Below are 72089 nucleotides of genomic sequence, written 5' to 3' on the forward strand. Positions count from 1 at the left end.
ATCCGGTCACGGGAAGCGATCGGCAGAGCGTGACCCAGGGAGGCGCCCGGCGGTTGCAGCGACGCGTCCACTGCGGGCGTCGCCGGCGGGAGAACAGGCGGCGGCGGCGGTGGCGGTGGCGCGTCGCCATGGGGCAAAATGGAAGGCAGCGTCGGTACCACCTGGGGCTGAGGCGAGCCAGTAGATGGGTCCCCCGGGGGCTGACGGGACGTCCCCGTCGCTGAAAGCAGACAGGGAGCGGCAGATCCCGTGCGACGACAGAGGCGCAGCTGGTTGAGATGCCGGTGCACCTCACCAGAGGCCCCCAAAACCAGATACATAGCGCGGCCGAGGCAGCGAAGAATGCGCCCTTCAAGCCAACGCCGTGAACCTCGATAGTGGCGATAGTAGACAACGTCGCCTGGAGCAAAAGCAGGTGTCTGCCGCTGCACAGGAACCTGATGCGGCGGATGTAGCAAAGACATCAAGGTTCGATTATGACGACCGTGGAGCAACTCAGCCGGCGAGCGACCATCTCTGGGCTGAGAGCGATACGAGGACAAAAAGAGCAATAACGCGTCCTCCCGAGAATTCGACTCTTTCATCTTCAACATCTGTGACTTGAAAGTCCTGATCAATCGTTCAGCGGCACCGTTTGACTGTGGCGAAAACGGCGCGGACGTCATATGTTGAATACCATTGGCCTTGCAGAATGACTGAAATTCTGCGGACATACACTCCTGGAATTTGAAATAAGAACACCGTGAATTCATTGTCCCAGGAAGGGGAAACTTTATTGACACATTCCTGGGGTCAGATACATCACATGATCACACTGACAGAACCACAGGCACATAGACACAGGCAACAGAGCATGCACAATGTCGGCACTAGTACAGTGTATACCCACATTTCGCAGCAATGCAGGCTGCTATTCTGTCATGGAGACGATGGTAGAGATGCTGGATGTAGTCCTGTGGAACGGCTTGCCATGCCATTTCCACCTGGCGCCTCAGTTGGACCAGCGTTCGTGCTGGACGTGCAGACCGCGTGAGACGACGCTTCATCAAGTCCCAAACATGCTCAATGGGGGACAGATCCGGAGATCTTGCTGGCCAGGGTAGGTGACTTTTACCTTCTAGAGCACGTTGGGTGGCACACTATTCAGTGTCCCCTCGACGATCACCAGTGGTGTACGGCCAGTGTAGGAGATCGCTCCCCACACCATGAAACCGGGTGTTGGCCCTGTGTGCCTCGGTCGTATGCAGTCCTGATTGTGGCGCTCACCTGCACGGCGCCAAACACGCATACGACCATCATTGGCCAAGGCAGAAGCGACTCTCATCGCTGAAGACGACACGTCTCCATTCGTCCCTCCATTCACGCCTGTCGCGACACCACTGGAGGCGGGCTGCACGATGTTTGGGCGTGATCGGAAGACGGCCTAACGGTGTGCGGGACTGTAGCCCAGCTTCATGGAGACGGTTGCGAATGGTCCTCGCCGATACCCCAGGAGCAACAGTGTCCCTAATTTGCTGGGAAGTGGCGGTGCGGTCCCCTACGGCACTGCGTAGGATCCTACGGTCTTGGCGTGCTTCCGTGCGTCGCTGCGGTCCGGTCCCAGGTCGACGGGCACGTGCACCTTCCGCCGACCACTGGCGACAACATCGATGTACTGTGGAGACCTCACGCCCCACGTGTTGAGCAATTCGGCGGTACGTCCACCCGGCCTCCCGCATGCCCATTATACGCCCTCGCTCAAAGTCCGTCAACTGCACATACGGTTCACGTCCACGCTGTCGCGGCATGCTACCAGTGTTAAAGACTGCGATGGAGCTCCGTATGCCACGGCAAACTGGCTGACACTGACGTCGGCGGTGCACAAATGCTGCGCAGCTAGCGCCATTCGACGGCCAACACCGCGGTTCCTGGTGTGTCCGCTGTGCCGTGCGTGTGATCATTGCTTGTACAGCCCTCTCGCAGTGTCCGGAGCAAGTATGGTGGGTCTGACACACCGGTGTCAATGTGTTCTTTTTTCCATTTCCAGGAGTGTATTTGTGGGCCATTGTCGGAAACAATAGTCTGTGGCAGACTTTCAATGCAAAATATAGCAGATAACGCTTGGATGGTGGCAGATGACATCGTGGAAGACATCAGGATAGCAAAAGGAAAATTACTGAATGAATTGACCAGAAACAACCATCGAGCATTCCAGAATGGACCAGCAAAATCGATGTGTAAGCGTTGCCAAGGGGAAGTGGCTTTTGGCCATGCAAAGAATTTCCGCGGTGGTGCGGATTGTTTTTCGGCACACGCCATGCAAGAAGAGCACATATTCGTAATTGCAGCATCGATTTCGAACCAAGTACAGTGCTGACGAGCAAGTTGTTTCGTTCTCACTATACCCCATTGTCCTTGGTGGAGAAGCCGTAAGACAGAGGACTGTAACGAACGTGGGACCACGACCCTGGACTGATCATTATCAGAACGCAACAGTAAAACACCACGTCGTACAAAAAGTCTCTCCTTGTGAGCAAAAAATCGGCGAACTAACGGATTCCCGATCCGTGACTTTGACAAGGGCCATTGCGTAGCAACAAAACGCAGAACGGTAGCAGGTACAGGGTCAGCAGCTGTGGCTGTAGCTACACGACGAAAATCAATCGGAAACGAGTCGACCACGTCATCGGTTTCCGCATCAATGAACATGCAAGCAAGTTCAGAGGAATCGAATGCTCTATCCTCAGCAGCAGGCAAACGGGACAACGCATCGGCGTTTCCGCGCTTAGCAGTGGACAGATACAAGATATCGTAGCGGTACTGCGAGAGGAAAATAGACCAGCGAATGAATTACTGCGCTGTACGTGGATGTACAGGCTTGTTCGGATGAAAAAGCGATGTCAAAGGTTTGTGGTCTGTGATGATGGTAAAGTGACGACCATACAAGAAATCATGAAACTTTGTAACACCAAATACGAGAGCCAATGCTTCTTTCTCGATCTGTGAATAATTTCTTTGCGCAGACGAGATCAATTTGGACGCAAAGGCAATAGGGCGATCATGCGATCCATCTTTGTGCGCAAGCACAGCACCGATCCCGAAATCCGATGCATCCACCATCAACAAAAGGGGCTTCTGGGGATCGAATCGAGACCAGACGAACGGAACACCTTTACGGCGTAAGCAATGAAGCGGAGCTGAAATGGAAGAGGCGTGCGGCACATATTTGTTACAATAATTAATTTTTCCCAGCACACTCTGTAGCTGCTTCAAATTCTGCGGCGAAGGCAAGTCTTGTATGGCACGGAGGTGCTCGGGACTAGGATGTATGCCTTGGGCATTGAGTACATGTCTCAGGTAGGGTAAGTCACGAGCAAAAACACACATTTGTCCTTCCGCAAGCGAAGACCATTTTGTCGCAAGACCTGATATAATCTTATGAGATTGGCTAAATGTTCTTCTACCACTTTCCGGAGATGACAATATCGTCCAGATAGTTTGCTGCAGTAGGGACCGACGCACAAACAGATTGCAGATATTGCTGAAACAATGCAGGGGCGGATGCACACCCGAATGGCAGGCGTTTGAATCGATACGAACCAAGATGCGCTGGGAGTCTTTGTCCACCGGTATTTGCAAGTACGCATCTGCTAGGTCCAACTTCGAAAAATATTTACCCGGGCACAGTTTGTCAAAAAGATCTTCCGGGCGGGGTAAAGGAAAAGTTGCAATCACTAGTTGTGGATTCACTGTTGCCTTGAAGTCCATACAAAGTTTCAATTTTCCAGAAGGTTTTGGCAAAATTACTAAGGGTGATGTCCAGAGAGAAGCTTGCACACGTTCAATCACACCTTGTGATTCCAAATCGTGTAATGTTCTTGCGACCTCATCACGCAATGCGTCGGGAACATTGCGCGCTCTGAAAAATTTCGGTTGCGCGTTTACTTGCAGTTCCAAATGTGCTTTATAGTTCATAGCGCAACCAAGGACCGGTGCAAAAATGTCTGCAAATTCTTCACATAGACGGAAACACTGTCTGAAGGCACAGTCTGGTTCACTGATAGGACCTGATTGACTATAGACAAGTTAAACAACTGAAATAAATCGAAACCAAACAAGTTCACTGCAGAAGAAGAACGAAGGACGTAAAATGACACAAGTTTTCTTTGTCCCTTGTATGTTGCAAGAAGGCTGCACTGTCCTAACACAGGGATATGCTGTCCAGAATAGCTACTGAGCTTAACATTTGCGGCACGCAACGGGGGTGTGCCCAGCTGTTTTTACGTGCCTCGTATGTTGCAAGAAGGCTGCACTGTCCTAACACAGGGATATGCTGTCCGGAATAGCTACTGAGCTTAACATTTGCGGCACGCAACGGGGGTGTGCCCAGCTGTTTGTACGTGCCTCGATTGATCAGTGAAACTGCAGCTCCGGTATCGAGCTGGGATGGTATCACTTTGCCGTTAATGTCCAAGTCGACAAAAAGTTTATTGTCCTGTTGACGACAAGAGCGACTGTCCCGTGCAACGTGAACTGACACTGGTACAAAATCACTTGCGACTTGACGGGATTTCCGGCGATGTCGACGCACACTATTTGTGGGACGAACACTGTCACTGTTAGAGAGAGTGGCACTGGGCGGAGTGGAATGAACTACATGAATTTCTATGGGCGAAGTTTCACGAGCCGGAGTATCCTTGGTTCGATTCCGATTCCGGCGCGAAGCAAAGGGCCTGGAATGGTTGTGAGTGTCCGATCTGAGCTTTTTCTGGCAAACACTCTGAACATGTCCTTTTTTACTACAGAAAAAGCAAATAGCTCGGCGTGATGGGCAATTCTCACGCGAATGTTTAGTAGCACACCGTGGGCATGACTTTAGCACTGCAGTTGCTTGCCTGCGCGGCACACGTGGCTGAGAGCCTGGTGACAGCTGCGCGGCCGTGTGCGAGGGCTGTTTACTGCTCCGTGCAGCTCGCCCGGCGGGCCGGTTAACGTGACACACGGCTGGTGAAGTTTCAAATGATTCCTGAGCAAAGTCAAGTGTGTCCTCCCGATCTAAAATGTCCATCACTTGTTGAAGGGAGGGATTGACTACTTTCAAAATCTGTTCCCTTATACGAACATCAGAAACGTTCTGTGCAATTGCATCACGTACCATAGTATCTGAATAAGGGAGTCCACATTGACACTCAAAAGCACAATCCCTAGTAAGGCCTTGCAAAGTTGCAACCCACTCCCGATTAGTCTGACCTGCCGTACGTTTTGTACGAAAGAAGGTATACCGTTTGGCAACTACATTGACTGTTCTTTGAAATATGCATCTAATGCAGACAAAATTTCGCCGTAGGACAGAGTTGCTACATCGTGTCGGGGAAATAATTTGACTATCACACGGTACGTTTGTACCCCGACGGAGGAAAGGAGAAAAGGCTGCCGCTCATTACCTTGAACTCTGTAGGCGGCGAGATGGAATACAAATTTGCGTGACCACTCCGTCCAGCTTTCCAGTGCCGCATCAAAAGGTCAAAAAGTTGGTGCAACTGCGTGTTGTGGCTGCGTTAGCGGTGGAGCGACGGCTGCCGCATCGTTTTGCATTGCTCGTTGACCCTCGACGAGCTGTCCAAGGGCATCCAGTAAGGCCTGCGTCTGCTAATTCTGTAAGCGATAAAATTCGGACAGTACATCTGGAGATGGTGGCGAAGCTATTACACAAGTAAATCAGGGCAGTATAGCTAAGAACGCAGTGTTGCCTCGTCGCCAAAATGTTGTGGATTGGCAGGAGAGCCAACCCAGGTTACCGAAAGGCACGCGTTTTAGCTCACGCAGGCTGGCGTGAGGTCTGGAACAGGACAAGGAATTTAGACTAGAAAAAAAAGGATGTAGCTGGTGGAGTACTTAACTTCAATCCATTAATGTTGAACGTAGCTCTTGTCACATTATTTACAATATCAATAGTAACTGAATATGGCGCCTTGCTAGGTCGTGGCAAATAACGTAGCTGAAGGCTATGCTAACTATCGTCTCGGCAAATGAGAGCGTAATTTGTCAGTGAACCATCGCTAGCAAAGTCGTTTGTACAACTTGGGCGAGTGCTAGGAAGTCTCTCTAGACCTGCCGTGTGGCAGCGCTCGGTCTGCAATCACTGATAGTGGCGACACGCGGGTCCAACGTATACTAACGGACTGCGGCCGATTTAAAGGCTACCACCTAGCAAGTGTGGTGTCTGGCGGTAACACCACACAAGACGCTTCATTCGAACCCAAACTCGACAAGATAAAGACAATGTTGCATGAATTCATGTAAACGATATGCAAATAACAAATAAATCGCAAGTGCGCGCCGAGATACTCGAGGCTGGTGTACACACACACATTCAAGACACGATGGTCACAAAAACGTTTAGTTCAGGAGAGGGAAACTGCACACCAGGAGGCCGGTCCCTTCAGAAGACGAGTCAACCTATCTACATTAGCCGGTGACCGCCCGTAGAGCAGACAGCGTTTGCCAGAGTGAAAGGGAGAACGACCCCGTGTTCGACTTAAAAGCAAATTCCGCTACATTGTGTGGGAGCGCCCAGCCTACACATTCTTTACAAACATAGCACGCAGTTTCAGAGGATTTCACGGGGAGACAGCAAACGCCAAACGCCAGTGCTACAGATTTCTGGATTGGTCGCCTTAAACGAAACGTCATTCTCCCGTTTTAGAAGAGTAATGCTGATTGGCAGACGATATTCCTGATGCCTTGAGCTGAAGGAGTAATGGAAGAGACCAAAAGATGTACCCCTTCACGTTTGGCATGGAGAGGGGCCGTTCCGTTGTCGCTCTTGGAGTGAGAACACGTAACGAGAGCGTGTGCCCTCATACGTGTACTCAAAGAGCGAGGAACAAGTCTCTCCTCAGCACTTCACTGGGAGAGTATCTCTGTTGAGAGCGAATCGGAGTGCGACTCTATGTTGAGTCCTTGCGATTAAGTGTTGTTCACTGTGTTGGCTGTCACACTTATTGTGCGGTGTGAACGGGCAGAGTTATAGTCAAACGCCTGCAAGCGAATTTTTGAGTGGCATTGCAGTGGACTGGTTATCTGACCGGTGTACCACGCCAATAGTTAGACTAGGGGCGAATAGGAGTCCTTGACTTCGTCAAGGCGTAGGGAGAGTTTGATTGGCGAAGTTCAATCCAGATAGAATGAGAGTTATCTTATTTGTCAGCAGCGAGCGGTGCAGGCAGCAATCATCGCAGCTTACGGTATTGTGCGCTACAGCTCTTGCGAGCCCCATATTTCCTCCACAATAGTACACTTCACTGCATTTCACACGCGACAGCCTCGACCGTACCTAGCAACATTCTAACGGAGAATTATTCAAGTTGAGAAGGCGCGGCTCTCAACCATTCTGCCAAGTCAATAACAATCTTAAACTCTGTATAGAAATTTCATTAGCCAATTCTATCCTTAAGAGGTAATTTCACATTCCGAAAAGAACCCGGAAATAACTTGTTCAGTTCATAACTAAATGTGCCAATGTGATTTCTCAGAATTTTTGCAAAAAAAAATCGTTAGTTTCATGTTTTTCTTACACTAACTAGCACTACCACAGTACCCAAGAATCCCACTAGTTACTTAAGAAATTTTGTGAATTTTTGTGACATTTCCTTACAGCGGACGCCTCCAGAAGATATTTATTGCTGAAAGTTTTTCAGACATATCTCTTTAGAACGTTAGGAGCGTCTGTCTGACTTCTGTAGTAGTGTGAGGGTGGAAATTGCATCTTGCAGTAGCCACAGGGTAAAGGGAACATCTCAGATTAATCCGTTGCGCAGAATGACAGAATAGCACCACATGCTCACAATGTAGTAAGTAATATTGTAAGGGAATTTTTAATTCGATAATAAAACAACAGCAAGAAACTTCTAGAACTACAAGGTAGAAAGTAACATTTATAGAGGAACAGTTGAAACCTCATGAAATAAAGTCTGGAGTAGGACAAGGAGATGTTTTTCACCCTTTTTCTACGGCCGCCTAGAAAACGTGGTGAAAGAATGGAGGAAATCCATCAGTAGCAGTGTCAAACGAGGAAGAAACTCAAAATTAGCTTAGATTTTCTAGCTTTGGCGGACTCCCAAAGTAGTGACAAAGAATAAAATGCAGAACTGCAATTCACTACAAAACCTTATAATTCAAGATTTGGGCATCATGGGAGGCTGAAACAAAAATTTTAAGTAAAATTCTGGGACACAAAATAATAGTAATGCTGAACAACATTAAAATCAAACAGAAAGATCTGTTCGAAAAATGAGAAGCTAATTGTCTTACTGACGTATTGAGAAAAGGAAAACTAGTAATGGTTTTGTGGACACAAAAAAGGTGGCTATTTGAGCCAGTGTAGGTGGGGAACCATTTACCGTATGGGTATCCAACTTTTCAGGAATGATGTCCTGACTGCGGGCTGCAGAATTTGCGTTGTTTTTAGTGTTAGAATCATGATTTCTTGTTATGTGCCGGTACCGGTACGGCGACGCAGGTAGAAACTGCGATCCCAAGGGCCAAACAGACGCATCGTGAACGGCACGAAATTTGCAGTTTGGAGGAAATTAATAAGTTGTGATTTCTTTTTATTTTTCACTTACAATCATCTTCAACCCCCTCTTATATAACATACGTTATGAATGCATTTTAAATCCAATGAATACTAAGAGTATTTTTGGCACATCGACAGAGCAACGGGTGTTGCCTTTCTTGACAAGCGATAAACTACAGCACACATCGCAGTGCTTTTCTCTCTGTTAGTTTGCAACAGCACTGTTATTGACAGCTACGCTGATAGAGAATAGACATTATTAGGGTCCAGTTAAAGAACTCAATTGGATTGCGTTGTTGCGTGCAGTGAAACGAATTAGACGTGAACACATGCTCGACAAGTAATCACGTAATGTACAGCCACGGTAAGTGAGCATTTGCGCGACAATGTTAGTTTCATTAAATACTGTCGATGTTCAATGTTTCTTTCATTATAAATTTTCAAATTCTATAATGTTATTAGATACTTTCCGCAGTTTCCAATTATTAAATATTTTTTATTATATACCTGCAACAACGTGTCATTCTGAACGGAGAAGAGTACTCAGACGTAAAAGTAAATTCAGGCGTGCCACAGTGGATTATTATAGGACTATTACTTTTTACATTGTGAATAAATAACCTAGAAGATAGCGTCGGAAGTCCCGTTGAGGCGCTACTTTCGTTTTGCCTCAGGTTACAGTAGGAAGTAATTATGTTTTCTATATCGAGATATAAGTTTTTCTTTGATTGCTAGCAGCTTCAATAGTTCGCTGAGTGAAAGGAATATTTGACGCATTTGTTTATTTCTTTTCATCATTTCACAAAGAGGTCACACGCCGTTTATATGTAGTTCCTTGTTCCATCCTGTATGAGTGTGCATGGGTATGAATGGAAGTCAAATATAGCGGGACAGTGGACCACAGGGAACAGTTTAAGGGAATAGCTGTCATTGCCAACATTACAAGAATAACGGCAGGTAGGCCAGAGCAGCAAGCAAAGATGAAACAGGCATGAGGGTAGGTTACAAAGTTGGTGCGGGGGTGAGGTGAGTCTCCCCACCACCGCGTTTGAACAGCAACGTTGGTCGGATTTCGGCACGTGGAGAGCACTGTGGGGCAGCCATGAGACGGACCGGACGCGGGAGCACAGCAGCTCGCAGATTTGGTGAGATAGAAATGAGCTAATATGGCAAAAAATTTACGACCGGGTATGCTCATAGCACGCATTAAACATACCTTTATCGGTACAGGTTACGGTTTTAATTTATTTGCAATAGTTTTCTGGGAAATGTGTTTGTAAAATTTTGCTTTGTGGTAGTGAGCATGCAACAGGAACCATCAGTTCATGTAGCTATTTCCCGAGTTATAAGCTTCACTTTTAGCTCAATGAGTGCAGATTGGGCATCGGATGGTAGATCGAAAAACTTCTGTCGCGAAATTTAATTATTTTTGGTACTTTCCTTGTGAGTTCAGTTCGCACTTCATTTTGGCGCCAATAGTACATCATTTTTGCCCAAAATCTTTTCTCTGATAGAGGTTATCTACCTTCAGCAGTGGCCTACCTTAAATTTCTCGTGGTGTAATTCATGCATGACGATAAGTGAGTCTTAAAGAATGAATGACGATTTTCCCGCTAACGACGGTGTGGTCTACTTATGTATTTTTTGTGTTATTATGAAATTATGTGTCATATATGTTTTGTGATATTATGAAATTATGTGTTATATATGAATTTATTCGTGTAGTGTTTTCGTTTTGTCATTGTCCTACCCATGAGAGGTAACGCTGATTCAGACATAAGTTTTGTAATTAAAGAAAAATTGTAATGTGTCGGCCTCTAAGATTTTCATCAGAGTAGAAAGTAAATCTAATAAATGTGAGTCAGCATTTCAGTTAAGTAATATTCCCCCGGTTACCTGACACATGAAATGGGTAGGATGTATCTTATTCAGTTCGATTTTCTGAAGATAATGAAAGACAGAAATAATCTGCGATGTGAATTTAGATAGGCTACCAGCTGCTATAGTGACGGCTCTGAGTTCAACCACCCCAGAACGTGTTATCTTAGAGAAACTCGCACCATTTTCCGTTGCGCACATTTCAAAAATAATTAATTTGTTTATCAAGTTAACAAATAAGGGTCACAATATAGACACCATTTCTTATGGGCCTGGTATATTAGCAGCCAGGACGCAAAGTCGAGTACAATTCTCTAAGCTAACGCGAGGAGATGGTCACACAGGTTCAATATAAATTAAAAATATATAAAGCACCAGTATACAGCCAACGAGCAGTCTTACAGCACCGTGAATCAATCCGCGGGTGACGGTGTTGTTTACGGAGAAGTGACGACGCGAGAAAATTGAAGCGAAGAGCAGGAAGATCTACAGATGATCCAAGCTCGGTGCAGGCAGTGGCGACTGACCTTCAACATAAACAAATCTAATCGTTCAAATGGTTCAAATTTCTCTGAGCACTATGGGACTTAACATCTTAGGCCATCAGTCTCCTAGAACTTAGAACTTCTTAAACCTAACTAAGCTAAGGACATCACACACATCCATGCCCGAGGCAGGTTTCGAACCTGCGGTTCCAGACTGAAGCGCCTAGAACCGCTCGGCCACCGCAGCCGGCAAACAAATGTTGTGCAGACTGAATACATAGAGAGAAAGACTCTTTGTTGTCTGACTATACATTTACAGAATACGCCCTAAAAACAGTTACTTCCATTAAATATCTAGGAGGAGCCTTACAGAGTGATTTGAAGTGGAGCGACCACATAAAATTAATCGCGAGCAAGGTAGATCATAGACTGAGAGCCATCGGAAGAACCCTCAGGAAATGTGATCTACCAAGAAAGGAAGCCGCTTACAAACAACTCGTTCGACCAGTACTTGAATATTACTCGTCAACATGGAATCCGTACCAGATCGAGCTGACAAATGAAATGGGGAAGATGCGAAGAACAGCAGGACGTTTCGTTATAGCATAACTTAGTAATCGCAGAAGCGTCACTGGTCACCCAGTGGCAGACGAGGCAAGAGAGGCCTCTTGAATCACTATAGGGCCTGTTTCCGAGAGCGTATTTGCCTAGAAAAGTCGACGAACGTACTGCTTTCTCCTACACACGTCTCATGAAAAGACAATCAGGGTAAAATTAGGGAGAGACAAGTGCAAATGGAGGCTGACTGGCAGTCGCTCTGCTCGTGAACCAGACGCAACTCGAACAGGAGAGTGGGAAGTGACAGTGGTGTACAAAGTACCCTGAGCCACACACTGTAATGTGGTTGGTGGGCCGGCCGAAGTGGCCGCGCGGTTCTGGCGCTGCAGTCTGGAACCTCGAGACCGCTACGGTCGCAGGTTCGAATCCTGCCTCGGGCATGGATGTGTGTGATGTCCTTAGGTTAGTTAGGTTTAACTAGTTCTAAGTTCTAGGGGACTAATAACCTAAGCAGTTGAGTCCCATAGTGCTCAGAGCCATTTGAACCATTTTTTTGTGGTTGGCGGAGAATGCATATAAATGTACAGTCGTGCTCAAAAGTATCCGAAAGACCTGAATTGCATTTCGCCTGATTCGAATGCAACCCACATAGCGCAGCTGTCTAGCAGGTCCTCTAATCGCCCCTCGGTACAGTCGTTTTACTATTGAAAATGGTTCCAACAAGCAACCACTAGAAAACACTGCTCTATAACGCAATAACTCAAGATGTAAAGTAATACCAAGGTACTACAAATATCAGGGAACATCTTACCACAGATACGACGATTCTTCAGGCTTGTAAGTTCACATTTATTACAATAAATGACATACATGAAATGTTACCACTCTCATTATTACCTCAGGTAGGCAATTCACGTAGTACGTTCGTCGTATTCATGATTTCCTCTACAAAATAACATACCGTACTTATTATTTAACACAAAATGACAATAAAAATTTAAGTTATTCACGAGCAGCTAGTTGAGAATATATATGAACTTCAAATGACACGACGAACCGTCTCGTTCTGCATAGGGATTCAAACCCCGGTCATGCAGACTAAGTAAAGACTTCGTGACTGACGGAAACTAACAGTCATTCAAATGGTTCAAATGGCTCTGAGCACTATGGGACTCAACTGCTGAGGTCATTAGTCCCCTAGAACTTAGAACTAGTTAAACCTAACTAACCTAAGGACATCACAAACATCCATGCCCGAGGCAGGATTCGAACCTGCGACCGTAGCGGTCTTGCGGTTCCAGACTGCAGCGCCTTTAACCGCACGGCCACTTCGGCCGGCAACAGTCATTCCTGACTAGGCATAAAGAGAGTGATATACCTCGATTTTTAGACAGTATCAGTGAGCAAATATCAACTTTAAATTACATAACGTAAACATTGTTAACGGACCCGAATTCCTACCCAGCACCTATTGCCTTGTTAACGAACTACGAGAGATGTTAAATATTGCTTCTTCACAAGTAACTTACTTGAAATGCCGTGAGGTAAAGCTTTGTGTTGGACAGGGATTCGAACCCAGAACCTAATTGGATTGTCATCGAAGCACAGTCAACTGTGACATATCGGATTTTCTCGGCAGTAGCTAGATGTTTTAACTAAAATGACGAGACGAAACATTAATTTTGTCTTTCCCAGGACTCCAACCTGGCACCTATCGCTGTTACATTCTAGAGAAAACGAAGTTAAAAATGGGTTTGTGACACTAGCAGCGAGATGTGAGCATGTTTGAACTAGAAATAATATGACGAAGAGTTCAGTGCTGACTGGGAATCGAGCCCCACACATATCATTGTTGACTGCACACAAAGAGACGTCAGCTACCGAATATTTCTCCACCAGCACCTCGAAATAACATCCTTGAATTTGCAATGATTTCGCAAACAGTTCTGTGTCTCACTGGGACTCAAAAACGTCAGATACCGTTAGTGTTGACAACGAATAAAAATACATTAAAAACCAAAATTATTACCCACCAGCAGATAGGTGTTCTCATGCTAGAGCTTGATAATACATAATGAAAGGTTTAGTGCCGGGACAGGATTCGAACCCTTTCACGCGCAATATGTGGAGATGTTGAGGAATCTGCAGTTTTGAACAAACAACCAATTGCAGTCCAGCTGTATTGTCACGAAGGGATCAAATTCCGCATTATGGGCTGTCTGAGTTGTATTCCCAGATCAGAACCAATTTTATCGACATACAGAAGCTCAAATAAAAGATGGAATAAGTGTCCTTTCACCCTACATTGCGTTTGTTTCGTCATTAGAAATAAATAACTAGTATAAGAAAGGTTACTGCTCATAGAGTTTCTACGTGACGCGACTCCTGACTTGATTGTGGTTCAACCTAACGTATACTTGGTAGAGAAGAAATATCATGTTTAACGTGAATTTCAGACCACAATGTCATTATACCTTCTTCATTTGGCGTAGCCTCAAGAGAACAGAATCTGTCTCTCCTTTTTAAAAATCATCAGCAGAAGTCGGAATCGAACCCAGACCATAAGTATATGAACCTAGCATCAATCCAAGAGACCACCAAATTCTCTTCTCTATCACTCATTATTCTATCATAACAATGTTGCACCACACTGGATGAGAATTCTGACACACAGACTCCCTGTAGTGGTTTGCAGCATGTTCAGTACATTCATTTACTTGGTTGACCGAATCACCATGAACTAGCTGCCTCAGCTACCCAGTGCATACATTCGACTCTATTTTGTAATCACCGAAATAAAATCACGTAACTGACACCTACACATACCTACCAACAGAGTAGGATGCAGACATTTAAACAGGAAGTGTTCCTTTCGACTTGAGCTACTCTATTGCGCTATCTGTTAAAAACGTCGTGCAGTGCAAAAGAAAAGCTGTAACTGTCTGTCTCTCAGAAGTCTAGATCCTGCCATATGCATTATCTCACAGCACTGTGCAATGCGCAAGTTCTGGAGGAATTGTTGTTGAGTTCGGGAGGTGTTGTAGCTATGTGTCAGCTAGTAGCGTAACGGTAAGCGTCGCGCACTGTTGATAAGACGTCGCGAGTTTGAGTACATTCACTACTACATTTTTTTTAAAACGTCATACTGCTGTCTGCTGAAGCTATCGATCTAATGGAACTTTGAACATAATTCCCTTCATTTCTCAACCCAAAATAGTCGCATGTGGAAAAAGTGCTAACGTCTGCGACATTTTGTTCTTTTCAGGTTTAATAGATGGCCAGGCTGCAGATGCATCTCGAAACATTTGCCTTATGTATGGGGAGAGCGCATCGTGCCAAAATACGTCAGAAAAGTATTTTCTACATTAGCTGTCGTGTGGCAGTGGCATTTTATTCTTCATAAAACCTTGTTTGACAGCTTTAACTCAGAACAAGTTTTCTACATGCATGTAATCAATAACCTGCATGTGCATTGTTAGACTGTTATAAATAAGAGAATTCGCACATATCGTTGATGAATAATTTCGCTCTCATGTTAAATAATGTTTTAACAACACTAAAAGAAACCGTACGAAAATTGTGCACTGTATTATAAGAAATAAAATAAAACTACCCACGATAACCTTACGACGAATGTCTGTTTCAATAAAACTGACAATCTGTACACAAGCGTGCCTCTATCAGCACGAATTAGTAAAATACTAATCACTTAGATTTCGATTGGGTCTGCGTTTGATTGGTATGCTGTGTCATACTCAAGTGGTATGCAAATGTGGCATTTCATAAATAAGGTTATGTATTCCTGGAAACCCAAAATTTGTTTGTCAGCAACTGAAAGAGGCGTTACCTGTTGTGCAGCATTGCAAGTTTTTCACCACTGCACTATGAGCCGAAAGTATTGTCTTGCGATTTCCTTATCGATGTGTGATCTGACTGCTTGTAGCTCTTTCACAGAAGGGATAAAAACGTTAGAGTCAGTGAGACTGGAACGGCGAACCACAACAGACGCGTTCGCTCAGATTAGGACGTTTCCACAGAGCTAGGGAAGCGGCATGCGTCTAGGTCTCCTCTTACGAGAACAATAGTGGCTATAGCTCGTAAACCGCTATTTAAAGGACGAGATTAGATGCGATTTTCACGTGCAACGACTTTCCTGGTCTGGAAACCGTAAATTTAAAATCTTTTGTTACAGCTCAAGCGTTAATAATAACTCAGATTATTCAATGGAAGTGACAGGAAAAATCAAGTGAACTTTGAGGCTTAATTCCGTGCACACCAGGAAGTAACTCGTCGATCACAGAGTTGCCAAATATACCTTGCCTTGTTGCCAAATCTCAGTTACATTACCAGCAGGAAAAAGACGAACCGATGTGATCCTACAGCGCGCTGGGAAGTGACCATAGCTGGCATCTCAAAGACGCGGCTGCTACGGCCTGGAATACGTAATCCGTCTGATTCACATGTCTGTATCTGGGTTTAGGGACTGGAGCGTAGTTACTAATAACACTCAGAACTGTCTGCAAACTAAGCTTCATAAATCAGTAACTCTCATAGCTGTTTTTATATATCTTTCGTAAGTGTACTGAAAACTAAGAAAATCATTGACGAACGTTCTCGTGCCTCGCCTATAGTCGAGCACAGCAAACAAATAAAAATAAAAGAAGACTGTGTGTGTGTGTTTGTGTGTGTAAGAGAGAGAGAGAGAGAGAGAGAGAGAGAGAGAGAGAGAGGGAGGGAGAGAGATAAAAATAAAAAAGAATGAGAGAGTGAGAGAGAGTAAAAAATTGTTGAAAAGAAACTGAATGACAGTATGTAAAGAAATCTTTCATTAATATGACACGTTCTACATCATTACGAAATGTCGTATTCATGATCTATCGAACAAGTATTAATCTAATCTAATCTAATCATATCATATTGCTGACTAGTCATGAAGAAGCACGAATTATAGAAATTTTCGCCAATAGCAGTAACCAAACCTTAACCTGAAAAAAAAAAGACGACAGTTTTTTCAATAAACCGGGACTCCTTTAAAGACCCTTTCGTGCCTGTTAACTAACCACGGAAGATGTGCGATATACCTCCATTCAGAAGGAACAAAGTGTTCATGCATTTAAAGATGAAGCGCATGATGTGTAGATCTGTGACGGAGATACGAACCCAGCACGTGATCGGATTGTTAACTAAGTAAAATCAAATGTTACGTATCGGTTTTTCTTACCAACTGCTAGATGTTTGAATCTAAAATAAAAAGGTTTCAAATTTTTGTGCCTGAGGGGCAATCGAACCGCTCACATACCGTCCTTCTTTATCATCAACGAACATAGCTTAAGTAACACTTGTTTACTCACCAACAGTAAGATGTGTACGTGTTTGACCAGAAATAACGACACCTATTGCGATTGTTGGCAACACATGAACAGACATTAAAAATGCACGTTGATTTTCACTAGCAGATTAGTATGCACGTGATTGGGCTTGAAATGAGATAATGAATATTTTTGTACTGGATCAGGATTCGGATCCACATACTTACCTTTGGAGGAGACCTAGAGAAGATTGCAGTCTTGGGAAAAGGAACGAAATGATTGAACTATACTGTTCCAAGAGATTCAGATCCTCGAAAGATGAGATACGAATTCGAATCACAGTCCAGCACCAAATTTTTCAACGTCTCTAGTTCAATGAAGTACAAGAAAAATAAGAGCCCTGTTCCTTCAAATCAAATCAAATAAAATTTTCTAACGTAAGTAAGTTTACTGGAGACAGTATTTCTGTTTACCATGACTTCCGCCTATGTCATTTCCCAACGTAAACCGGCTCTGCCAAATTGGTAATGAAGGAACGTGATGTTTAATGCGGATTCTGGGTTATAACGTATTTCTCTTGATGTTACCAGAGGTAAAGTAAATCTGTTTGCGCCTCTTAAAAGTAAATGCCTGAACCCACGCATTGCACCTGTGATAGTTCGTTCCATCAGACCATTGTGGCCACATTTCCCAGCCGCAGCAGTGTGCTGTAACGGATGAAGTGCTTAGCTTACAAAATTAGTCACTGTGGAAAAAATGCGTGTCTATTAAATGGTTAAGTAGAAGCAATCTTCTGTCGTGGAGATTATGCTATTCTCATGTGAAGTTGATAATCATTTTGAATATTTAGCAGTACTGTACCCATTGGTGTTAAACTCTTTTTCAACCAATGATTCCCACAGCTAAAGGAACACTACTTGTGATACCTCTTAGACAAAATACATATGCAGTGCTATAAGACGAAAAGATCGACCTGACTCAAACTGTGGGAAGTTTGTTTTACAACTTTCGTACCTAGATAAAGAGCTTTTCCTTTTTGAGATATCTGTAAACGTTGCTGCATAAGACGATTTAAGAAGAAACTAAATTGCTTCAGCTACAACAATGTTTAAAAAAATCGTCTTAACGGCACTAAATCTTGGTTTGCGAATCGTTTACTGGCTGGACTCTGCCGCATTTCGCTGGTTGGAAGGCAAAATGCTTACTGACAAATTTCACACAAGGAAAAGAGGGACGAGATGACTCCCTCTGGAAGGTCATGTTTTTCTATTCAAATGATTACAAAATCAGCTAAAACGAACAGTGAAGCTGTCACTATAAGCACATTGCTGTTGTCAGAATGATGTTGCACTGCCCAGGGCCTGTAATGATAAAGGGCCCGTTTAGGTCAGGCATATTGTATTCAGGAGTGGCAGAGAGAGCACCACTAAACTTTACAATCCGTATGCATAGCATACACACAAAAATTACTGTTACAGTGTACTACTGGAGCCCAATGAGTGAATTGCATATTTTCCGGGGAAAAAGAGCACTTGCAAACAGTCTTCACTACATTAGGTTACTTAAATTGGTGTCACTCTGAGCTAGAATTTATGGTCAGCGACTAAGTATAAGGTCAATGAGTCGGATGCGGGTTTTACAACTGTGAAATACTTTCCTACATTATAGAAGTGAATACTAAATCTGAACTAATAATGCGAAAATTTTGAACTTGGATAGCTTACAATGAAAACATTTCTGTGTATTACAAAGGAAAACAATTGATTTTCTGAAACATTCTCTGCCATACACAACTTTAAACAGGTCACGTCGACCAAATCTTGTGGAAGAACTGATAGCGACGTATAACGGAAGGCAGTAAGATCCCCTGGCTTTTGGTTTGGCAGTATTCGATAGCCATTTCTAGGCGCAAGTAAATTAAGAAAGACAGCGCGTTTTTGTTATCACGTAACGTCTTCATCAATTACTTCAGTTTTAATGTAATCTGCGAGTAATTGCTGATGTTTGATATTAACATGAAAAGGACTCCGTAGACAGGGAAAGAATCTCTCCTTGGGCAACTACTTCTATAATGACCAAAAGACATTAAATGATCTTCAAGCACATGTGTTCCAGCAACGGTATGAAGAAAATGATAGTAACAATGACGGTAATAATCGAATTATCCGGTAACTTCACACTTCACAGTTGATTTTCTCGAAATATAAATTTGCTGAATTAGTGAATATTTGAAAATGGCTTTACATCGAGGCTATCATGCCTAGAAGAGTCTTTACGGCCTGCAGGCATGAGAATAGCATAACCTCCACGTCAGAAGATTGCTTCTACTTAACCATTTAATAGACGCGCATTTTTTCCACAGTGACTAATTTTGTAAGCTAAGAACTTCATCAGTTACCGGACACTGGTGGGGCTGGGAAATGTGGCCACAACGGTCTGATGGAACGAACTATCACAGGTGCAATGCGTGGGTTCAGGCATTTACTTTGAAGGGGCGCAAACAGATTTACTTTACCTCTGGTAACATCAAGAGAAATACGTTATAACCCAGAATCCGCATTAAACATCCCGTTCCTTCTTTACCAATTCGGCAGAGCCGGATTACGTTGGGAAATGACACAGGCGGAAGTCATGGTAAACAGAAATACTGTCTCCAGTAAACTTACTTACATTAGAAAATTAGATTTGATTTGATTTGAAGGAACAGGGCTCTTATTTTTCTTGTGCTTGGGCTGGGCTGCAGGAAGATCTGCAGCGGATAGGCACTTGGTGCAGGGAGTGGCAACTGACCCTTAACATAGACAAATGTAATGTATTGCGAATACATAGAAAGAAGGATCCTTTATTGTATGATTATATGATAGCGGAACAAACACTGGTAGCAGTTACTTCTGTAAAATATCTGGGAGTATGCGTGCGGAACGATTTGAAGTGGAATGATCATATAAAATTAATTGTTGGTAAGGCGGGTACCAGGTTGAGATTAATTGGGAGAGTCCTTAGAAAATGTAGTCCATCAACAAAGGAGGTGGCTTACAGAACACTCGTTCGACCTATACTTGAGTATTGCTCATCAGTGTGGGATCCGTACCAGATCGGGTTGACGGAGGAGATAGAGAAGATCCAAAGAATAGCGGCGCGTTTCGTCACAGGGTTATTTGGTAAGCGTGATAGCGTTACGGAGATGTTTAACAAACTCAAGTGGCTGACTCTGCAAGAGAGGCGCTCTGCATCGCGGTGTAGCTTGCTCGCCAGGTTTCGAGAGGGTGCGTTTCTGGATGAGGTATCGAATATATTGCTTCCCCCTACTTCTACCTCCCGGGGAGATCACGAATGTAAAATTAGAGAGATTAGAGCGCGCACGGAGGCTTTCAGACAGTCGTTCTTCCCGCGAAACATACGCGACTGGAACAGGGAAGGGAGGTAATGACAGTGGCACGTAAAGTGCCCTCCGCCACACACCGTTGGGTGGCTTGCGGAGTATAAATGTAGATTTAGATGTAGATGTAGAACTAGAGACGTTGAAAAATTTGGTGCTGGACTGTGATTCGAATTCGTATCTCATCTTTCGATGATCTGAATCTCTTGGAACAGTATAGTTCAATCATTTCGTTCCTTTTCCCAAGACTGCAATCTTCTCTAGGTCTCCTCCAAAGGTAAGCATGTGGATCCGAATCCTGATGCAGTACAAAAATATTCATTATTTCATTTCAAGCCCAATCACGTGCATACTAATCTGCTAGTGAAAATCAACGTACATTTTTAATGTCTGTTCATGTGTTGCCAACAATCGCAATAGGTGTCGTTATTTCTGGTCAAACACGTACACATCTTACTGTTGGTGAGTAAACAAGTGTTACTTAAGCTATGTTCGTTGATGATAAAGAAGGACGGTATGTGTGCGGTTCGATTGCCCCTCAGGCACAAAAATTTGTATCCTTTTAATTTTAGATTCAAACATCTAGAAGTTGGTAAGAAAAACAGATACGTAACATTTGATTTTACTTAGTTAACAATCCGATCACGTGCTGGGTTCGTATCTCCGTCACAGATCTACACATCATGCGCTTCATCTATAAATGCATGAACACTTTGTTCCTTCTGAATGGAGGTATATCGCACATCTTTCGTGGTTAGTTAACGGGCACGAAAGGGTCTTTAAAGGAGTCCCGGTTTATTGAAAAAACTGTCGTCTTTTTTTTTTCAAGTTATGATTTGGTTACTGATATTGGCGAAAATTTCTATAAATCGTGCCTCTTCATGACTAGTCAGCAATACGATATGATTAGATTAGATTAACACTTGTTCGATAGATCATGAATACGACATTTCTTAATGATGTAGAACGTGTCATATTAATGAAAAGTTTCTTTACATACTGTCATTCAGTTTCTTTTCAACAATTTTTTACTCTCTCTCACTCTCTCATTCTTCTTTATTTATCTCTCTCTCTCTCTCTCTCTCTCTCTCTCTCTCTCTCTCTCTCTCTCTGACACACACACACACACACACACACACACACACACACACACACACACAGTCCTTTTTTATTTTTATTTGTTTGTTGTGCTCGACTATAGGCGAGGCACGAGAACGTTCGTCAATGATTTTCTTAGTTTTCAGTACACTTACGAAAGATATATAAAAACAACTATGAGAGTTACTGATTTATGAAGCTTAGTTTGCAGTCAGTTCTGAGTGTTATTAGTAACTACCCTCCAGTCCCTAAACCCAGATACAGACATGTGAATCAGACGGATTACGTATTCCAGGCCGTAGCAGCCGCGTCTTTGAGACGCCAGCTATGGTCACTTCCCAGCCCGCTGTAGGATCACATCGGTTCGTCTTCTTCCTGCTGGTAATGTAACTGAGATTTTGAACAAGGCAAGGTATATTTGGCAACTTTGTGATCGACGAGTTACTTCCTGGTGTGCACTTGATTTTTCCTGTCATTTCCATTGAATGATCTGAGTTGTTATTAACGCTTGACCTGTAACAAAAGATTGTAAATTTACCGTTTCCAGCCCAGGAAAGTCGTTGCACGTGAAAATCGCATCTAATCTCGTCCTTTACATAGCGGTTTACGAGCTATAGCCACTATTGTTCTAGTAAGAGGAGACCTAGACGCATGCCGCTTCCCTAGCTCTGTGGAAACGTCCTAATCTGAGCGAACGCGTCTGTTGTGGTTCGCCGTTCCAGTCTCACTGACTCTAACGTTTTTATCCCTTCTGTGAAAGAGCTACAAGCAGTCAGATCACACATCGATAAGGAAATCGCAAGACAATACTTTCGGCTCATAGTGCAGTGGTGAAAAACTTGCAATGCTGCACAACAGGTAACGCCTCTTTCAGTTGCTGAAAAACAAATTTTGGGTTTCCAGGAATACATAACCCTATTTATGAAATGCCACATTTGCATACCACTTGAGTATGACACAGCATACCAATCAAACGCAGACCCAATCGAAATCTAAGTGATTAGTATTTTACTAATTCGTGCCGATAGAGGCACGCTTGTGTACAGATTGTCAGTTTTATTGAAACAGACATTCGTCGTAAGGTTATCGTGGGTAGTTTTATTTTATTTCTTATAATACAGTGCACAATTTTCGTACGGTTTCTTTTAGTGTTGTTAAAACATTATTTAACATGAGAGAGAAATTAATCATCAACGATATGTGCGAATTCTCTTATTTATAACAGTCTAACAATGCACATGCAGGTTATTGATTACATGCATGTAGGAAACTTGTTCTGAGTTAAAGCTGTCAAACAAGGTTTTATGAAGAATAAAATGCCACTGCCACACGACAGCTAATGTAGAAAATACTTTTCTGACGTATTTTGGCACGATGCGCTCTCCCCATACATAATACAGGGTGATTACAAATGATTGAAGCGATTTCACAGCTCTACAATAACTTTATTATTTGAGATATTTTCACAATGCTTTGCACACACATACAAAAACTCAAAAAGTTTTTTTAGGCATTCACAAATGTTCCATATGTGCCCCTTTAGTGATTCGGCAGACATCAAGCCGATAATTAAGTTTCTCCCACACTCGGCGCAGCATGTCCCCATCAATGAGTTCGAGAGCATCGTTGATGCGAGTTCGCAGTTCTGGCACGTTTCTTGCTAGAGGAGGTTTAAACACTGAATCTTTCACATAACCCCACACAAAGAAATCGCATGGGGTTCCATCGGTTTTCCAATCTCCTGTTTAAGAAATGCCGAACATCATGATGGAAGTGCGGTAGAGCATTATCCTGTTGAAAGATGAAGTGGGCGCTGTCGGTCTCCAGTTCTGGCATGAGCCAATTTTCCAGCATGTCCAGATACACGTGTCCTGTAACGTTTTTTTCGCAGAAGAAAAAGGGGCCGTAAACTTTAAACCGTGAGACTGCACAAAACGCGTTAACTTTTGGTGAATTGCGAATTTGCTGCACGAATGCGTGAGGATTCTCTACCGCCCAGATTCGCACATTGTGTCTGTTCACTTCACCATTAACAAAAAATGTTGCTTCATCACTGAAAACAAGTTTCGCACTGAACGCATCCTCTTCCATGCAACCGCGCCGAAAATTCAAAGCGTTTTACTTTGTCATCGGGTGTCAGGGCTTGTAGCAACTGTAAACGGTAAGGCTTCTGCTTTAGCCTTTTCCGTAAGATTTTCCAAACCGTCGGCTGTGGTACATTTAGCTCCCTGCTTGCTTTATTCGTCGACTTCCGCGGGCTACGCGTGAAACTTGCCCGCACGCGTTCAACCGTTTCTTCGCTCACTGCAGGCCGACCCATTGATTTCCCCTTACAGAGGCATCCAGAAGCTGTAAACTGTGCAAACCATCGCCGAATGGAAATAGCAGTTGGTGTATCTTTGTTGAACTTCGTCCTGAAGTGTCGTTGCACTGTTATGGCTGAGTGATGTGAGTGCATTTCAAGCACGACATACGCTTTCTCGGCCCCTGTCGCCATTTTGTCTCATTGCGCTCTCGAGCGCTCTGGCACCAGAAAGCTGAAGTGCGGCATCAGCCGAACAAAACTTTATGAGTTTTTCTACGTATCTGTAGTGTGTCGTGACCATATGTCGATGAATGGAGCTACAGTGAATTTATGAAATCGCTTCAATCATTTGAAAATGCCCTGTACAAAAGTTTCGAGATGCGTCTGCAGCCTGGCCTTCTATTAAACCTGAAAAGGACAAAATGTCGCAGAAGTTAGCCCTTTTTCCACATGCGACTATTTTGGGTTGAGAAATGAAGGGAATTATGTTCAAATTTCCATTAGATCGATAGCTTCAGCAGACAGCAGTATGGCGTTTTAAAAAAAATGTAGCAGTGAATGTACTCGCGACGTGTTATCAACAGTGCGCGACGCTTACCGTTACGCTACTAGCTGACACATAGCTACAACACCTCCCGAACTCAACAACAATTCCTCCAGAACTTGCGCATTGCACAGTGCTGTGAGATAATGCATATGGCAGGATCTAGACTTCTGAGAGAGACAGACAGTTACAGCCTTTCTTTTGCACTGCACGACGTTTTTAACAGATAGCGCAATAGAGTAGCTCAAGTCGAAAGGAACACTTCCTGTTTAAATTTCTGCATCCTACACTGTTGGCAGGTATGTGTAGGTGTCAGTTACGTGATTTTATTTCGGTGATTACAAAAAGAGTCTAATGTATGCACTGGGTAGCTGAGGCAGCTAGTTCATGGTGATTCGGTCAACCAAGTAAATGAATGTACTGAACATGCTGCAAACCACTACACGGAATCTGTGTGTCAGAATTCTCATCCAGTGTGGCGCAACATTGTTATGATAGAATAATGAGTGATAGAGAAGAGAATTTGGTGGTCTCTTGGATTGATGCTAGGTTCTTATATTTATGGTCTGGGTTAGATTCCGACTTCTGCTGATGATTTTTGATAAGGAGGGACAGATTCTGTTCTCTTGTGGCTACGCCAAATGAAGAAGGTATAATGACATTGTGGTCTGAAATTCACGTTAAACATGATTTTTTTTCTCTACCAAGTATACGCTAGGTTGAACCACAATCAAGTCAGGAGTCGCGTCACGTAGAAACTCTATGAGCAGTAACCTTTCTTATACTAGTTATTTATTTCTAATGACGAAACAAACGCAATGTAGGGTCACAGGACACTTATTCCATCTTTTATTTGAGCTTCTGTATGTCGATAAAATTGGTTCTGATCTGGGAATACAACTCAGACAGCCCATAATGCGAAATTTGATCCCTTCGCGACAATACAGCTGGACTGCAATTGGTTGTTTGTTCAAAACTGCAGATTCCTCAACATCTCCACATATTGCGCGTGAAAGGGTTCGAATCCTGTCCCGGCACTAAAGCTTCCATTATGTATTATCAAGCTCTAGAATGAGAACACCTATCTGCTGGTGGGTAATAATTTTGGTTTTTAATTTATTTTTATTCGTTGTCAACACTAACGGTATCTGACGGTTTTGAGTCCCAGTGAGACACAGAACTGTTTGCGAAATCATTGCAAATTCAAGGATGTTATTCCGAGTTGCTGGTGGAGAAATATTCGGTAGCTGACGTCTCTTTGTGTGCAGTCAACAACGATATGTGTGGGGCTCGATTCCCAGTCAGCACTGAACTCTTCGTCATATTATTTCTAGTTCACACATGCTCACATGTCGCTGCTGGTGTCACAAACCCATATTTAACGTTCGTTTTCTCTAGAATGTAACAGCGATAGGTGCCAGGTTGGAGTCCTGGGAAAGACAAAATTAATGTTTCGTCTCGTCATTTTAGTTAAAACATCTAGCTACTGCCGAGAGAATCCGATATGTCACAGTTGATTGTGCTTCGATGACAATCCAATTAGGTTCTGGGTTCGAATCCCTGTCCAACACAAAGCTTTACCTCACGGCATTTCAAGTAAGTTACTTGTGAAGAAGCAATATTTAACATCTCTCGTAGTTCGTTAACAAGGCAATAGGTGCTGGGTAGGAATTCGGGTCCGTTAACAATGTTTACGTTATGTAATTTAAAGTTGATATTTGCTCACTGATACTGTCTAAAATCGAGGTATATCACTCTCTGTATGCCTAGTCAGGAATGACTGTTAGTTTCCGTCAGTCACGAAGTCTTTGCTTAGTCTGCATGACCGGGGTTTGAATCCCTATGCAGAACGAGACGGTTCGTCGTGTCATTTGAAGTTCATACATATTCTCAACTAGCTGCTCGTGAATAACTTCAATTTTTATTGTCATTTTGTGTTAAATAATAAGTACGGTATGTTATTTTGTAGGGGAAATCATGAATACGACGAACGTAGTACGTGAATTGCCTACCTGACGTAATAATGAGAGTGGTAACATTTCATGTATGTCATTTATTGTAATAAATGTCAACTTACAAGCCTGAAAAATCTTCGTGTCTGTGGTAAGATGTTCCCTCATATTTGTAGTACCTTGGTATTACTTTACATCTTGAGTTATTGCGTTATAGAGCAGTGTTTTCTAGTGGTTGCTTGATGGAACCATTTTCAATAGTCAAACGACTGTACCGAGGGGCGATTAGAGGACCTGCTAGACAGCTGCGCTATGTGGGTTGCATTCGAATCAGGCGAATTGCAATTCAGGTCGTTCGGATACTTTTGAGCACGAGTGTACATGCAGTTTCTTCTGCAACGAGAGTCCCAATATTCGGTAAGAAACCTGTCGGAGATCTTCTTTGCAGCATTAAGGGAGGTCGTGGAGGATTGACAGGGCTCCTTAGATGCAACTCCAGTTTGCCGCTCACTGCTGCACAGGTAGATCCTACGTATTGGATGCTCAGGATATCTCTCCTCTATGCAGCGGCACACTCTTCTTGCTATGACTTCCCAAAGTTATAAATATACGGGAAAGGATCTGTATCGTTAACCATCAATCTCAAGATTGTGGAACATAATTTGTGGAAAAATAATTGAAAAGCCACGGTCGCTTAAATCGTTTTCAGTTATTTTAAAAACAGAGTGATGGCCCCACGACACACCATGTGTTCACTGCGTAATTTGTGGAAGCTTACGGATTATATAAATCGATGAAGCTGGCACCAGATATCGAGGAGACACTAAATTAGTGAAGCAACTGCGATTAGCTATCTTAATCAATGTGGACTGACGTCAGAATATTGGCATGTGGATATGGCTGTTAAAGCTAGAGAATTGTGTCGTGTATTGAAACCTCTAAAAAAATTAAAAAGAAGGGGGTTTCATATCAGCCGCAGTCGCTTCAAAGTGAAAATTTTACTAATAAAATAAGAAAAACAACTTCGGTAAAGACGGCAGTGTGGTTGCTTATACTCTAATGAAAATGGTTTAGAAGCCAGCAATGAAAGGAGGTCTCAAGAGTATGTGTTCTCACTTTGAATTCTTCTTGTTGGCAATAATATTAAATATACCCTTTGCTAATATAATAAATGTTTCTGGAATCCTTTAAGCCAAATTGACAGTATGCAGGAGAACAAAGGTACTGACCGGTAATGTGCGGATCTACAGAAGGATATTTATACAAGGTGCTGAAGAGCGCTGGAATTCTTACGACGGGAAGAAGAACATCTGCGAATCTAAACACGACGGCAGAATCTAGGTCGGAAGCTGGCCATCTCTTTGTTTCACTGATCCTGGGAGAACAGACGCGTCTGCTGAAGGGAAATGTCAGCGAAGGAGTAAATAAACTCTCAGAGTTCACGCGGTGGCTCGCCTTCCACAACTGCAATGTCATTACATGAAATGTAGAGAGCAGTTTATTGCCTCTGGCAGATGAGATTCTACTCTTTTTCAGCCTCGATCCCGGAGCGGAATTTATAAGATTAGCTAAAACGGTTTACTGCTAAGCAGAACGGCCAGCGCCTGTTGAGACCACTCACCACCTCTGTCTCTCAAACGCAACGAGCTCCCAGAACAGCCTGGAAATGTTTTTCTCTTGCTGAGTAGTTTGGGAGAGCTGCAGTGTAAATATCTCACCAAGACCCAGAGGACAGCTTCGTACACACGTTACACAGTATAAGATGAGCTGTTACGCCAAGTGAGGCTGGCTGAAAGATAGCTTAAGCAGCACGCATCTACAAACAGATCGTCTGTAACTGATGGGCAGTCACGGTGAGGGGCGGCCTGTTTAACTTCAACAAACCGCCGGCGTCCATAACGTATGTAGAACCTGAATGCATCGGCCGTAGATAACCACAAAAATAAAGTGTTTTCGGTAGTCATTTTTTACTCAGAAGGCTTAGATCATTCGAAATCAATCAGAAGTAAAAACAGTAAATTATGCTAACCGTTTTATTTAAATGCAATTTACTATTTTGCTGAACATTCGGTTCTGGAGAGAGGAAGTCTTAAGATGGGCCTTGCACAAACGGTAGTAGATCCAACGTGCCAATCCATCTTGCATTAAGGGGGGACGTTGATGAAAGACACACAATATTTCAAAAATGTACGAAATCCACAGTTCTGGAGACATGGCAATGAAATTTTGTACCAAGCTTTACATGAAAGTAACTCATTTACATATAAAATCCTTTGATTATACGTCTTCAACTTTCTTTGAAGGAATTTTGAAGTTTTATTTTCAAAAAATAATGTATGTTCCTTCTTCTCGGGAAGTATTCAACAGATTTCTACAACAATTTCTCTGTTTCATCTCTTTATATGTTGTAAGCTTCTCTCATGAGGTTTTTGGAATAGGTGAAATAGGAGAATTTTCATAATTTGTAATTATAATTCCACAAGTACAATTTTAAAGTCATGCAAAATTCCAAGCACTTCGCCCCATATCTCAGCTTGCAATCAGAATTTCAAAATTTGCTCTTGAGACAACGTTTAATAGGTTTATAGAAAATTCCACGCACTTCGCCCCATATCTCAGCTTGCAATCAGAATTTCAAAATTTGCTCTTGAGACAACGTTTAATAGGTTTACAGGAAATATTTGTACAAAATTTCATAATTCTAGCGTTCATAGAATCTGAGGAAAAGGTACATAAACTTTAAAAAACTATCTTTTCAGAAAACGCCATTTTAAGTTCAACCTAACTTTTTTCCTTATGTCACTTCTTCAGAAGGCACCACGTTTGTACTTTGGGTTGTCTTTCCCTTCAAGGCTTCTCATCTGGTTTCTTGTTGTCTGTTCTCTTTACTTTACCAGGTCTTCAACTGACTTCTCAGCTGCAGAGACGCGCTGTAAATCCAATTTTCGCAGGATGTATTGAGTAAAATTTCCTATCTTGAAGCCCATTCTTTCTAATACGTTCATCCCCCCTACGTTCCCATCATTAAATACAATAACTGCATCATAAGTTGCAATTCTGACAAGTGAGTCTGTTGTGTCCTCCAATGCCCTCTCCATCTTCCAACATTTTGCCCTTCATGTCACTGAAAAGTTTCCTTAATCTTGAGCCCATTCTCTTGTGGATGTGACCTATGCATTCAGGTTTTGCAACTGAAAGTTCTCCATAAGGTAAGCTCTCATTCACAGACTTGAATGCACTAGAGTCACGCATCTGATACCACGTTCCTTGACAGATCTAGATATCGAAATAGACGACAGAGGGATAGAGAAACAATTAAAATCGCTCAAAAGAGGAAAGGCCGCTGCACCTGCGCGAATACCAGTTCGATTTTACTCAGAGTACGCGAGGGAACTTCCGCCCTTCTTGCAGCGGTGTACCGTAGGTCTCTAGAAGAGCGTAGCGTTCCAAAGGATTGGAAAAGGGCACAGGTAATCCCCGATTTGAAGAAGGGACGTCGAACAGATGTGCAGAACTATAGACCTATATCTAAAACGTCGATCAGATGTATAATTTTGGAACACGTATTGTGTACGAGTATAATGACTTTTCTGGAGACTAGAAGTCTATTTTGTAGGAATCAGCATCGGTTTCGAAAAAGACTATCGTGTGAAACCCAGCTCGGGCTATTCGTCCACGAGACTCAGAGGTCCATAGACACGGGTTCCCAGGTACATGCCGTGTTTCTTGACTTCCGGAAGGCGTTCGATACAGTTCCCCACAGTCGTTTAATGAACAAAGTAAGAGCATATGGACTATCAGACCAATTTTGTGATTGGATTGAAGAGTTCCTAGACAATACAACGCAGCATGTCATTCTCAATGGAGAGAAGTCTTCCGAAGTAAGAGTGATTTCAGGTGTGCCGCAGGGGAGTGTCGTAGGACCGTTGCTATTCACAATATACATGAATGACATCGTGGATAACATCGGAAGTTCACTGAGGCCTTTTGCGGATGATGCTGTGGTCTATTGAGAGGCTGTAACAATGGAAAAATGTACTGGAATGCAGGAGGACCTGCAGCGAATTGACGCATGGTGCATGGAATGGCAATTTAATCTCAATGTAGACAAGTGTAATGTGCTGCGAATACATAGAAAGAAAGATCCTTTATCATTTAGCTACATTATAGCAGGTCAGCAACTGGAAGCAGTTAATTCCATAAATTATCTGGGAGTACGCATTAGGAGTGATTTAAAATGGAATGATCATATAAAGTTGATAGTCGGTAAAGCAGATACCAGACTGAGATTCATTGGAAGAATCCTAAGGAAATGCAATCCGAAAACAAAGGAAGTGGGTTACAGTACACTTGTTCGCCCACTACTTGAATATTGCTCACCAGTGTGGAATCCGTACCAGATAGGGTTGATAGAAGAGACAGAGAAGATCCAACGGAGAGCAGCGCGCTTCGTTACAGGATCATTTAGTAATCGCGAAAGCGTTACGGAGATGACGGATAAACTCCAGTGGAAGACTCTGCAGGAGAGACGCTCAGCAGCTCGGTACGGGATTTTGTTGCAGTTTCGAGAACGTACCTTCACCGAGGAGTCAAACAGTATATTGTTCCCTGCTACGTATATCTCGCGAAGAGACCATGAGGATAAAATCAGAGAGATCAGAGCCCACACAGAGGCATACCGACAATCTTTCTTTCCATGAACAATACGAGACTGGAATAATAGGGAGAACCGATACAGGTACTCAAAGTATCCTGCGACACACACCGTCAGGTGGCTTGCGGAGTATGGTTGTAGATGTAGATCTCTTAAAAATAATATGCATACCAGCTCCTTCCATTCCACCACTAGAATCAGAAAAATGTTCTGCTGCAGTTATGTCCTTTTACATACTCTTCCCATTTTGAATGATGAACTTAGTATCGCAAGGCAAAAAAAAAAAGAAAAGGATTGCTTAGTCATGAACGTTGTAGATAATTTGTTATTGTTTTTACGATACGAAACAGAGTCAAAGATGATCTATAAAACCAAAGCGTATGTATCACAGCCTTCTAGATGTATGCCGCACACGTTGGGTTGAAAGTAACACACAGAATCGTTGTTCACTGAGCTGATATTGAAGTGCTGCTTCAAAACATGGGCGTGGCAGGGACGTCGCGTCACACTTTTAATTAATTTTCAGGCACTTCGGATGCGATTTGAACATTGAAACTTTGGGCACTTATTGTCCATGAGTTGTACTAACAAATAAAAAATAAGTCGAAAATTGACATTGTTGGTCAACTTCAACAACGTCTCCCCTTAATAGGTTTAATTCTGCATATGTGCTTATTGCCTTTAATATGCTATAGACATACTTCTTGATACAAATCAGTTATCGGATGCTTTGTAATGACATCTTAGGGAAATAATATGCATAGGTGACGGCTAAAGTGTTTTGTTTTCAACTTTTCTTCTCTATAATTGCGACAGCTGTGGATACTTCGGGTGTCCGGTTAGAGGGTGATCGATTAGAGGAGAAAGCTGACGCGTTCCCGGAAATGCGGCTGGCCTACTCAATAGCCATGCCGACCCAGTGCTGAACACAGTCGGTCGAAGTTACTGGCCTTAGGACAGGCGCCTGACTCTCGCCCGTGGCTTGGGTCAAATGGCTCTGAGCACTATGGGACCTAACAGCTGAGGTCATCAGTCCCCTAGAACTTAGAACTACTCAAACCTAACTAACATAAGGACATCACGAACATCCATGCCCGAGGCAGGATTCGAACCTGCGACCGTAGCAGCAGCGCGGTTCCGGACTGAAGCGCCTAGAACCGCTCGGTCACAGCGGCCGGCGCCAGTGGCTTGCTTTCTGATGCTATCCATCGTCGACTTGCGGACGCTTCGGTCGCAATTTTGTGAATGCGCTCGGTGTTGTACAAAGCGGCGTCTTTTGAGAGAGGGGACGGCGTACAGACACTAATAGATAGGATATTGTCCGCTGGAGCTTTGCGCAAGAGGAGGTACGTCTCGACGGGGCCCTGTAGTTACCATTGTCCATTGGTGTCCCACGCCCGAGAGCTTTTTGTACAGACATCTCGAGGATGCTGTGATTTCAAGGTAGATCCTTACGTCAGCTCATGATTACAATCACAGTAGAAATTTGCTTGAAGCTGGAAGAGATGTCATTTGCGGTTACGGTGCAGTAATTTTGTAGTGGAACATTCGTCACTTTCTTCTTTTTTACCTTTTTTTTAACAGCCGAAAAAGAAAACGATGATCAGAAGAACTGACTCAGCGTATAGGAAAGCCAAACCAAAGAAAAGAAGGGGTGGTAACATTAAGAGAGCAGTGGGAATTCCACTGTTAAATGCGGAGGAGAGAGCAGATAAGCGGAGAAAGTACATTGAAGGCTTCCATGAGGGGGATACTTGCCCGATCACGTGATAGAAGAAGGAGCAGGGGGAGGAAGAGGAGGAGAAGGTTAGTGTTTAACGTCCTGTCGACAATGAGGTTCAAAAAATGGTTCAAATGGCTTTGAGCACTATGCGACCTAACTTCTGAGGTCATCAGTCGCCTAGAACTTAGAACTAATTAAACCTAACTAACATCACATACATCCATGCCCGAGGCAGGATTCGAACCTGCGACCGTAGCGGTCGCTCGGTTCCAGACTGTAGCGCCTAGAACCGCAAGGCCACTCCGGCCGGCTGACAATGAGGTCATTAGAGCACAAGCTCAGATTAGGGAAGGATGGAGAATGGAACTGTCCGTGACTTTTCAAAGGAACCATCCCGACATTTGCTTGAGTGATTTAGGGAAACCACTAAAAACGTAAATTAGGATGGCCAGACTCGGGTTTGAACCGTCGTGGTCCGGAATGTGTGTTCTTCACCCCGCTCGGTGAACAAACAGGAGAGTTAGAGGACCCAGAATGAGAACCAGACTTCGAAAGAGCTGTGGAAGACGTAAGATCGAATAAGGCAGAAGGGATAAGATAATAAAGCATCGAATTTTCTAAAATCATTGGAAGAAGTGGTAACAAAATTACTGTTTACTTTGATGTGCAGAAAGTATGAGTCGGGCTACATGCCATCTTACTTCTGGAAAAATGTCATCCACAAAATTCCATGATTACAAGAGCTGACAAGTACGAGAAGTATCGCACGATCAGCTTAACAGCTCATACATTCGAGTTGACGACTGGAATAATATTCAGAAGAATCGAAAAGAAAATTAAGCATGTGCTAGACCGCGATCAGTTTGGCTTTAGTAAATGTAACGGCACCAGACAGGCAGTTGTGACGTTGTAGTCGACAATGGAAGCAAGACTAAAGAAAAAATCAAGACACATTTATAAGATTTATAGACCTGGAAAAACGGTTCGACAATATTAGATGGTGCAAGATGTTCTGAATTCTTAGGAAAGTCGCGATAAGCTTTAGGGAAAGACGGGTAATATATAATGAAGTGTGTATAATGTATAAGAGCCAAGAGGGAATAATGAGACTGGAAAACTAAGAACGAAGTACTTGGATTAAAAATGGTGTAAGGCAGGCATCTAGTCTTCCGCTCCTACTGTTCAATCTATATTTCGAAGAAACAAGTAGGAAAAAAAAAGAAATATTGAAGAGTGAAATTAAATGGTGAAAGGATATAGATGGAATTAAATGGTGAAAGGGTATCGATGATAAGAGTAGCTGATGACATTACTACTCCCAGTAAAAGTGAAGAAGAATTACAATATCTGTTGAATGGAATGAACAGTCTAAGGAGTGCAGAATATATATTGAGAGTAAATCGAGAGAAGACAAAAGTATTGTGAAATTGCAGAAATGAGAACAGGAAGAAACTTAACATCAGGATTGATGTTCAAGACGTGGATGAAGTTAAGGAATTGTGCTACTTAGGCACCAAAATAACACAGGACGGACAGAGACAGGAGGCTAGCTGGTAGACTAGCAATGGAAAAAAGGCATTTCTGACCGAGAGAAGTCTACTAGTATTAAACATAGGTCTCAGCTTGAGAAAGAAATTTCTGAGAATGTAAGTTCGGAGCACAGCATTCTATGATAGTGAAACATGGACTGTGGAAAATCCGGAAACAGAGAAAATTGAAGCATTTGAGATGTGGTATAAAAAAGAATATTGGAAATTAGGTGGACTGATAAGATAAGGAAGAAGGAGGTTCTCCGCAGAAGCGGTGAGGAAAGGAATGTGTGGAAAATACTGACAAGAAAAGGGACAGGATCGTAGGACATCTGTTTAGAAGTCAGGGAATAACTTCAGTGGAACTAGAAAGAGCTTTAGAGGATAACAATTGTAGGGGAAGACAGAGAGTGGAATAAATCCAGCAAACAACTGTGGAGGTTGGTTGCAAGTGGTACTCTGAGGTGATGAGGTTGGTACAAGGAGAGGAATTCTTGACAAGCGGCATCAAATCAATCAGGTGACTATTGATGACTAAAAAAAGACGCCATGATTGTAGAAACAATAGTTGTAGGACTGTGACTGTCTGATCACTAGCCAATGGAGCAGAAGCTCTAGCGAATGTGTGTTGAAAGGAACGGTGGTTGAGGTGTCCTGATCATCCCATGAATCGATCGTTATTTACTCTTCCGTACTTCGTTGGAAAGCACTTTGTTAAAGTCTCATTTATCCAGTCACCCAGAGAAATAGTGTTTCGCGATCGAGTTTGGAGCTGCCTACCTCGGACGCCATCAGCCTTCACGCTGAAAGATGTTTTTTTTTTTCTGGTAACATACAGTTTTGCACGTCTGCGACTAACAGGAAATCCGTTAATCGATTTGACGCCTCAGTGCAGTAGCCATGACTTCACAGTGGATGCCCTTAGCACCACTTCCCTTTCAAAATGGTTCAAATGGCTCTGAGCACTATGGGACTTAACATCTGAGGTCATCAGTCCCCTAGACTTAGAACTACTTAAACCTAACTAACCAAAGGACAACACACACATCCATGCCAGAGGCAGGATTCGAACCTGCGACCGTAGCAGCAGCGCGGTTCCGGACTGAAACGTCTAGAGCCGCTCGGTCACAGCAGCCGGCTACCTTCCTTTCATTGGCAATGCGAAAGTAGAGTGTTCGATCGCTGACACATTAGCTTTGATCACACTTTCCATGTTAGTGCAGTCCCAGTCACGTGAAGGTGCCTCACATCAATTTGTTCAGATACGACACCGGTTGGATTTTGTCACTACCTCTACCTATTTTTCTCTATAAATTTGTCAATAACTCATAGCGCTTATGATTCTCATACACCTCATATTCGAATTTCATGCCAATGATTGTCTTTGACTACTCAAACCTAGCCTTCAGAACCACTTTCCTTTCATTGTCATATATTTCTTTGCTCACCGATTCTGGGGAGAACCTCCTTTCTCCTCACCTTATTAGTGCACCTAATTCTCATCATTCTTTTGTAACTCCACATCTCAAATGCTTGGATTCTCATCGTTTCCTTTTTTTCCCACAGTCCATCTATCACTATTATATAATGCTGCGCTCCGAACTTATATTCTCAGAAATATCTTTCGCAAATTAAGCCCTATGATTGATACTAGTAGATTTCTCTTGGCAAAAAATTCCCTTTTTGCCCGTGCTTGCCTGCTAGGTCGGAATTACTCTGTTGAACTGCACAATTCCATAATAATCAGTCTCTTTACTTATGTGGTTTAGGCCGCTCAAGACGATTTGCTTTGGGGCTAAATTAATTCAGCATCTTTCCTTGCGTATATATGGTGTGTACCCTCATGACTGTGATAGGCGAGAGCTTCACCCTATGCCTGATTCGCATGTCAGTTAGGGACACCTGCACCCAGCCACGGGCTAACTTCCTTCTTAAGCCAGTACACTATTAACCCTGACTGAAAAATTTTGTGTTCTGCCTTACGGCAGGTCAGGTCATGGGGAAGCCTCGTCAGAGAGCTCCACCGCATTAGCGTGTAGGGAAGTGATTCCTGTGGTGGTTTCGCTTTGTCCCCCACAGACGATTATGAAATGATAATGAGGACAACACAACACCCAGTCCCTGAGCGGAGAAAATATCCGACCCAACCGGGAATCGAAACGGTGCAACTTGGCGTGACATACCGCCGCGCTGACCACTCAGATATCGGGGCGGACATTCACCCTGAGAAAAGCCCAAAATTATCAAGGCATGATCTTCGGACTGTCATAATACAAAGAGGGTCAACAGATGAAGTCCGAAGTATGTTTGCAAGTTAAAAACATCAGCTAGTAGTACGTAACCATTCGCAGTTTTAATGACTCTTTCATCCAGTAATACGAGTATTCTTCATGTACAATGGTTACTTCGTGGGAGGCTTTACGTGCGCATTAAATGTTTAAAGGTAGTCAGAGTAGGAAGTGCAGGAGTATTTGTGGTTTTCACAGCCGTTTTTACTCTCCGGTGAAAACTATACGTAAACACTTTGTATTTACTATCAGCAGGTGACCTGTGAGATATGCCCAGTTACTTAATCGGCCTACGGAGGAAGCAGTAAATCGCAAAAGTTACTGGGGATCGCTGGGATATTAACTACTGCCTTTCAAAGATTATTAGACCTCCTCCATCTGCTCGTTGGTACAGATTATTCTACACTCCTGGAAATGGAAAAAAGAACACATTGACACCGGTGTGTCAGACCCACCATACTTGCTCCGGACACTGCGAGAGGGCTGTGCAAGCAATGATCACACGCAAGGCACAGCGGACACACCAGGAACCGCGATGTTGGCCGTCGAATGGCGCTAGCTGCGCAGCATTTGTGCACCGCCGCCGTCAGTGTCAGCCAGTTTGCCGTGGCATACGGAGCTCCATCGCAGTCTTTAACACTGGTAGCATGCCGCGACAGCGTGGACGTGAACCGTATGTGCAGTTGACGGACTTTGAGCGAGGGCGTATAGTGGGCATGCGGGAGGCCGGGTGGACGTACCGCCGAACTGCTCAACACGTGGGGCGTGAGGTCTCCACAGTACATCGATGTTGTCGCCAGTGGTCGGCGGAAGGTGCACGTGCCCGTCGACCTGGGACCGGACCGCAGCGACGCACGGATGCACGCCAAGACCGTAGGATCCTACGCAGTGCCGTAGGGGACCGCACCGCCACTTCCCAGCAAATTAGGGACACTGTTGCTCCTGGGGTATCGGCGAGGACCATTCGCAACCGTCTCCATGAAGCTGGGCTACGGTCCCGCACACCGTTAGGCCGTCTTCCGCTCACGCCCCAACATCGTGCAGCCCGCCTCCAGTGGTGTCGCGACAGGCGTGAATGGAGGGACGAATGGAGACGTGTCGTCTTCAGCGATGAGAGTCGCTTCTGCCTTGGTGCCAATGATGGTCGTATGCGTGTTTGGCGCCGTGCAGGTGAGCGCCACAATCGGGACTGCATACGACCGAGGCACACAGGGCCAACACCCGGCATCATGGTGTGGGGAGCGATCTCCTACACTGGCCGTACACCACTGGTGATCGTCGAGGGGACACTGAATAGTGCACGGTACATCCAAACCGTCATCGAACCCATCGTTCTACCATTCCTAGACCGGCAAGGGAACTTGCTGTTCCAACAGGACAATGCACGTCCGCATGTATCCCGTGCCACCCAACGTGCTCTAGAAGGTGTAAGTCAACTACCCTGGCCAGCAAGATCTCCGGATCTGTCCCCCATTGAGCATGTTTGGGACTGGATGAAGCGTCGTCTCACGCGGTCTGCACGTCCAGCACGAACGCTGGTCCAACTGAGGCGCCAGGTGGAAATGGCATGGCAAGCCGTTCCACAGGACTACATCCAGCATCTCTACGATCGTCTCCATGGGAGAATAGCAGCCTGCATTGGTGCGAAAGGTGGATATACACTGTACTAGTGCCGACATTGTGCATGCTCTGTTGCCTGTGTCTATGTGCCTGTGGTTCTGTCAGTGTGATCATGTGATGTATCTGACCCCAGGAATGTGTCAATAAAGTTTCCCCTTCCTGGGACAATGAATTCACGGTGTTCTTATTTCAATTTCCAGGAGTGTATTATCGAATGCTTTTGTGATTTTGAACCAATCAACAAAGTATAGTTTCTCCAGAGCGTCTTTTCTCTGCCTGTGTTTTCTCACGCATTTTTATCTTGCGAGAGAATATATTACACATTGAATCGATATGATCGATTCTTATTCCCATTTTATTACGCTTGATATTCAGCCTCCCATGGATCTTTAATGACCTTCCTTAAACGTGGATGACAGCTACGAGTGGACTCTGTGAGTGTGAGTGAAATGGGAAATGGCTGCATGTTGGTAAATTTAGGTGGACTTTCTTGGTTTCGTAGCAGAACCCGGGAACGGCCTCTCGGCTTATGTTAGTCTTCTCGTCCTATCTTCGCGCACGGCGTCACTATTTGTTCCTTCAGACCCGCGCCTAGGGAAAGCTACTGTTCAAATTTTATATGTTGAATCGATGGGAAATTCTGAACAGAGCAGACAGGCGCTGTGTCTACTATCTCCTGATTTGTGGACCACTGCACTGGCCGGCCGCGGTGGCTGAGCGATTCTGGGCGCTTCCGTCCGGAACCGCGCGACTGCTACGGTCACAAGTTCGAATCCTGCCTCCGGCATGGATGTGTGTGATTTCTTTAGGTTGGTTATATTTAAGTAGTTCTATGTTCTAGGGGACTGATGACCTCAGATGTTACGTCCCGTAGTGCTCAGAGCCATTTGAACCAGTGCACATTCGGTTTGTCGATTGGCCAGTTCACCACCGCCGTTTTTCTTTTTCTGTCTCTGTGCATGAAGTTATGGCACGTTTTATTTTGTTCAAAATTCGGAGTCGCTGTTCGTGGTTTGGTGAATATGACGTGCCACTGCCGTACGCTCTAGGAATGCCGTTTTGGATAGGAGTCAGTTTTTTCGTGTTAGGAAGTTTCTATAATTGTTAATTCATTTGTTTGGGAGCATTTCAAGGACGATCTCGTGAATTATATTTTTCCTTTCGTTTAACTACCCTACACAACAAAATTCACTTTTGGAAACATCGTACCTGTCTTCCAATCGACCCATGTTTGACATCTGGTTAAGAGACGCGTACAGCCATTCCTCTGTAATGGTGCAAAAACGTGGCTCCCTGCGGTTTCATTCTCGGGCTCGTCAACGCTTGAAAGAGCAAGGACACACCCATAAAAAAGGCCACTGCTCATAAGCTGTAAGGTGGGTTAATTATGTCCTATTGGATCCTGATTTCAGCATGACTCTGCTCCACGCCACCGTGAACGTGTCACAGAGTGGAAAGTTGGTCACTGCCCTCTTATCTACATTACGCTCTCTCATCGACGCCTCCGCGATGGGGGTCAGAACCGCAACATCAGCGTTCAAACAACGCAGTTTTCTTGTGGGTCGCAGAGGGTAACATTTCAGATACACCATCACCCAGAATCGACACGATAAGACCTACACGCGTGGCAGAAAAGGCATCAATGAAACTATCATTTCCTTTGTGGCGTTGATTACCACACATTTCGCAGTCGAAAACGACAGTTCGCTGTGCGATGAGTATCAGGACGACGTTACTGGGTATGTGCTGCCAACCACTGGGCGTTCCAACTCTACCCTAAGGACATCGTGGGACTGCAATCCCATTGAACGTGATATGAACCCTATAGAGTGTAGTGTGACCGCAGTTTTTGCTCTGCTGTACAGAAAGTAGCCATCAAGGACCGTTCGAAACCATTCGACGAAATTTGAACGTAATCCGAAGCAGCGAAGTGTGTTTTACGATTTTTCAGCCCTTCTATTTTACGCTCTCCTGTCAGATGATCGCGGGGAGCACAACTCTAATATGTATATAAGTAAAGGGTACGTCTAAGAACCCCCAGTTTGGCAACAATTACGGTACCACCCACGCAACTTAGTTAAGCATGTTCCACATGTACTTGTCAGAAATGTTGACACACATTCACCCTTAATCTAGCTCCTGAAGATAGGCAAATTGCACTTGACAGGTGTCGAATGGGTTGTCTAGCCTTCAGGAGCCAGTTATGCTCCAAAGCGGAATATGTGTTGGAATTTCTGACAGGTACATTTGTGACGTTGCTTAACAAAGGTGCCTAGGTTGGACAAAGGGTGTTGCAAAACTGGTGAGTCATAGAGTGAACCCTATCCGTTTTATTGATGCCCATGTTAACGTTCCACTCCTACAAGATCACGCTACAGGAGGGCGGCAGAGAGGAGTTCTGCAAAAGCATAAATACCCTTTGCTGCTTCGGATCACGTTTAAATATCGTTGGATGAATTAAATTTCCAGTTATTTCCCACTGTACACTAGTGTCACAGTTGTTGTCACACTCCACTCAAAACGGGTGCGATCGCGTTAAATAGGGATACAGAACCATAATGTACTTAAAAACGTCCGGGAACGTTATCAGTGCCAAAGGCTGTGAAGAACGTCTTCCTGCGAAATATCGTTTACGCGCGCAAACTATGTGGGAATTACCGCCCCAGGGATCGGCTGTGGTCTCCAATGTTTTCCTCGACTACTCATCAGAAAACCACATGATTTTAACACTGGGCGTTGTAGTTCTGACTTACATCGCAGAGGCGTGAAAAGAAGGTGTGAAATGTGGATATGTGTGTGTGTGTGTGTGTGTAGCTGGGGTGGGGGGGACAACATTCCCATAAAATGATCCATCCATGGTGGCGTTCCGCAAAGTTGAGGTGAAAGTTAGTGTCAATTTGATATCATTTATCCACGTGACAGCTCACATGAACTTCTAAGCTGCAGCCTTTTCTTTCGCAAGTGTCGACACCTTGATGTTGGAAGCGTCATAAAGATGGAGGGTGACGTCACATGGTTTGGCTTCACGCTTTTGCGCAATCACAGAGGAAGACTGTACGCACCTTTGTGGCAAATTCCACGCTTGTATGACGCAATAGGAAGCAATTACGGAGTTTTGAAAACCTGATCCTGTAATTCTATTGCGCAGTTTGTGAGCGCCGACTTTGTCCCTTAACTTTGGTGATATGTGTAAGCAGCGTGGACTGCTGTACCCCAACAGACACATCCAGAGCCTCTTTTGACGCTATGCCGAGGCGTGTAGCAGCGATTATAACCAGCATTTGTGGCGACACTCAACACTGATTTCACCATCTTCCTCACTTCACAAGGAGGTGTACTTTGAATCACGTGATCGTTGCACAACGTGTTATCTTCCAAATCAGTTTCGCTGTGAAATATCCGGTCCTTCTTGGTGTTGCATTTTGGGTGGCCGCCACAGTGAATGTACATGAAAACGTATACACTATTACTTACAAACCTGTGCAATAATTGCAATTAGTGCTAGCACTTGAAGCTTATTAGCTAGTAAACTATTTTGAATCATCTCTTTTTACTCATCTAAATTTAATAATGTACTGGGATTTCAATAAGAACAACATTGAAACTGAACACTTTAGATCATCCCTTGGCAATTGTATCTTTAGCTATCCTTTTATGAAAAGTGCGTGAAGTACTTAAGAGACAAGGACCACTGAATTATTATGAAATTTACTACTCCACATAGTTAATTAACTACAGTGACAGAAGACAATTACTTTTGAGTTCAATAAAATAGGATATCCGGTAACATCGAAGCACTTGGAGTAGGACTCTTCTAGGTAAATGATTAAGGGAAATATATGTTTGCTCAACACAAAATTTACAAAAAACAGTATTATTATTACACAATAAAACACGTAACTGGTCCATACAAATATACAGTACTCAACTGATTCTTTGTGATGAAGGTGGCAATAGTGCTGACACCCTGCGGCTATTCAAAAATGCTGCAAAACTACCCATGGGGCTCTTGCTGTATAACAAGTTCTGATAATTATCTTCATAGCGTATTATTTTCGTATTTCAGGGCTAACTAACAAATGCCACGAACTAAGAGCCTAATTTTATCCACGTCCAAGACTGCAGAATATAATCCTGCTATACTTCTTGCCACATTCTGCTAACACATGATCGCGACCAGCTAACTCTTACCACAAAGGAGCTTTGCAGTTCGACAGACAAATCCACCTTCTCTCTTCAAGCCAACCCAGTTTCGTTGCGAAGGAACTCCCCTTCTAAGTTTCATGTCATTTCAAACCTAAGCACCCTGTCCATGAACCAGCATTACAAATAAAGTTTTAACATTTCCGTCATTTTGTTGATTATTACTTTTAGAACTGCATCCATAGATTAAGTACAGTTACATAAATGGATATAAATAACGAATAAAATATTTACATAGACGTTACGTTAAGGGTCATGGTGATACAGAAGTCACATTAAACACAAGCAGACAAAGAACTTGTTTGAGGTAGGCATCGGTAATGTCGGTGTTGGTGTTACAAGGTGAAGAGGTCATACAAACGGGTTAACAAATGTAAACAATCTCGTTACACAGGCACAGTTCGTATGTTTACCTGTGCTCGTGTAGCCCATCAGTATGTGCTCTGCTGGTCTAGCGTTCGTTTGTTTACCTTCGAAGCCCTTCAGCGTACGCTCTGCTGTTGTAATTGTGAAATTGTTCAAAGCTGCCAAATTGTTATGGCAAAGTACGGTTGCATGCTGGAATTTTATTTTTAATCCTTATTATTTGTGTTTTTGTAAGACTGCTTAATCTGTTGTATAGGTACAAGAGCAGGCCAAATGTGGCCCATGAATTGGTATACATGAATATAACACATATTTTAACATATATTTGAAATTTCGTTGTGTAAATCGGTGTTATGATGTTTACGGGAGAAAACTACATAAAATATTTCCCTTGAGAGGGAAATAAAATAATTGAAAAATGTAAACCTCACATAGAGGCCGTCAGTGCACTTTTGTCGCCTATCTAGGCCCTCCTCTCCGTCGACTGACGATTTGTAAGACATAGGGGATGCAATGAAATAGGCAGAGTTTGACAGAGCTTTGATAGACTTGCTATGAAATTAGGCAGAAAGCACAGGTAACATTCCTTCGGAATTTCTAAAATCATTGTGAGTGGCAACCATCCCACTACAAAAGTTGTGTAGAAACTGCGGGACTGGTCACATACCCTCAGGCCCCGGGAGAAACATCACCCTGACAATTCCAGAGATACAAGGAGCAGTTAAACATGAGAATTGTCGCATAATCAAACTGAATAATATAAGAAGAATAAAAATGAAGATTTAGGCTATACTAGATGGCCATTGTGGGTTAAAGGAAGGCAAAGGGACCAAAGAGGCATTTCTCACGACGCGCTTGATAATCTAACGAAGACTTAGGAAAGATCGAGAAACGTCATACACTTTGTCGACCCAGAAAAAAAGTTCGATAATGTAAGACGGTATAAGATGTCTTAAATTCTCAACAAAAAAAAGAGAGGGGGGGGGGGAAATAGATGCAATTGTAGGGAATGCTGGGTAATATCAAGAGATCAATGATACAGTTCACTAATGACATTACTATCCTGAGTGAAAGTGAAGAAAGTTACATGATGTGCTGAATGGAATGAACAGTCTAATGAGTACAGAAAATTGACTGAGAATAAATCGAAGGAAGACGAAAGTAATGAGAAGTACCAGAAATGAGAACAGCGAGAAACTTTACGTCACCATTGATGACCACGAATTACCTGAAGCTAAGAAATTCTGCTACCTAGACAGTAAAATAACCAATGGCGGATGGAGCAAAGAGGACATCAAAAGCACACTAGCACTAGAAAAAATCGCATTCCTGGCCAAGAGAAGTCTACTAGTATCAAACATAGGCCTTAATTTAAGGAAGAAATTTTTTAGAGTGTGCGTTTGGAGCATAGCACTGTATGGTAGTAAAACATGGACTGTGGGAAAACGAGAATAGAAGAGAATCGAATCATTTGAGATATGGTGCTACAGACGAATGTTAAAAATTAGGTGGCCTCATAAGATAAGGAATGAGGAGGTTCTGCGTAGATTCGGAGAGAAGAGTAGTATATGGAAAACACTGACAAGGAGAAGAGACAGGATAATAGGACGGCTGTTAAGACATGAGGGAATGACTTCCATGGTGCGAGAGGGAACTGTAGAGGGCTTAAACTGTAGAGGATGACAGAGATTGGAATACATCCAGAAAATAATTGAAGATTAAGTTGCAAGTGCTTCTCTGAGATGGAGGTTGGCACAGGAGAGGAAATCGTGGCGGACCGCATCAGATCAGCCATAAAAAGTAACAAGGAAATGGAAGGGAAAGAAATAAGTGCTCGAATTAAACAGGATTAAATTGGTAAAAGAAAGAATTTGGGAGGTTCAAGCATGGGATTAAAATTGAGCGTTAACATGTATCGGTGACAAGATTCGCTGAAGACATTGCTAGCCTCAGTGGAAGTGAGGAAGAACTGTAGGATCTGTTGAATGGAATAAACGGTCTAATGAGCACGCACAGTAAGGACTGAGCGTACACCAAAGACAGAACTAAGCAATGACCGTTACCGGAAATGAGATTGAGAAATATACCATCAAAACTGGGGACCAGGAAATACACAGAGTGACGGAGTTCTGCTGTCTTGGAAGGAGAATAACGATAATGGACATATCGCCGCGGATATGAAAGTAGACTAACAAGAAAAGGACATTTCTGGTCAAAAGATCTCCACTGATATCAAACATCTGCCTTAATTTGAGAATAATGTTTTGAGAAACTATGTCGGAAACGTAGCATTGTGTTAAGAATCATAAACTGTGAGCCGCGCGGGGTAGCCGCGATGTCTAGGGCGTCTTGCCACGGTTAGAGCGGATCCCCCCGTCGGAGGTTCGAGTCCTCCTCGGGCATGGGTGAGTGTGTTGTCCTTAGCGTAACTTAGTTTAAGTTAGATTAAGTAGTGTGTAAGCCTAGGGATCGATGACCTTCCCATAGGGGTCCCATAGTAACTTGCCACAAATTTCCTAATTTCCAAATTTTCCATGGACTGTATGAAAATTGGAAAATCAGAAAAGCGAACCCCTTAAAATTTAGTGCGATGGAAGGATGTTCAGAATAACTGATAAGATCAGAATTGACGAGGTTCTACGCATAATCGAGGAGGGAAAAAAAAGTGAAACACATAAGCCCCGCGGTATTAGCCGAGCTGTCTGAGGCGCTGCAGACATTGACTGTGCGGCTGGTCTCGGCGGAGGTTCGAGTCCTCCCTCGGGCATGGGTGATTTAGGTTAAGTAGTGAGTAGGCTTAGGGACTGATGACCTTAGCAGTTAAGTCGCATAAGATTTCACACACATTTTTTTGAACACACTTATAAGAAGAGGATTAGAATGGATATGGAATGAACTGCGACGTCGGGGAATAACTTTCGTGGCTCAAGACGCATCTGTACAGGATAAATAGTGTTGGAGATTGGAACATATCCAAGAAATAAATAAGGACGTTGTGATATATCCTAACTTTTAAAAATGTATGAGATAAATAAAGGAAAAATGTTGCACTTTTCTTCCATAAATTTGATGAAATTTATAGAAGGAGAATGGTTATTGTTAGTATTTAAAGCTATGCTTAGAAAGCTCTGGAAGTCGAACGACTCAAAGTAATTACTGTTTGCTTAAAGATGTGGCTAGCTTCATAACAGTGTGACGACGACAATTCTCTTAACCGCTAAATTGAATAGGAGAACATGAGTTCTCATATTTTGAGGGTAAACGTGGTTTCTGCGTGTACGGCTGCTGATGACGTAGAAAACGTTGATAAGCAGCTGAAAGTAGTAAAACAGACTGAGCCGCGTCTGATTTTAACCCACCCGGCTAGATGCGTCCCAGTCTACCTGAAATATTATAAAATTCTGACCATATGTGATTGTATTGATTGCACATTTTACTTCTGTTTAATGAAGCCAGTTCTTAGCGAACGCGTGGGCGCCGCGCCCAGATTTATGTAAATTTAGAGAATGTGGCAGCAATGGCGGCCAATAATTAACGTATGTATGCTACACCGAAAATGGCAAAAGGTGCTTTACGCACATATGAACAGTCAGTAAAATCAGTCATTTTTTTGTTAACGGACAATAATTATATTCTGAGATAGCGAGCAAAATCATCACATCACAGAAATAAAATGTTAGCGTACAAGTATGCAACTTACCTTTCAAAGGACTCGTACAGAAGTAAATTTACTAGTATCACAGTCTTTGCACAATTGCTTTTGTTGCACCGCAGATACGACTACCATCTTTGTTTATTTTATTTTGTGCTATTTTCACTTCGTGTCTTTTCACACGCAAGAAAACATTTATTTGGTAATTTTTCCATTTCCAGGCGACAATACAAGGCCCCTTGGAAAGGTTTGTCCATAAATGTCATTTTTACGGGTCAAACGTTTCCACATTTTTTACTGAAAAGTGATAATTTTACATAATCAAGTTTCCACACTTTCCACAAACACACGCATAAAAAATTGTTTTGATATTAGGCCGGTATTTGTCATTAAATGTCCATTGACTAGTTGTGGCCGGCCGGGGTAGCCGATAGGTTCTAGGCGCTACAGTCTCCTGCCTAGGGCATGGATGTGTGTGATGTTTTTAGGTTAGTTGGGATTAAGTAGATTTCAGTTGTAGGGGACTGATGACCACAGTAATTAAGTCCCATAGTGCTCAGAGCCATTTGAACCATTTTTGACTAGTTGTGACAATCACGTCACCCTAGAAGGATCTGCATAGGATAAAAAATGTTGGATAAGGCAGAGATCGGAACATATCCAAGAAATAAGTAAGGACGTTCGGTGTAAATTCCGCTCTGAGATGAAAAGATAGGCACAGGAGGGGAAACCGCGTAACCAGTCAGAGGAATGACGACAGAAATAATAAAAGCCCTGGTATTATGTAGACCGTGAAAAAGCAAACAAAATATGGGGGAAACTTTTTCTGGCGATATCTCACAACCAACGGGAAAGTTAGAGGAGTTTTTATTTTCCTGCAAATGCAGGCGGTAGCATTTGTCGGCGAGAAACTGCGCTCCTAGCGCCAGCCACACGGGCGAGCGCAGTTGCATTAACGTAGGCGGGAAATTTGTAAGGCACTTCATTCCGCGAAATAATAAGGGCAGCCGCGGAGGCGCCGGGTATTTTTCCTTTCGCCTCTCCCAGGAGCGTCATCAGACGGCCGCGAGTCGCAACATTCCCACTGGCTATGAGCGGGCGGCCGCCGTGCAGACGAGCTCTATAGCGCCGGAACAGAACAGCAATGTCCGTAGTTCCCGGCCTCTTACGCGGCGCGCCCTAAATAATGCATAAGGCGGGAAGAAGTCCAGGCGCGCAGAACCGCCGAGTCGCATGCATAATTCCCGCATCGACCACTAGGCGTATCGCCCGAGCCGATCGTGCACGACGCAGAAAACTGCGCCTCTACACTTGTATAGCAGCAGTGGCAGCAGCAGCAACAGCAACCGCTTCAACGTGCCTCATTAAATTTGCTGCAAGACGCGGCGCTGGTCTCTTGGCACCTGTTGCGCCAAGCGGAGACGCGAAATGTTTTACTCGATAGGACAGCCCGGTGATGTGCGTCAGCTACGGACATGATCGGTCTGGTCTAGTGACACGTTTTATTCATTTACTTATCGACACAAATTTACGTCTCTTACCCCTAATAAAGTATCCTAAGCATTATGCACTATATTCACATACGACACATCACCACGAGCACTACGTCTTTCAGCCGGCCGGGGTGGCCGAGCGGTTCTAGGCGCTATAGTTTGGTACCGCGCGACCGCTACGTTCGCAGGTTCGAATCCTGCCTCGGGCATGGATGTGTGTGATGTCCTTAGGTCTGTTAGGTTTAAGTAGTTCTACGTTCCAGGGGACTGAAGACCTCAGAAGTTAAGTCCCATAGTGCTCAGAGCCATATTTTGAACTTCGTCTTTCATTGTTCAAAGTTGGTGACCCATCACACAGTTGTCTTAATAGCCCGTCACTATTTCTCTCGGTCTCTGCATCTCGGACTAGCTAGCCCCATGTCCCATGTGTCTTTTCCTTTGTCTGGACTATCCATCGCCTGGGTGGTCTTCTCTCCAATGTTTCCCTTCGACCTTGCCTTGGATGGTAATCATTTCCGAGTTATCCTCCAGTCGTCGAATTGTGTGGCCAAAGAACTGCTTGATTCGCTGTAAACAATTACTGGACAACAGCTTCTCCACTCTGAGTCCTTTATTGTCGGTCCGGTTGTGCATCCACTATATTATCATCAACACCATCAGTTCAATTGCGGTTCCCTTAAGTGACTGTCCATGTTTCAGCGCCATAACGGAAAACTAGAAACATCAGAGATTTCAGAATCCTTAGCATAGTATGCCTGATTAGGGCTCCGTCTTTCCAAATCACTGTTAGCTTCGGTGCAGCATTCCTACCCTGAGTAATGCTACGTCGTATTCCCTGTGTAGAAATGGCTTAGAACTAATTAAACCTAACTAACCTAAGGACATCACACACAACCATGCCCGAGGCAGGATTCGAACCTGCGACCATAGCGGTCGCTCGGCTCCAGACTGTAGCGCCTAGAACCGCACGGCCACTCCGGCCGGCTCCTGTGGAGAGCCACGCTCTTTCTGAACAGCTGAGCCCAGGTAGACAATGTGATCAGCTTCATATTCTGACGGTACATCAGTAGTTGGTAGTTACTGACCTCTCTTACCATTATCTTGGTCGTTTTCTTATTAACTGACAATATAATTTTCTCGATTTCTCTCTTAGCTATATCCAGTAGTTCCTTCATTTCCGATTGTGATTCTGCACACAGTGCGGTGTTATCAGCAAATATTTCTTCGTTCCCCAATTTGGATCCCACTAGTCCAGCCATGAAGACTTTTACACATAACAAATTCTCCATAGATGTTAAACAGAACCGGTGGTAGAATGGACCCCTGTTTAATTCCTTTAGATAGTTGAAGAACAATGGAAATAGTTCTACATAGTCTGATTATTGTATTACTACCAGAGTAGAGATTTCTGGTAACTGTAATAAGATGATGGGAAAGGCCCATTTTTGCTAGCACACTTCACAGTTCTTTCTATTGAACACAATCGATAGCCTTGTTATAGTTCAACAAACAAAGAAATAATGGGATACTGATTTCCATACATTTTTCAATTATCTGTCTTACATTGAGAATCTTCTCTCGTGTTCCTTTATTGTGCATAAACCCAAATTACCCTGATGGTATTTCATTAAGTAGATTCTAAGGCATTCACGGATGACATTTAGAAGAATCTTGCAGGCATTTGAAATTAAAGAACTGGTCCTCTAGTTCTCCCAACACTGTGCGTTTCTCTTCTTACGGACAGGAATCATTACCGAAGTTTATGAGTATTAGAAATGGCAATATCTTTTGATGTTATTGGCTTAGAAGCTTAAATTTTTTATGCCGCCCAGGTACGGTAAACATAGTATCTACAGTAGTAACTTAAACCTGTCTTGTCTGGCTGAACAAGCTTATCTCCAAAACCACGACAAATTTTCATAGGGTTTTCTCACGTGACTCAAGTATAACTTAGGGCACCATTTAGACTTTATTTCAACGAAATTGTATCACCGAAAAAGGGTATCGTACTGAAAGTTTCTTCCAGACAAAAATTGTAAATGTGAAAGTAACTGTCTATTACATTTTCACGACTATCCTACTGAATCGATTTTCATGAACTTTAGTTTAGAGATAGCTTGAACCCTGAAGAAGGTTCAAATGGCTCTGAGCACTATGGGACTCAACTGCTGAGGTCATTAGTCCCCTAGAACTTAGAACTAGTTAAACCTAACTAACCTAAGGACATCACAAACATCCATGCCCGAAGCAGGATTCGAACCTGCGACCGTAGCGGTCTTGCGGTTCCAGACTGCAGCGCCTTTAACCGCACGGCCACTTTGGCCGGCTCCTGAAGAAGGACATGGGGTGTTTAAGAAAGCTTGTAGTACACGAAACTTATGATTTGAAGAATATTAAGTGAATTAGGGAAACGTATTTATCCTTTGACAAAAGTTGTTTACTCCCTGACTTTTGATCTTTATCATATTTGTGAAAATGCTTTTACTGCTTGATATGTGCTACTGAGACCTGGTACCAAGGAAGGCAGGATTGGGTTGCGATTGTGGACGGGGGGCGGTAATCAATTATTTTTCAATCATGTATACTTTATTTTGAAACAACAACAAAAAAAGGTGACAACATATTAATAAGGTATCCACGGCTGAAGGCCTTAATGACAACAAATACAAACTATTTATCGGCTGAAGGCCCAATAGTAATAATTTCAAAAGTGTTTCAAGCTGAAGGCCTGAATAGCAATCTTTCAAGAACCAGTTAACTTCTTCAATTTGCAATTATAGTTATTAAAATATTTTTAAGGAACCATTAACAAAATCTCACTGCTAGAATGCAATTGTCTAATTAAAATTTTAAGACAAGTAACACTCACGGCTGAAGGCCTTAATGACACCAATTTCGAGTATTTCCTGGCTGAAGGCCCCAATAGTAATAATTAAAAAACTATCTGACAGCTGAAGGCCTGAATAGCAATCTTTTAAGAACCGGTTAAACATCTTCAAACCTGAAATTACAGTTAATAAATTTAAAAAAATCATCAAATCTGACCAAACCTTGGAGGGGGGGGGGGGGGGGTCGCAGACGTTGCTCCAAGGATCGAACTGGGAAAGTCGAGGTGGATCACAATCAGATACCCCGCTGCATAGATGAACGACTGTGTTAATAGTGCTGACACTCTCAAACACTACTCAAAGTTGTCTGCCCTCTGGGTTAATCGCCGCCTGACGGAACGCCATAAACAGCAACGAAGGACTTTCTGTTTGAATATTATAAAAAATGATCGTGACAGTATTTTGTTGATCATCGTCACAGGCGATGCAACATGGGTTCATCACTTCGAACAGCAAACAAAACGGTAATCCCTGGAGTGGCACCACACCGTCTCTCCTCTTAAGAAAAAGTTCAATGAGATTGTCCGCACCTTCGACCACTACAGGAGTCACAGCTGTGTGCGGACGGCCGGCACTTGGGAGGTCGGACAGGTCTGCACGACTTCGCTGCGATGATGACAGACGCCTCGCCCAACGACTCAACGTGCTTCTGTTCACTTCCAGGTCTCGGTAGAAATTCTGCAAGTGCGTATTAATATCTGCTATGCTTCGGTTTCCGCCGAAAGGAACTCAATGATAGCCGCCTGCACATCCGTTACAGACATCATTTTGAAGACTAGGTATGTCGCTGCCACCTATCGACCTTCATGAAACTATAGTGTCTGAAGCAGAAATATTTCACGATGTTCCACAACAAATTCCGAATTTTGTCAACCGAAATTAGCCGAGGAAACATGTATTGTTTCACCTACTGACTGCACGTCGTTCTTGGCGCTCCAAAATTATGCCCTACTTCTTCCCATTTTCTGTCTAATTCGTGTGCTGAGCAATGAGGGTGGAACTCTGTAAGCACAACCATGTTTCTTACTCGTACTTCTAAATTATTTAGATTAACCAATGGCAGCTGGTTTTGCATTTCATTAAATATTCGTTCCCGCAGGACCTGAGCGCGGTGTTGATGTCTCCCAATCTTCCAAGAGTCCCTAACTCTACGGTTCTCTTTCCACCCTCTAACCAAGTGTGTTGATGGCCCGTATATTTCCACGAATTCTGACTGCCTGCAGCTCCGTCCGCAACAGTCATACGTCCTAGACTCTACCAAAATTCACATTGATCTCCCGATCACACAGAGCTGGCAGAAAACAGTCTGTGTTGTCCGTTCACAGCCTGGAGATACAATCCGTACTGTAAGTTCGTGGAGCCTGGCTGCAAGGCGGCTTCTTTCATAGCACCTCCAGTCCCACCATCTGGCATGGTCCGTTGGAGGTGTCCGAGTGGGCCTGCCATGGATTCTGCTGCGGGCTAATCCCCTGACAGTTTTATGACCTACGGCGCATCCAATCGCCTACAACAAAGTACAACTTTCTTCCATAGAGGCTCCTTGTTTAGGTGTACATGTAGATCAATATGGGAAACTGTAATCAGTGTAGCTAAGTACTGGCGATCAGTGGTACAGATTCGTATTTCATTTACCGGTCTCCTGTTCCAGTTTTATTCGAATTTTCCGTTTTGGCTTACATCATTTACGGGACAGCCTGTGGAAAACAGTCGCGTAACCGGTAGTAGTCATTCAAAAGATGCAGTAATTCTTCCTTACTTTCACAGAGGACTAATATATCATCTTCGAATTTTATCACTTATGTTTTTCCACATAAATTTTAATAACATTTACGAACCTTTCTTTTGTTTCCTTTATTGCTTCCTCGAAATACAGATTGGACAAGTGAGGAGAACGCTACAACCCTGTCTTAGGCTCTTTCTAATTCGAGCACTTCTCTTACTGTCTTCCTTTTTTATTGATTTCTGTTGCTCCTTGTACATATTACACATTGCCCATCATTTGCTACAGTATACTTTTTTTTGTGAGTTCAAAAATATTGCGGTTGTTTACGATGTAGAATGCATTTTCTTGATCGACGCATGGAATGAAAATGTCTCGATTGTTCTTAAAACAAGATTCATGTCATTAATGCATCACTTGTGCCTTACCCTTTCTTACAACCAAACGGATCATCTAACAGATTCTCAGCTTTCTTCTCCTTTTTATGTGTATTATTCTGGTCAGCAACTTCGATGCATAAGCTGTCCGGATCATTGTACAATATTACATATATTTAACAATTCTTTCTAATTTCGTGGATGATATCACTCGGAAAGTTCGATGACATGTCTCAAGTCTTATAGTTTTTACTTATTTACATGAAAAATCATTTGGTCGCCACTTCCCTTAAACCATTTGTCAAAAAATTATACACCAGGCTCGTATATGGTGTCAATTAGTGTATCTTAATAAGGTGGTGAATTATGCACTCACATCATAGAATATGACCTTGATAAATTTGGAAGTTTTTATTATTTTGTGAAACTTATACATGGTCAGATGATGGCTGTTTGAGGATAAAGGCGAAATATTACAAAAAGTAAAACCAAAAAAGCAACAAGTTACTCTTAAAATACTATTGTTTCGTACCGACGGGGTCATCATCAGACGGCTTGTCTGCTCGCAGAAACGTCAATCGGAATTCGCTGAGGTGAAAGTAACTTGGGGTGGGGGTGCCGCCATCGTCTTACATCCTTTGTCATTGTAGACCATTTCTTAAGAGTTTCATATTCCGAGGAATAATGGACGTTTGATTACAAAGACTTTGTTTGCCATCAGCCAAAGACAGCTAACATCAAACGTGCAGCATAAATTAACTGAAAAATAACGGTGCCATTTTAACAAATAGCATTGTTAACAATGGCTACCTGTTGGTCTTTTCTTCTCGTCTTAATTAATCTGTAATTTAAAGTTCACTATAGCAACTTTCTTTCTTTAAATTTATTTAGCCACCTCCTTCTGTTAAACGTAAATTGGGATAATGATACTTAGGTTGAGAATACTTCCTTAAGCACGGTTAAAATTTTTATTACGGCACACTGCAACATCAAAGACAAGGAGAGGAAACGAGACAGAAAGAGACTGTGTGTGTGTGTGTGTGTGTGTGTGTGTGTGTGTGTGGGAGACAGAGAGAGAGAGAGAGAGAGAGAGAGAGAGAGAGAGAGAATCGTTAAAAGCTGTGTAACAATTTTTATATATTTTGAATGACTAAAAAGACATAGAAAAAACCCAAATATCTCAACTGTGAAAATAGAACTATAGTCAAAGTTTGTAGACATTTACGCTGCCTACTTTCTGTACTAGTACACGATAAATTTGTATCATTAACGTAACTACATATAAATATTACGGCAGATTTAGTTCTCTCGCCAAAGAATAACAAATATTACAAAAACCATGGGCTTTCCCTCACAAGCGGACTTGTAACCGGTTGAAATCACTTGCTCAGGGCCACCAAGAAGTGATCAGGAGAAATTATTACATTCACTGGATTTATGTTAAGTACACTTTATGCAGTTTTTATACGCTATTCGCAATGAAAAACATGTATTTGAAAAGCGAAAAATGTATTAAAAAACACTCCGACAGAAAGTGTATGCTTGGACTGGAAACGATAACTTGTAACCAGCGGTCGCGAATATATTAAAGTGGCTTCTCATACTAAAAAGACTTGTTCAGTGTATTCTTTTCGCCGAACGGTTAAATTCCTGCGCCACAAACAGACGTAGCTTTACAGTTACCAGGAGAACACTATAAAAGCTTGAAGAAATAACAAGAAAAATGAAAGTTCAGGACACAGTACCCAAATTAAAGCAACCAAAGCTGACACAAAAACCCCAAACTAATACAACTTTCGCTTACCAACAGGAAACAATAGCGAATAGACATTTAGAGCGCAAGGAACGAGCCTACACAACGCTATCAATAAATCGGACCAGTAATTCAAAACAAGGCCCACAGTTTGTCCAAGGTGTTAAGGGAATAATTAGAGGTATTTTTAAATGTCGTACCTAAATATACACCCACATCAGCGTGTTACTGGTTTTTCTCTGCATCAAACAGTCTTCCCACAAACACATTATTTTACTAATTGTTTTCTTTTTCTGCACGGTTATAAATGACTACTAAGCGGTCTACACTTGCAGTAAAAGTTAATTGTTATCCACAGTTCAAAACCTGACGTGCTGCCTTGGGAAAAAAGTATTTATCACTTACTCCTCCCCCATGTACTTCGAGGTACTACCTAACTTAAAAGCATACTACTCCTAAAAGCAATAATTATTAATATGCAAAGGAAGTAAATAGTGATGTAATGTTGTTCAGTACAATGTCCTGAGTCACCAATAAAGATATCGGCAGTTATAACCGTTACACAGTGTATATCAGAGAGGTATATCAGTTAATCACAGTTGAACACAGCCAGTACATCAATTTTCTGCTGCACTGTCATTCAAAAGCCCACACACCACTGTTCACCTCCTATTGTATCTCGTCAGCACAACCTTCGCTGGAGCTAAGATTCCAGCGTACCGTCTGCTTCCCCGGAACAGGAACCAGTATCTTGTGTTGATAACAAGTCACTGGAAGCGCAGGCCCAGACTCCTTTGGGCTGCCCCCACTTCTGGACACGTGAACTTGCTGCTCTGTCCATACAGCTGACCCTGTCTCGGTTGTGCTTCCTTAATGGCTATCTGGAAACTCCAGTTTCTTACTTCCAGTCCCCATGACGAGACTCGCTAACCCATCCTGCATACACATGGGAAAGCTACCACCAGCGTAAGAAAATAAGGTACCTGCAGCCGTCGTTTCAAGTTATTTTACTATATTGCAATCAGTTTCGGGGGCTCAGTACACCTTATTCAAGCCTTAGTTACTGACGTTGATGGGGTGAACAATCGTGCTCACGATACCATCAGTGGCCAATCATCAGTGGCTACCACCAACAGTCAGCAGCAAACCGCCACTCATGTTCAAATGGTTCAAATGGCTCTAAGGGCTAATGAGACTTAACATATGACATCATCAGTTCCCTAGGCTTACAACTACTTAAACCTAACTAACCTAAGGACATCACATACATACATGCACGAGGCAGGATTCGAACCTGCGACCGTTGCAGCAGCGCGGTTCCGGACTGTAGCGCCTAGAACCGTTCGGTCACAGCGGCCGACTACTCACGTTCCCAGGTGCCACTGCTCACCGGCAAACTCCGAAAAACAGCCAATCCAGGACGTAAATATGACCATATGGCGCGCCATCCATGGCCTGGCGTCCAACGCAAAGTCTTGTCCTGCTGCTGCTGCGCTGATCTTGCCTCCCGGCACTGGCTGCAAGTTGTTGCCGCCTCCTCCCTCACTAGTTCACGGAAGAGAAAAGAGGAAGAATTTACTCAGAAGTAAAAGAGTTACACACTGAACATATACCAGAAATGTAAACCACATACCACTTGGCCTAAAAGTATGGTAAATCGCACCTTATACGTCCAGCTCATGAAACTGTAAATACAAGTGCGGCACCAATGTGCTATTTCCCCCAGATTAGATGAAACGCAAGTGTTAGAAACAGGCTCCGCATTAAAATCCAACATGGAGGAAAATATATATGACAGAAATTGGCAATTCCAGGAAAAAAGTGTGAGTCCCCGAATTCGTGAAATCTAAATATATCAGAGAATCAAAAATGGCTCTGAGCACTATGGGACTCAACTGCTGTGGTCATAAGTCCCCTAGAACTTAGAACTACTTAAACCTAACTAACCTAAGGACAGCACACAACACCCAGCCATCACGAGGCAGAGAAAATCCCTGACCCCGCCGGGAATCGAACCCGGGAACCCGGACGTGGGAAGCGAGAACGCTACCGCACGACCACGAGATGCGGGCTATATCAGAGAATCAACATAATTTACGCGTACAATACATATGCAGTTTTTTCATGTTGCATGTGCATAAATACCGAATCGCAGTCCCTGACATCCCTTCCGAACAACATCATAGTAACACAAAACGAAATAACACTGCAAATCACTTGAAAATATAGTCACGAGTGCGAAAAGCTGCTACTACTTCACTCTAGCGCTTTGGTTGAGATCACCATGTGTTCTGAAGCAGTTGGAAATGTAAATAAAGGCCCAGTATTCTGCACGTGACATCTGCATACAGAAGTCAGCTCACCAAAGGCACGACTTTACCTGTGTTGAATAATTTCGTGCAACTGAGGCGTAGGAAAACATCTGAAATGCTGGCGGGTTTGGTGCAACACACCACTACCCTGAAGTTTGCCCGGTTTCCTGCGTCTCACCATTGCAAAAATCGTTCAAATGGCTCTAAGCACTATGGAACTTCTGAGGTCATCAGTCCCCTAGACTTAGAACTACTCAAACCTAACCAACCTAAGGACATTACACACATCCAAGCCCGAGGCAGGATTCGAACCTGCGACCGTAGTAGCAGCGTGGTTCCGGATTGAAGCGCGTAGAACCGCTCGGCCACAGCGGACGGCTTCGCCATTGCTCTATAAACTGCTGGTGACAAATGATAGAAGTACTGCATGCTACAGTTTGTTAGCCAGGGCCGAGGACGATAGTACTTTCGCTTCAATGCATGATGTAACCCAAATGATTTGTGCCGTCCAGTGTTCTCATAGGCTGGCTCGGGTCAAAGCCTTTGGCCTTGCGGTAACACGTACTAGCACTTAACTGTTTCTAGCAAACGTGAATTCCTCGCGCGGTCAGAGGAATCTCGTGACTGACTGTATGTGATCAACAAGTGGCTTTCGCTGACCGTGGTGCAGTTTGGCGATTCATGAAATGCTCTCGCTCCTAAAAGGCCGCCTTTCAGTACTTTTGTCAGTCAATAAGTCAGCGATGAAAAAAGTTTGGTTATTCAGCTTACCGAAGTATTTTTCGAGCTACTTGATTTTGATATTTCCCGATTAACTAGCATTTTATATTTTTAGTTATTGTTCCTCGTCGTGAGCGTAACTAGTTTTCTATGTGAAACAATGGTTTGATTTACGACTGGGTAGTCCGATGGTCTCACGGTTAGGCACTCTTTCAAGGAACTATTCAGGATGGCATCACTGCCGAATCTCACTTCGACTTCGATTTCCTTTTGTTTTTCTTATTTTTTTATTTTTATTTTTATTTTGGAAGATCAAAGCATGGTAAACTAACCCTTTTGACAGGAGTTACTTAAGAGTGGTTACCAGTAAGTATGCAGAAGCTCATGGACATCGGTGGCCGTGCGGTTCTAGGCGCTACAGTCTGGAACCGAGCGACCGCTCCGGTCGCAGGTTCGAATCCTGTCTCGGGCATGGATGTGTGTGATGTCTTTAGGTTAGTTAGGTTTAACTAGTTCTAAGTTCTGGGCGACTGATGACCTCAGAAGTCGCATAGTGCTCAGAGCCATCATCGACATCGCCTCTCGTAAGTTTGCTATGTCTTCTGTCTTCCCACTTACTGCAATGTTGGCGTTTTCTCTATAAAATGCAGTTATCTTCTGGATACAAAAGACTGAAGTGGGTTGCTGCGGCATGGATGTTTACTGCACAATTTTCTACTTTATCTCTCTAGTATCAGTCGCCTCACATCTTCAAGCAGTATTGCAATCTTACCGCATCTTCTGTAGTTAATGGAAACCCGTGTTTACGCTTCACTGACTGTCCTGCCGTATTCCTGTTACGGCATCGTTCCGAGAATATTTGTAGTAGTTGTCTTTTCATTTGCACTTCGATGAACGCACAGAAGTCTCTACTTCGCACCGATCTGTTGATGGTTGTAATGGTAGAGCAAATGTTCACTGAAGCGAATGCGTCACTATTAGAATGCTTTGTTGGATTTTGTAACGGATGACGGATTCGCAATTAATTTCCGTTTACTTAGAAGCGGCTACCAAATTACGCGCTACACTGACCAAACACTGTGGGATCCTCGTTTCACAGGCCAAAAGGCTGGCAGAGCGCACTAGCACAAACAAATCACGGCCACTTTGTAAATAACGCTTCTGCTGTATTACGGTACCTCGACACTCGCTATTCAGGACTACAATCCCCAGCACGCCATTTACGGTCATCCTTTCAACTGTTTAACACAATGGGATGCCCGTGAGGTGCTTGATAGCAAACTGTCATAGAATCGTCATCCTGTGTTGAAACAAGCACATTATAGTTGATGTAGTAATTAAAAGACAGTGCATTTGTAAATTACACTGAAAACAATCAGCACAGCATGTGTCTGTTGTACATGTTATGCACGTAGCCTCTAAACTGCCTTACAGAAGAATTTCCCGTTCCGTACGAACCTATAAAAGAGGAGTGAGACAGGACTGTATCAACAAAAGTGAAAGAAGGGTAATAAAATGTAGACGACTCAGCTGATGCTTAACGAATTAGCTTATGAAACTCGATGTCAGAGGTAGTAGGTGAGTTTTGGTACATGCGCGGGCTTTCAATTGTAAGGAAAATGTAATGCTAACTGTTTTGACATGTAAGTTATGTTCTGCTACCTATACGATTACATTTTTTTTTTTTGTTGCATCCAATATAATTTAAATGTTAGGCAGTCTTTCCTGAAACAATTTGTCTAGAGGGTAGCTTTGGACAGAAGTGAAACGTAGACGGCAAACTCTTCAGACATCTACAACTACATCTACACCTACATTTTCTTCTGTATGGCTTCTCTGCAGCTCACACGTAAGTTCTTAGAACCACCTTTCCAATAATTATCTATTATTCCACTCTCCAACAGAGCGAGGAGAAAACGAACATCTATATGTTTACGTGCGAGCTCCGATTTCCCTCATTTTATTATGATGATCTTTTCTCCCTGTGTATGTCTGCGTCAAACAAATATTTTCGCATTCGGAGGAGAAAATTGATGACTGAAATTTTATGAGAAGATTCCGCCACAACGAAGAACGCCTTTGTTTTAATGGTGTCCATCTCAAATACTGTATCATTTCTCTGACACTCTCTCCCCTTTTTGCGATAATACAAAACCTGCTGCTCCTCTTTGAACTTTCTCGATGACTCCGTTAATCGTATCTGGTTAGGATCACACACCGCGCAGGAGTACTCCAGAAGAGGACAGACAAGAGTGGTGTAGGCAGTGTCTTTAATAGCTCTGTTAAATTTTTGTCTATAAAACGCAGTCTTTGGTTTTCCTTTCCAACAACAGTTTCTACGTGTTTCGTCCAATTTAAATTGTTCGTAATTGTAATACGTAGGTATTTAGTTTAGACTGATTTATCGTGTAACCGAAGTTTAACGGATTCCTTTTAGCACTCATGTAGATGACCTCACACTTTTCATTATTTTGGGTGATTGCCAATTTTCGCACCATTGACATGTATTTTTAAATCGTTTTATAATTATTTTTTTACCTTTTGATGAATTTTTTAGACGATAAATGATAGCATCATCTGCAAACAACCTAAACGGCTGCTCAGATTGTCTCCTAAATGGTTTATATAGATAAGGAACAGCAAAGGGCCTATAACACTATCTTGGGGAACGCGAGATATCATTTATGTTTTACGCGATGACTTTCCGTCAGTTACTACCAACTGTGAACTCTCTGACAGGAAATTGCGAATCCAGTCAAGTAACTGAGACGATAATCCATAAGCACGCAATTTCACTACAAGCCGCTTGTTTGATACAGTGTCTAAGGCCTTTTGGAAACCTAGAAATGCGTAATCAATTTGGAATCCCTCAACAGTAGCACTCAACATTTAGTGTGAGTGAAGAGCTAGTTGTGTGTCACAAGAACGATGCTTTATAAATCCGTGTTGCCTGTGTGTCAATAAACCGTTCTCTTCGAGGTGATTCATATTGTTCGAACACAATATGTGTTCCAAAATCCTGCTACATACCGACATTAATAATATGGCGTATAATTTAGTCAATTTAGCCGCCAGTGTCATCAGGAAATTGAATACAAGTTGTATATCCAGATTACTAACAGTAACGAAAGTAAAGCTCATTTAAATCACAGCAGTCATCAGAAACGTGACATCAGAAACAATTTACGGATTCTTCAATTACGAGAATAAAGGTGTTTATTTGGATATTTTGGAAGACCTAGAAATTTTCGTGCATAGATGGCGCTTCCGTGACCGCTTACTGAAAGAGGAGTTCAGTGGGGCAAGAGAAGGGTTTTTTAATATTTTTGATAATGTCCTCAGATGCCACTGGAAGTAAAAATTATGTGCCCTTCGCAGCCACCGTTTATAACACCAAATGTACCGTGACATTTGCCGCAGTTTTGAGTAGACTTTTATATACTCTAATTTTCAAATATGTAATATTTGTTGTCATATCTTATTCGTTTTTATGCCTTTGAATTTTACTTTTGTCATTGTTACTAGTCTGAATATACAACATGTATTCAATTTACTTGTGATAGTGGCGGTTCTGCCACTTGCCATTGTGTTAGCCCAAGGTGTCCTTAATCGGCCACAGAGCGCCATAACTGCAGCTCTGGCTCTTGTGCATTTGGGTTCTTTCTGTGCTGGTAGAAATTTATTACACTTAATGTACCATATGCGTTTCTCGGTGTGCGGCATTTAAAACTGCCTCTTGAGCTTCTATAATTGTGTGTGGTATGTATGTTTTCGCCTATTTTGCGTCTTAGATTTTTTATAATTTTTTACGTTTATGCTCCTTGCAACTGTCTATACTTGCATTTATATGTTGTTGTTGTGGTCTTCAGTCCTGAGACTGGTTTGATGCAGCTCTCCATGCTACTCTATCCTGTGCAAGCTTCTTCATCTCCCAGCACCTACTGCAACCTACATCCTTCTGAATCTGCTTAGTGTATTGATCTCTTGGTCTCCCTCTACGATTTTTACCCTCCACGGTGCCCTCCAATGCTAAATTTGTGATCCCTCGATGCCTCAGAACATGTCCTACCAACCGATCCCTTCTTCTAGTCAAGTTGTGCCTCAAACTTCTCTTCTCACCAATCCTATTCAATACCTCCTCATTAGTTACGTTATCTACCCACCCTGTCTTCAGAATTCTTCTGTAGCACCACATTTCGAAAGCTTTTCTTCTCTTCTTGTCCAAACTAGTTATCGTCCATGTTTCACTTCCATACATGGCTACACTCCATACAAATACTTTCAGAAACGACTTCCTGACACTTAAATCTATACTCGATGTTAACAAATTTCTCTTCTTGAGAAACGCTTTCCTTGCCATTGCCAGTCTACATTTTATATCCTCTCTACTTCGACCATCGTCAGTTATTTTACTCCCTAAATAGCAAAACTCCTTTACTACTTTAAGTGTCTCATTTCCTAATCTAATTCCCTCAGCATCACCCGACTTAATTTGACTACATTCCATTATCCTCGTTTTGCTTTTGTTGATGTTCATCTTATATCCTCCTTTCAAGACACTGTCCATTCCGTTCAACTGCTCTTCCAAGTCCTTTGCTGTCTCTGACAGAATTACAATGTCATTGGCGAACCTCAAAGTTTTTACTTCTTCTCTATGAATTTTAATACATACTCCGAATTTTTCTTTTGTTTCCTTTACTGCTTGCTCAATATACAGATTGAATAACATCGGGGAGAGGCTACAACCCTGTCTCACTCCTTTCCCAACCACTGCTTCCCTTTCATGCCCCTCGACTCTTATAACTGCCATCTGGTTTCTGTACAAATTGTAAATAGCCTTTCGCTCCCTGTATTTTACCCCTGCAACCTGCATTTATATAATGGCAACAATTCATAATCCTAATTTTAATTGCTGACATGTCACCAGACGATGGGCTGAGCCCGAAACATGGTGTGAATGTAAATTAAAAAGTCTTTAAAAGCAACCACGAGACTTTTTCAGCAACCTACAACCATTTTTATAGTCATTTTTACTACAATAATTACACTGATGTCATCGGGATTTACTGGCCCCTTCGGTGCTGGGAAAGGTGGAATACGGTTTTTAACACAGGGCGAGATCATCACTGGCGACAGTGCGTGCTCTGGAACGTGCTGCCACGCTGTCCACAAGATTGGTAAGGATGGCGTTACATCCCTCCACCAACACATCTGATAACTCCTAGATAGTATTTTGTGCAAGCTGATTCTGCCCAACGCATCTTACACGTACCCGGTGGGATTTGTGTTGGCTGATTGTGCATGCCAGTGCATTCGTCGAATACCCTCTCGTTCCAAGTGCTGCTGGACCTGCGCAGTTCGATGTGATGGCGCATTATCATCCATGTAAATAAATTCGGGGCCGAGAGCGCCTCTGAAAATACACACATGGGGAAGGAGCACAGTGCCACAATTACGTTGACTGGTGGGTGTACCGGCTTCAAAGAGTCTGATGTTAGCATATCTGTGCAACACTATTCGTCCTACACACCATAATTCCTGGAGTCCTGGACCAACAAAATAATCATCTTCGACAATGCAGATCGTATCCTCTTATGGTGAGAAGTGGGATCACGTAATGCTCCCAGGGACATTGTCGAACATGAACGTTTTGATGGTCCAGGTGTTGTGGTGTGTGGAGGCATAATGTTGCGTGGGCGTTCTAATCTCCAAATCTTTGAAACTGATACATTCGCCGATCAGAGTAAGTCTGACATTGAACTCCTTATCCATGTGCACCTTTTCAGGGTGAATTCGCACCTGACTTCATTTTTGTGGATAGCAATGCGTGACCGTATCGAACTCTGCAATTGGAGGAGCTCCTGGAATAATAGGACATTCGGCGAATGGATTTGCCTGCCAGTTCCTTCGTATTAAATCCCACCGAGAACGTATGGGATGCGTTGGGGAGACGCAAAGCAGCACGTCCACGTGTGCCAACAACCGTCCAAAGGCGGTCAGTCTCTTTGAATAAAAGTATCATTTCTGTTAGTTTGGTGGTTACTTCTTTCAGTTACCTACAGTACTATATTGTAGCAGTTCTTTGTGCAGATGGTCCAAGTCATGATACATAGAAGAAGTACATCAGATGAAAGTTATCCGAATGAAATTTTCACTTTGCAGCTTAGTGTGCGCTGATATGAAACTTCGTTGTAGATTAAAGCTGTGCACCGGACCGAAACTCGAACTAGGGATTTTTTTTGTAACCATATATATTTATTTAAATTATTAACAACGAGTCATTTTTAAACATTTCTTTCTATGAAGCTCTTACATTCTTGCAGTTGGTTGACATTACTGTCGTTTTCATAGTTTTTCGTTTGTATATTCTTTTTCTTTCTGATTTTTCCCTTATTTTCTTCCTCGAAACTATTTCCATGCCCAATTTTCGTCTTTTTTGTTGGTAAACCGTTGCAGGATAGGCATAATAATTTATATCTAGGGACAAAACATAATTGATTGTGAGTTCAAATTTTTTGTATATGATGCACTTTATGGTGCCTCTAGTATAATAAAAAAATAAATTAAGTGTATTTCCATTTTTTTTCAATTTTAATCTAATTATTATATACATATATTGTGTTTCTTACTAGAATGTCGTGTTCCCAGTTTGGCACAGCTTTGCCACAGGAAACAAGAAACCGGTCGAAGATGTCCGTCTTCTGGTCGGCTCCTGATAGTTGACAGAAGGAGGCTAGTTTTTGATTACGCAAAGGTTTCTATTATTTGGAAAATAACAACCCGGGTTCCTTTACGTAATCAGTATCAATTTTATAATTACCTAAGTGACCTTTAACAATGAAGAATAAAAAAATTGCATTTGCAAATGAAATCATTAATAAATGGGGCAGCTTCTGTCTACGACTAGGATGCCGCAGTATTCTCTGCTGTAGTAAAGGCTGTCTGACATTTATAAAAATATGTCATGGAGGTAAAAAAAAATAGAGGAAAAGAACAGAATAAGAAATATGGTAAACGCTAAATATATTCAAATAATTCTCACAAGCAATTACGGCTTATTTATAAACAGTATAACTTACATAAGTAATTTTCTGACTGTATGGTACGATCAGATTTCAGCTTGTCCAATGCTTCTTGGTTCAAGTTTTTGTCGCAAATTACAGTCATTGCTTTTCTCCTTCCTTCGAGACAATTCTTACACAGTTCAACACCTTCATAACAATAACTTGCCGATTTACAATATCGAACATAACTTACTTGAATTTTACTAATAAATAACTGTTGTATGCACGCTGGCAAAACCGCTCACTTTTATGGCTTAAAGACTACCTTCTTTACGCTTTCACATTACAAGCAGAAGTACGATAAAATCTGAAGATCTACAAAGTTTTTGTTTAATATATAGATCGAAGCGGAACGCTCAGTTCAGCTTCTGTTATAATGTTTCTTTGACTGCGCAATCGATGTATTAGCGTTTGCGCTAGATGCGCATCTTTACAGTTACGTCAATTATGTGAAACAAATGTCTTTCAAAGAATATGTCATCTCTCGTAAGTTGATCATTTAATACACAGCTAGGTGATTGCTTTTCCAAGGGTACTCACAGCTTTCATACGACGGAAAGCCCAATAATATTACATGCCACAGGCACGTTGTGCATGCTGGTTTGATTTTCTTTCTTTAGTGAGCACTGTCAGGTAGGACAGTATGAGAGAAAACATTAGCATGACAGATGGAGCAGAAGTGGAAGAAATTATTTACATATATTGCAAACCAAAAGGTAAACTGAAAAAAAATCAGTATCATGTTATACAAGAAGCAGACAGGAGAGAGTGAGTAAACCATATAAATTTTGTAAAGCACAGAATAAAGGAAACCATTCAAATTTTATGAGTAATAGGCTCTGTTCACTAAGTAATGCTTGTATCCTAAAACAATATGGTACAAATAAAGAAGTATACCTGGATGCTATTCAACACTGCATGACAGGAAATATATGTTGTCTTAATTAACAAACACACACTTAGAAAACACTGGTTGTAAGTACTTTTGGCTCTGATTTGGATGTGAACATGACAGATGTTTAGTGTTTGTTTCACTGAGAAGAAACACTTTACTATACGAGGTGTGGCTAGAAAAAAACCGGACTAGTACTGGTGAAACAATAAAACGAATGCAATAAGGCTGAAAGTCGCGTGGCCTGTCACGTGACTCTCGCTCCGCCTACTGCTCGAGTTTCATCTGCCTCCTGCACTCAGTCTGCCCGTGGCGTCTGTTTTAAGTAGTTGACGGTTTGTCTGTGCGTCGGAAAATGTTGAGTGTACAGAAAGAACAGCATGTTAACATCAAATTTTGTTTCAAACTAGGAAAATCTGCAAGTGAAACGTTTGTAATGTTACAACAAGTGTACGGCGATGATTGTTTATCGCGAACACAAGTGTTTGAGTGGTTTAAACGATTTAAAGATGGCCGCGAAGACACCAGTGATGACACTCGCACTGGCAGACCATTGTCAGCAAAAACTGATGCAAACATTGAAAAAATCGGTAAACTTGTTCGACAAGATCGCCGTTTAACAATCAGAGCAGTGTTTGAGTTAACAGGAGTTGACAAGGAAAGTGTTTGTGGAGAAAAAAGTCATGGATCCTTCACCAAGACAATGCCCCAGCTCACAGTACGTTGTCAGTGAAGACGTTTTTGGCAAAACACAACATTCCCATCTTAGATCATCCATCCTACTCACCTGATTTGACCCCCTGTGATTTTTTCTTTTCCCTAAAGTCAAGTCAGCTTTGAAAGGAACTAGATTTGAGACTGTTGAAGCAGTAAAAGAAAAAGCGACGGAGGTAATATATGGACTTACCGAAAATGATCTGCAGCATTGCTATGAACAGTGGAAAATTCGTACGGAGCGGTGTAGAGACCGAGGAGGAGAGTACATTGAAGGAGATAACATGAAATTGTAAATAATTGTAAATAAATGTTTTTGCCAGCATCAGTCCGGTTTTTTTCTAGCCGCACCTCGTACTTCACCATTTTAGGTGAGAGGAGGACCATTTTAACTTTTCTGTTGCACTTATTCACTTTCACTGCACACTTTTTTCTTGTGGTGAGGTGGTTGGGGGCGGTGCTGAGGGTCACAGGCTGGGGAGGACTCTGCCGACTGCCGTCTGCAGTGGCATCTGCAGCAAGGTTTTGAAGTTCTCGCAGTAGCGCCTGTGGTACTGGGCCGTCCTGTTCTCCTCCCAGAGGTCCATCAGGAAGGCCAGATGGTCGGTCCGCCTCGTCAATACGGTGGCACGTGCCGTCATGGCGAGGATCCAGGAGTCGACAACCGGTTGGGTGGTGGAAATGGGTTGGAGTCTGGGGCGGTGGTCGCTTCCACGATGATGCTTCCCGGCGCCGTTCTGTTGATGTGATCTGCTGGCATGATTCCCTTCTGGAGGCATTACCGCAGGTGAAATGTGCTCTTGGCTGTCGGTCATGGCATATACATCACACTTGTCACTTTCGAGAAGTTTTATCTCCGCTAGCCTTTGGTTTGTTGGTATCATTCTGTTTACTATTTTGTACCATGTCTCCTTTGCATCTATAGGCAACACTTTTTCGGAAACATTATTCTATTATATTTAGATTAAAGTTCAGTCTTGATCACGTTATGTCTGTTTTAATGAGTAACCGGTTTCGGTTTGTTTTCTATAAAACCATCATCAGTCCCATTGGCTCCCTTGGGTTGGTAGGTGGAGCGCTCCTTGCTGCTGTGCAGTCAACTGATGCACAGCAACAAGGAGAGCTCCACCTACCAACCCAAGGGAGCCAATGGGTCTGATGATGGTTTTATAGAAAAAAACCAAAAGAAAAAAAGAAAAAAAAGAAAAGGAAAAAAAACCGAAACCGGTTACTCATTAAAACAGACATAACGTGATCAAGACTGAACTTTAATCTAAATATAACAATTAATTGATCACTGTATTCCAAAAATGTTTACCAAAATTGAACATTATTCTATATTTGTTTCCAGTTGTACTGCGGAGGTTTGTTTTCAGTTTCGTTTTTCACCGGATTCCCCTTGAGGGCCCAGTATATTTTCTTGGCTGCTCTGTGGCCGGGGTTCACCGCAGTGTTCAGAGCGTGGCTTTTGTTGCCGTAGTGCAGCCTGACGCGTCGCATTCTGAAAGGGACTCGTGGCCTTTGCCTTTGGCGGGCAAGTGCTCTACCGACTGAGCTAACCAAGCACGAATCAGAACCCGTCCTCACAGCTTGAATTCCGCCAGTATCTCGTCTCCTACTTTCCAAACTTCGTAGAAGCTCTCCTGCGAACCTTGCAGAACTAGCACTCTTGGGAGAAAGGATGTTGCGGAGATATGGCTTAGCCACAGACTGGGGAATATTTCCAGAATGAAATTTTCACTCTGCAGAGGAGTGAAAGTCCTTGTGGTCATTACTGAGCGTCATGAACCTTAGAACAGCTCGTCCCGATCTGGGACGATAACCTGCTTCCCATAGAGGCTGCTGAAGAGTTAGACCGAAGGTCTTCTTGATTCAATCCACCCACCTGCTCTCTGTTCTTGCCCTCGGTCTGTTGCCCTCGATCTTCCTTTTATAATTATTTTCGGCAGATTTTCTCCATCTCGCAGTTCTCTTTATTGACAACCTGAATAAAAGATCGCGCCTCAAGTTCTAAGTAATCTACAGTAGAGGTAGCGCACACAGCCAGCCTGGCGACATCTTAGTGGAGATGGCTGCACCCTTCTCAAGTGATGAATGCGTGTTATGAGGGCGCTCGCTTAATCGGCGGGAATTACCCAGAACTTGACGCTCCAGGCAGCCAGTGCGTTTCTGCCGCTGCTTCTGCTGGTAGTGCTGTTCCGGCGTGTAGGCCTACGCAACAGGCCCCGGGTATTTCGGGAGGGTGCGCTCGCCGCGGCGGCACTAAAGCCTAGATTATCCACGGACTTACACAAGCGCCACCCGAAATAGTTGGCCCTGCTGATGCCTCCGGCGGAGCCGCCCCACGTTCTTCCTCTCGGCCCGCTTTTCCGGTTAGCCGTAAAAACTGTATACACTTCCGGAGGTTTTACGGTGGCCCCCTGCCGGGTTTCGGGTGTATCTCACTCGGTTTATTTAGGGAACGCGAAGAAGCTGGGCTCCGGTAATGCGTAAGCCGCTTACGTTTTTATTTCGGAGCACCGTGCGCCGAGCAGACGCCACACGTACTGTTCCAAAACTCATCACGACATTTGACGCCATCTTCATATTTTCGCAGAAATACATAGCAGGCTGTCGCTGTAATCCGGGGTAAATTATATTCTTGCCAAATGACCTGTGAAAGGTCGGTATATGTGCTCGAAGGAAGGGAGAGGAATGAGAACGTTTGGGCATTCATTCTTCAGGAAATAAAAAAGGTCACGATGAAACATAGACTCGCATATTAATTTCTATTAACCACCTTTCCTCACGAATTGCGTTTCCGACGTATGATGTTTCCATAAATTGCAAAGCTAACTCCCCTCAGATCTTGGCACTGCTCTCCTTTCATGTTGTTGTGGTCTTCAGTCCTAAGACCGGTTTGATGCAGCTGTCCATGCTAATCTACCCTGCGCATGCCTCTTCATCTCTTCAAATCTACTGCATTTTAGTTGAACCCGCACATCTCTGCACACTCTCCTTCCATTACTAAGCTCACTATTCTCTGATATCTCAATTCGTGTCCCATCGACTAACGAATTCCTTCACTCAAGTTATGCAATAAATTCTTTCTTCTTCCAATTCCATTCATTACCTTTTCATTAGTAAATTTATATATTCATGTAGTCTACTGCATTCTTGAGCCGGCCGGTGTGGCCGAGCCGTTCTAGGCGCTTCAGTCTGCAACCGCGTGACCGCTACGGTAGCAGGTTCGAATCCCGCCTCGGGCATGGATGTGTGTGATGTCCTCAGGTTAGTTGGGTTTAATTAGTTCTAAGTTCTAGGGCACTGATGACCACAGATGTTAAGTCCCATAGTGCTCAGAGCCATTTGAACCATTTTACTGCGGCCGTCGTCTGTTATTTTGTTGCCCAAACAGCAAATGTTATCTACTGACTTTAGTCTCTGAATTCCTACATTTCTTTCAGCATCGCCTGATTTAACTGGTAATGCTTTAACCCCGTATTACTTTGTTAAGTGTTCAAATTATATTCTCATGTCAGGACACTACGCCGTTTGCCATCTCTGACAGAATTTTGAAATTATCGTCAGGCCTTACGGTTTTATTTTTCATGCCTTAACTTTCATTCTTTTTCCAAATTTCTCCTGAGTTCCTTCACTGATTGCTCAATGTACAAACTGAATAATACGGGTGATATGCTGTAGTCGTTGATTACATTCGGCCGGTGAGTCTTATAATGTCCTGCACAAATATTGCAGGCAGTCCTCTTAACGTATTTGACAACACCTTTATTTATGATGAACGTGTTAATTATTTATTGCTAGAAGGGGGCATGACAAGTAAGGCGCCATTACGGCGTTTGAAAAGTTTAAGTACACAAGTTCTTTTCGGATGTGTTTCCTTTCATACCTTAGAGTTCACTTATGAAATATCTAAATACCACGGCGCCCTTAGATAAATCTGCGAAATACAGAACAATATTGCGGCAAGGTCATTCTGACGTTCTGCAATATTTATAATTGAAGGCTTTAGTAACGTGGAATCAAATACTAAATTCCGTTAGAGGCAAATATTTTCACAGGCAGTGTACTTGTGGATGATGTAGGGAGACAGGGGTTAATTGGCATAGATTTTACTTTCAGATTTTCTACAAGATACTTGCTAGTTATGTGAGCCATACTGCAGATGGTTTTGTGCTGGTCAATACTAATTGAAATATCTCTTCAAATCGTATACTGTGACTGTAAGAAATTGTGTGTGAAAACCTTATATATGTGGCAGCTAACCATACACATGTGTCAAGCTGGCGTACCCCTGGGGTAAGTTAGCATAGAACTGAGGTGAATAGGACATGAAAAGTAAACCTAAGTTATCAGTCAGAAAACTTATGATTCAACACACATTCTGATGAAAGTTGTGTGCATATTAAAGAACAGCATTAAAATTAAGTAAACTGAAAAATGTTGACAGGAAAGGTAAAAACATAGACAGAAGAAGCACATAAAAATAAAATAAAAAAATATTATGAAGTCATACAGACAGAAAAAGTAAAAATTTGGACAGAAGAGGTACATAAAAAAATAACAAAGTATAAGTAAGTCATCAATCATAGCTTCATGTTCACCAATTAAGTACATCCAACGGTCATTTTAGTTTACGAAAAATTTTGTTGCTGTTGCTCCAAATCGTGCCAGTAATGTCTGGCCACCTTCGAAACAAATTCACTTCCACCCTAGTGGTAACAAGTACTTTATTATTGTTTCCTTTACCGGTCCGGGATATAACAGGGTATTACGTCATGTGACACGGCACCGAATTATCTCTGCAAACGACAGTCGTGGCTTTCTCATCAGAAATTGGTGTAGGTCATGCAGAATTTTGATTAAATACAGATAATACTTACATCGAGCTTTCTAGTTATTAGCACAGGTATTCAAAGCTTTTAGAGAGACACTCTGAAGGAATTTCATCCACCATTGTTTCGGGTGACTTTCATCCTCATCTTGCTCCTCTGCACTTCTTCTCTCGTCAGCCGTTGAGTAAACCGAATGCAATTAGACGCCATCGCTCGATTACCGCAATTAATATTATTGTCATACCGAGTATAATAGTATGTTATGAGGACACAGTTCATCAGGCTGATATAAAGTGTTATTTTCAAAAGAAATAACAGCTCTACGGCAAAGAAATTGATTGCTTCACTGTACTCTTTTCTTATTCGTAGAAACCTTGTTCATTATTTAAGCAGAACTCACCCTGTTGTATTCTTGTAAAAATGTTCTTTACCGTCCGCAGCTCGTGGTCGCGCGGTAGCGTTCTCGCTTCTCACGCCCGGGTTCCCGGGTTCGATTCCCGGCGGGGTCAGGGATTTTCTCTGCCTCGTGATGACTGGGTGTTGTGTGATGTCCTTAGGTTAGTTAGGTTTAAGTAGTTCTAAGTTCTAGGGGACTGATGACCACAGATGTTAAGTCCCATAGTGCTCAGAGCCATTTGAACCATTTTTGTTCTTTACAGTATGTTATGCACACGGTGGACCGACACTGAGGCGGAGAACGACATCTGTTAAGAAAGCAGTCATCTTTGCAAATGTATTGTTATTTCGATATTGTTCGAGAGGACCTGCAGTTAGTTTTTACACGAAATATTTAAATAATCTTACAATCACTCTACATTTATTTTTTTGCTCTTTTCTACATAGGTACATTACAGTGGACATCTATAAGCTGAAAGCTTGAGCGTGCATTCCACTTGGGGGTCTATTCCTTATGATAAACCGAGGCTATACTCAGAATAAGCATAGCTTACTAAATCTGATACGTTATCTTCAGATTTCAACAGTATAAAACCATTTCCCAGTGATCGTTTGCTTAAGTTTTTATTTTTACTTGTATGTTAATGCCTGCCTTGACTAAAATTTTGTTTTAGTAGATGCACCACTAGGAGAGGTTCAGTGGTTAGCACACTGGACTCGCATTCAGGCGGACGACGGTTCAAACCCGCGTCCGGACATTCTGATTTAGGATTTCAGTGATTTCCCTAAATGGCCTCAGGCAAATGCTGGGGTGGTTGCTTTGAA

Source organism: Schistocerca nitens, chromosome 7 (assembly GCF_023898315.1).
Source record: "Schistocerca nitens isolate TAMUIC-IGC-003100 chromosome 7, iqSchNite1.1, whole genome shotgun sequence".
Classification (NCBI taxonomy): domain Eukaryota; kingdom Metazoa; phylum Arthropoda; class Insecta; order Orthoptera; family Acrididae; genus Schistocerca; species Schistocerca nitens.